The sequence below is a fragment of the Scylla paramamosain genome, unplaced genomic scaffold (assembly GCF_035594125.1).
Source record: "Scylla paramamosain isolate STU-SP2022 unplaced genomic scaffold, ASM3559412v1 Contig17, whole genome shotgun sequence".
NCBI lineage: Eukaryota > Metazoa > Arthropoda > Malacostraca > Decapoda > Portunidae > Scylla > Scylla paramamosain.
Window position 1 is genome coordinate 1153769 of NW_026973682.1, and position 68732 is coordinate 1222500.

Here is a 68732-nt window from a genome sequence, read left to right on the forward strand (position 1 = left end):
AATAGAATAACAGGGAAGGAGAAAGATGACTAAAAAATAATGTGAGGAAAAGGAAAAAAAATAGGAAAGGTAGACTGTAAGAAATAAAAAGAAGAATGGATAAGTCAAGGCAGGGAGAGAAGAATATTGAATAAGAAGAGAGAAAAGTAAAAAAATGGTAAGAACGAAACAAGTAATAATGATAGGAATGATAATAATAGTGAACGTTAAAGATGAGTAGTTTAGTAGTGGTGGTGGTGATGATAGTAGCAACAAAAAAATAATGAAAACAACAATAACGAAGAGAGCTATGATAATGGTAAAAAGCAGGAGAGAGATTCCCTTATTTCTCGCATTCATTACAACTACGTCTTGTACTCTGACATGAGTGCCCTCCATAGCCAGTGTTTGGACAAGTTAGCCTCGTTATGTACATAAGCCTTTTTCAACAAAACTTCTTGACGCTACTCGACATTTTCTTCTTGTAACTCATGTGCTCCTACCGCCTCTCCAGCACTTCACAAATTTACGTAGTTTATTTGGTTGAGTTTGTGTCCTTGTCCGGGCCGGTGGAGACAATTTGGGTTTGTCTGCTTTCAGAGTGTAGTGCAGGACGCTGTGGTTTAACGAGGCGTACGCTTGTAACGTGGATACTTCACCTGTCTGCCGGAGAAGCATCCTCGAGAGAGACAGAGAGGGACTTCATTCATCTTACGCTCCGAGAGAATGAGTTCGCGAGTGTTATATAAATATATAATATATTGTCTCAGCACAAGGTTAAGATGACCCAGTGATACTCAGATAGGTCATACGATCCAGGAACTGAACTTATATAACGTGGAAGACTCACCACGAGAAATTAGTGTAGTCCAATACAATGCCAAGGTAAATTGGGAGGATCGGCTTGGTACTCGAAGGCGGTGGTCACCTGCATGTAGCTATGAGGTGACGGACAGACGGTTGCATTGTCGCAGCCTCACAGCGGTGATTAAAAGTACTCCTGGAAAATGTTACTTGGCATCATCACACAGCTGTTTTCAAGGTCGCTTGGACTCGCTCCCCCGTCCTCCCTCGCTTTAAATGATGCCACGTATCATTTTAGAGGAGTAATTTAATCACCTCAATAATGGTGCCGTGTAATGCTTTTTGGTAAATACCGTTTTTTTCTTGTTACAAGATATTGCAATAATCCACAGCCTGCAAAAAAAAAATATATATAATAATAATAATAATAATAATAATAATAATAATAATAAATAAATAAATAAATAAATAAAAATAAACCATTAGTAATTTGAGCAAGTGGCACCTCCGAGGCTGCGACAATGCAACCGTGTGTCCGTCACCTCATAGCTACACGCATAATACACCTGTGAGTCCCATACAATTTCATCTCTGACGGGTAAGCAAAGCCTTAAAATACATATGTGTATAGAACATTTTCTACTTAGAATTACACGTTCTTTCACCTCTTTCAGTATTTACAGAAACTCGCGTTACACCATATATATATATATATATATATATATATATATATATATATATATATATATATATATATATATATATATATATATATATATATATATATATATATATATATATATATATATATATATATATATATATATATATATATATATATATGTGAGATGTAAAGTTTCCAGTCAGATTATAAGAAAAGGACAGACCGAGAATGTTCAGTGTAGAAGAGGTGGAGAGTTGAGTGTCACTGAAGAAAAGGGGATAGTTATCTGGAAGGTTGTGTAGACCTTATAGATGGAGGAATAGAGTTTTTGAGGTGTTGAACAATACCAAGTTTGTCCTGCCCGTATCAGAAATTTTAGAGAGATCATAAGTCTGGCGTTTTGTGGCTTCTCTGCGTGAACTGCTTACTTCCTGAAGGGTTGGACGTCTACGAAAAGACGTGGAAAATTGCAGGGTGGTATCATTAGCATAGGAGTGGATAGGACAAGAAGTCTGGTTTAGAAGATCATTGATGAATAAAATATAAAATAAATAGGAAGAGAGGGGGTGATAGGAGAACCCTGAGGAACACCACTGTTAATAGATTTAGGAGAACAGTGACCGTCTACCACAGGCACGTGCCGTCAGTAATTACTCAGGATAGATAGTTGGTGATAGGGGTGTGATACACAGCCTCCCGCCTCATACTACTCATACAAGCTGTATTGACATTTTATTAATTTTGCTTGCTAAACTTCCCTGAAAGGACTAGTACCAATCGGACTAGGTCATGATGTACTCATATTTCTATTCTTGCAAATGATAATATTTTTAATATGGTGCTCTAAAGGGAACTGTAGCAAATAAAAAAAAAATTCCTTACCCTACATAACTGGGTGTCCACATTCGCCAGATTGCTCTCTCTCTCTCTCTCTCTCTCTCTCTCTCTCTCTCTCTCTCTCTCTCTCTCTCTCTCTCTCTCTCTCTCTCTCTCTCATCTTTTCTGTCTTTATCTCTTCCTGCTTTTCTTCCCTATTTGCGCATTTACTTTTATATTTACAATATAAATGTAAATGGACTAAAATTGAAAAAAAAATAATAAAAAAAAATAAAAAATAAGCGAAACACAATGGTGTAATCACATTCCACGAAAGATGCCAAGCGATTGAGTTGGTCAGATTTACTTTTGTCATTATAACACATAAAAACAAGGTGTTGAAAACTGTATGCAGCACGTGGAATACCTCTATTTGTAGCTTACATACTGAGATTGAAAGAGAGGGGCGAATTTTGCTTACCTAACCTCCAAAAAGAAAAAAAATGCACTGTATACATAATAATCAGAGCAACTTTCATAATTTTCCTAGATTACTGAACTGTTTTATTGCCTACCTAGACGGCATGTTTCTGATACATACATATGTATATAAATGCATACACACACACACACACACATAGATACGTATATGCATACATTCATTGATTGATTTATTTATTTATTTATTTTTTTTTTTTTATGTAGGAGACCCTGGCCAAGGGCAAAAAAAAAAAAAAAAAAAAAGCCCACTGAGATGCCAGTCCCAGAAAAAGCTCCAAACCGGTAGCAAAAAAATGAAGGATGTCTTGAAACCTCCCTCTTGAAGGAATCTAAGTCATAGGAAGGTGGAAATACAGAAGCAGGCAGGGAGTTCCAGAGTTTACCAGAGAAAGGGATGAATGACTGAAAATACTGGTTAACTCTTGCATTGGAGAGGTGGACAGAATAGGGGTGAGAGAAAGAAGAAAGTCTTGTGCAGCGAGGCCGCGGGAGGAGGGGAGGCATGCAGTTAGCAAGATCAGAAGAACAGTTAGCATGAAAATAGCGATAGAAGATACCTAAAGATGCAACATTGCGGTGGTGAGAGAGAGGCTGAAGACAGTCAGTTAGAGGAAATGAGTTGATGAGACGAAAAGCTGTTGATTCTACCCTGTCTAGAAGAGCGGTATGAGTGGAAGCCCCCCAGACATGTGAAGCATACTCCATACATGGACGGATAACGCCCTTGTACAGAGTTAGCAGCGGGGGTGGGGGGGGTGAGAAAAACTGGCGGAGACGTTTCAGAACACCTAACTTCATAGAAGCTGTTTTAGCTAGAGATGAGATGTGAAGTTTCCAGTTCAGATTATAAGTAAAGGACAGACCGAGGATGTTCAGTGTAGAAGACGGGGACAGTTGAGTGTCATTGAAGAAGAGGGGATAGTTGTCTGGAAGGTTGTGTCGAGTTGATAGATGGAGGAATTGAGTTTTTGAGGCATTGAACAATACCAAGTTTGCTCTGCCCCAATCAGAAATATTAGAAAGATCAGAAGTCAAGCGTTCTGTGGTTTCCCTGCGTGAAATGTTTACCTCCTGAAGGGTTGGACGTCTATGAAAAGACGTGGAAAAGTGCAGGGTGGTATCATCAGCGTAGGACTGGATAGGACAAGAAGTTTGGTTTACAAGATCATTAATGAATAATAAGAAGAGAGTGGGTGACAGGACAGAACCCTGAGGAACACCACTGTTAATAGATTTAGGAGAACAGTGACCGTCTACCACAGCAGCAATAGAACGGTCAGAAAGGAAACTTGAGATGAAGTTACAGAGAAAAGGATAGAAACCGTAGGAAGGTAGTTTGGAAATCAAAGCTTTGTGCCAGACTCTATCAAAAGCTTTTGATATGTCCAAGGCAACAGCAAAAGTTTCACCAAAATCTCTAAAAGAGGATGACCAAGACTCAGTAAGGAAAGCCAGAAGATCACCAGTAGAGCGGCCTTGATGGAACCCATACTGGCGATCAGATAGAAGGTTGTGAAGTGATAGATGTTTAAGAATCTTCCTGTAGAGGATAGTTTAAAAAAAAACTTTAGATAGGCAGGAAATTAAAGCAATAGGACGGTAGTTTGAGGGATTAGAACGGTCACCCTTTTTAGGAACAGGTTGAATGTAGGCAAACTTCCAGCAAGAAGGAAAGGTTGCTCCATACATTGTCTTTACTGCTTTTTATTATGTTTTTTTTTTTTTTTTAGTAAACAATGTGACCTACCATATTATATATGTCGGTTCTTTGTTTTTTCTCCTTTTTTTATTGTGTCCTTTATTATTTTTTTATCCTTTATTTATTTATTTATTTATTTATTTATTTATTTATTTATTGTTTTTCATTTTTTTGTATTGTACTAAATATAATTATTTGTCTTAGCCTGAATATGCCTTATGTGAAAGTGAAACTTTACAAAAAATAAAGTGAAGAAAAGAAAGAACTCTAGATGATTTCCGTGCTCACACACACACACACACACACATACACACACACACACACACACACACACACACACACACTATCAAAACAATTATTTTGATATATATTCGTCATTTATATATTTCATTCCACGTTTGCCCACATGGCCAGCCAGAATGATTTATTTTTAACCTTTCTTCTTCCTCTCTCCCTCTCAAGGGAATAATACCACATCTTCCTTCCCTACATTTCTGCCAGTCCTTAGAGAAAGCACCTGCATCGCCTGTTCCTGTCGTCCTCCCTGGTCATTAGTCAAAATAACGACCGCCGTCATTGGTTCCTTCATCCCATTTCCAAGCATCTCATTGGCCATTTCTTCATCCCATGTACATTCTTCATGTACGCGTAGCTAGATCGTCAGTCTTCGGAGAGTCAGTCTTCCGAGAGTCTTCAGAGAGAGTCAGACTTGATCAGTTCACATTCAGTCCAGTTCATATCAGTTCAGAGAGGAGCACATCGGTATCGTCACGTCTGTAATCAATTGTGTCTCGATATCATGTGTGTACATTCTATCCATTATTAAATCTAGAACTTTTATAGAATGTCCTTTGCTCGCACAAATCAACAATATCAAACCACTACCCACGACCTCCACGCTACCAACAATATCAAGCTACTACGCGGTCCTCCAGAGCAGCCACCACCACACCAAGCATCATCAACAGAGACATTGATAATTTCAACGGAGCGGTAAGAAGTACATCATCAAAACAGTGTGGTCAACATCATCTGGAACACTGGTGACAACAAGTGGCCAAAATTTACGGAAACAGTGGTAGCAACGGTGTTGTGCGATCGAAGACACGAACTCTCGACTTTCTCAAAATCCAGTACATGCTGAGACAAGAGTATCATATCCCATCGCAGGCAAGTTGCGAGGCGTTGTCATTTCCTACCACGCTCAAATCGTGGGTTACCACACTCTCCACGTGCTATCTTCCCTGCCGCTTCTGCCTCTTCTCCGCTCCTGACTCATCCCCGTGGTCACACCTGTCTGCCATCAAACCTGTCGCCGCCTATTCCTACTCATCACGCCGCTCCTCTTTGCTGGTTGCCGTTCATGCTTCTTCCTGAATTGTGGGTATCCCTTGGTTCCTTCTCCGAGCCACCCCCACCTCTCCCATCCGAGTACTCGAGGTCAAGCCTCATCGCCACCACCACTCCCCACCCAGCCCTTCTCAATGCCCGGACTCACCCAAGGTCATCTTTCCAAGTTTGCTCCCAGCAGTGATCTTCCCAGTCATCAGGGGCCAGATCCACGAAACGGTTATTATCAACCTCCGGCAGCCAAATGGTATCCACGAACGCATAAGAGGTTGGTGTTGCCATGGTACAAGGTAGTTACACCACCTCCTGAGGTGGTGTAAGTTAACTCGCCCGAAAACTCTTATTTAAATATTTATGTGCACAAAATAACTTTTCTTTTTATTATTATTTACAAGCTTTATCACCAAGAAAGTATGGTTTTGCGATGCATAAAGTGAAATCTTGCATGGAACACTGAAAACGAAGCATGAAAAGGAAGAGGCTGATTTGCCCCACACGTGCGCGCTCCCCATTCCGCCTCGCAGCAATAAGTTTGTATTGTGATTAAGTATTGTTTTCGTCGCTTCTCCTGCATATATTGGATATTTTCTTTGCATACTTCCACGTTCGTGCCTTGAGGCGAGAAAGGCGCTTTTGGAATCGCCTTGATTCCTTGGCATTGAGTGATAATGAGCTGATGCTCAAATACCACTTCCCTAGGCAGTTGCCAGTGGGTCCTTCCAAAACGTCATTGGAGACACTGCAGGTAAGATGATACTGGTGTTGCATGCTTCATTCAGCACAGGGGCTGGCTGTTGTGGAAATTGTCAGGGAGCCCTTTCCCTGACCTCATTACTGGTCTATTCTCTTACATTCTTCGCATATACCTTTAGGTACACAAAACATAACTTTAAGGCGAGGAAGAAGTGATCCTGTTCTTCAGGGGGTTCAGGGGATGGGCGAAGGCCACCCAGAGGTTAACAGTGGTTAGGTTAGTCACCGTACACTTTTATATGAAACATTACCTAATCTAACGTAACCATGGGGGCTAGACCCACCCTTAAGGACACTAATATAAGTTAGTATAACTTCTGGAACACCCCTAAAGGATGGGGACACATCTCCCCCAACCTTATACTATATTTTCAGGTTTATCAAGAGGTATATGCGAAAGAATGGAAGAGGATAGACGTGTAATAAGGACAAGAGGGGACTCTAAACAATTACTACTATTTTTTTTTTTTTTTTTTTACAAATTGCACAATATCCCATTAATAACTTTTGTAGGTGAATAAACTGATGTTCAGTATGGTGAATAATATTTAAGTGTGGCTGACTTTCAAGGGTAAAAGGCATAAAAGTCAATCTACTGCATGCCACAGTTTATAAAGTTGTAATCCAGTGTTAGGAATATGTCAAGATTAGTTCCTAGTGTCAAAATATGTGAATGTATGATTAATAAGGAGGGATGAGGGATGATGCTAACCTTACCAAACGTGCCATCAAGTACACCTGGGTGTACTTGAACGGTGCACTACATATAGAGGGATCATTGAATTTATGTTGCTGATTTTTTTTTTCTTTTTCTTTTTTTTTTTTTTTTTTTTTTTTGCTTACAGCAGAAAGATGTATCTTATTTAAAATAAATAAAATGAAAACTAATGGCTTATAATCTGCTTTCAGGACTTACGCAAGTGTCAGCAGGGTCTTCGAGTGTGTGTGCATTGTGTTGAGTGATAAGTCGGTGCAGGAAATCAAGATGCCTTCAACACACCTTGATCAAAGGAGAACTGCACAGCAGTTCTTCAGGATCAAAAATTTCTTAAGAGTTATTGGGACCATTGATGGTAAGATTAACAATAATATATTTTGTTTAAAATTTATTGCTATTGTTATAATCTATCACTTCATCGGTGTTTACTTTGAGTGAAAGGTATCTCACAGCCTCAAGTTCTTGTTAAGCATTAAAAAGTTTTCATATCTTATGTATATTGTGTGCATATCCAGTGCAGGGATGCTATATATATATATATATATATATATATATATATATATATATATATATATATATATATATATATATATATATATATATATATATATATATATATATATATATATATATTAATGGTAGATATATGTAGCTACTGTGTATCATGATCATCCAATACATTCTTTTGTGTGCACAGGCACCCACATTGCCATCAAGGCCCGAAGAGTGGACGAGGCCCTCTACTTTAACTGGAAAAGCTATCACTCCCTCTGAAAATCCAACTTGTTTGTGATGTGAATGGAGTGATCCTCAGCTACTGCTTCAGATTTTTCAGGTATATAGTATTATTGCATTACATGTTTACCCAACTATGTATTTTATTGATTTTCATGTGACTGCAATTGGTTACTGGTATTACATAAGAAAACAGTGTGACAAACCTTGACATTAGTTATAGAAGGAGGCAGTAGACACCTGCCAAAACGATAATTACTCCCAGTGAGGTCTAAAGCACTATTCAGGGTGTGCTGTGAACTTATCATTAAACCCAGCTGTGACCTCACTGAACGTTTCCCTTTGTGTCTCACAACACAAGGAGGCAGTCACAGCCTGCCCTCTAAAGACAACTCTCTTCCTCCACACAAAACTACAAGCACCTAAAAACACACACACCCTTCACTCAAAAATTTCAAAATCATCATGGCGACTCCTACACCAGCCTCCGAGTCCCCATCTGGGGAGGGGACCATAAATGTGCCTAGGTCGGACTGCCTTTCTGTTAACGACCTTAAGTGTCTTGACACCCCCCTCAACGTTCTCTTCATTAACTTCTGCAACATTCGCAGTCTAAGATCTAATTTTCAATCTGTAGAACACCACCTCTCCTCTTCTAAACCTCATCTTCTTTTCCTCCCTGAAAATCAGGTGTCTGAGACAACTGACAGTAGCCCCTTTTCTGTTCCCTCCTACTTTCTCTATCCTCATTTTCGATCCAAAGCTGGATGTTGCCTTTATGTGTGCAATGACTTAACATGCTTTTGTGCCCACGCTCTTGAATCTTCCGAGTTTTCCACCATCTGGCTACGAATACAGAGTCACTCTCAAACTAAATTTATCTGTGCTGTATATCTCTCACCTAACTCCTCTGACTATAAGAAATTCTTTGACTGCTTAACTTCCAAAGTGGAGCACATTCTGACCCTCTTCCCTTTTGCAGAGATCTCCATTCTTGGAGACTTTCATGGACTCTCCCCAATTACTGTTCACCTCAGCCCCCTTGTGTCAGCACTAGAGGCCATCCATACAATTAATACAACAGACCTGCTCATCTCAGCCACTACTGTCAGCACTAGAGGCCATCCATACAAATTAATGCAACAGACTTGTACACCTCAGCCACTACTGTCAGCACTAGAGGCCATCCATACAATTAATGCAACAGACTTGTTCATCTCAGCCACTACTGTCAGCACTAGAGGCCGTCCATACAATTAATGCAACAGACTTGTTCATCTCAGCCACTTCTGTCAGCACTAGAGGCCATCCATACAATTAATGCAACAGACTTGTACACCTCGGCCACTGCTGTCAGCACTAGAGGCCATCCATACAAATTAATGCAACAGACTTGTACACCTCAGCCACTACTGTCAGCACTAGAGGCCATCCATACAAATTAATGCAACAGACTTGTACACCTCAGCCACTGCTGTCAGCACTAGAGGCCGTACATACAGTTAATGCAGCAGACCTGTTCATCTGAGCCACTTCTGTCAGCATTCCTTATAGTTGTTGTGATGCCAGACACACATTTTTCTCAGAGTGATGAAAATCTGGAATTTTCTTGCTAACAGTGTGCCTGAATCTAATTCTGTTGATGGTTTTAGGTACAGTTTGTCCAATTTCTCAGGTGTACATCTGTTTGATTCTTGCTGGTGACATATACGCTGTGCTGCTAGTCAGATTTATTATTTATCTTGGGCTGATGGCACACTTGCCAGGCAGTTAGATAAGCATGTACAGACTTTGGTGTCTTTTTGATAGTGCTGGTGAGCTGACCCTGAACTGGCCCTGAAGGGGTTCTCTCTTGTGAGACCAGCCAGGTAAAAAATATGTTGAAATGTAGCCACATTTACTATTGTGAAGTATTTACTATTCTTTTCATTTCTTCTCTGTTCACAGGTGCTCTGGAAAATCAATTCAAGGCTAATTATTATTTTTTCTTTATTCATTATCCACAGTTGCCTTGGAAAGTGCATTCCTGGCTGAGTGTGGTGCGTGTGCCTGCTACTCGTGTGGTGGTGCTGCTGCTGCGTGAAGCCTCTGCCGTGGGAACCCACCACAAATAGCTAATGGATTCTGTATGACGGGATCAGCAGCAGACAGAATTGCAGTGATGTATTAACATGCCTAGGTTTGGTCCTAAAGGATTGATTTGATGTTGTATTTACTACTCATTTGTCTGTAGTCTATATAGTTTTACTACTACTGGAGTAGTAGTAAAACTGGGGCTTTTTTTTCTTTTTTTATTCAAAATTTTTGTTGCCCCTGGCCAGTGGCCCTCTTACAGGAGAAAAGTAGTAATAGTAATATTTATTTTTGTATGTGTTTGTGTCTATTATAGTATACTGCACTGTAGGAAAAGTTTTGTGAGGAACACATGTTAATCTTGACAGTCACTGGTTTGAACCTGAAGCACAACTTTCCAGAAACAAGACCTTGCATTTAGTATACAACAAACTAACTTACCAGCTTCCTGTGTTAGCTTAATTCTATCTTGTTTGTATTCTTAATGCTTTGCTTTCTCATTAAAAAAACATTTTCAAAGGCCATACAGATGATCACCAAAATTCTCATGGGGCATTTTCTTTTTCTCTTGCAAAATCCTTGCATTGTCAGTCATGAAAATGCCCCTGGAGACCACAACAACACCACCTGAGTAAAGATAAAGGTGAAAATAATGATAGTGGTTGTGGCAGTGGTGGTGGTGGTGGTGGTGGTGGTGGTGGTGGCGGCGGCTCTGAGGAGAATTAAGTACTAATATCAGAAGGATGTGGTTTTCATGTTGCAGAAGAAACCAGATGGAAAAAAAGTGTGTGTGTGTGTGTGTGTGTGTGTGGGAGAGAGAGAGAGAGAGAGAGAGAGAGAGAGAGAGAGAGAGAGAGAGAGAGAGAGAGAGAGAGAGAGAGAGAGAGAGAGAGAGAGAAAGAGAGAGAGTGGCTGGGTTAGGGAGAGAGAAGAGAAAGAGGTAAGTGGAGATATGGAGGCAAGGGAGAAGGAAGAAAAAGCAGAGGAGTTATGGGAGAGATGGAAGAAAGGGAGGAGGAGGGAGGGAGGGTAGATGAGCAGTATGTAAGTGAGTGTGAGTGGAGTCAGCATATAAAAGGGAGAGAAATGAATACTCTAAGGAGGGAAGAAATAAAGAATTCATGAAAAGACATTATAGACATATGTAAGGATGAACCAAGGATGTTCTATAGAATGGTAAAATGAAGAATAAGAATGGGTTCAACAAACTGAAAATAAATGGTAAACATGTTGAAGAAGAAGCACAAATTGCAGAGGTTTTGAATGACTTCTTTCAGTGTCTTCATTGGAGAGGGAACATTTGGTAGACTGGTGACGGCAGATGTGAGAGTAGAAGAGTGAGTGAGATTGAGGTAACAGTGGATGAGGTAAGAATAATGATGGAAGACTTGGATGTGAGGAAGGCACAGGGACCTGATGGAGTGTCTGATTGGGTGGTGAAGGAATGCAGAGATCAACCTGCACACATGATTTACAAACTCATCATAACTTCATTAAGGGAAGGAGTGGTGCCCAACATTGGAAAAAAAGCAGGTATAGTCCCCATATATAAGAGTGGAAGCAAAGAAGAACCATTTAATTATAGACCAGCATCATTAACAAGTGTAGTGGCAAAATTGTGCCAAAGAATAGTGAAGCAAAGATGGAGTGAATATCTGGAAAAGAGAGAAATATTAACAGACAGACAATTCAGATTTAGGAAAGGAAGGTCATGTACGAGTATAACAAATTTAAGATGCTTCTAATCCAGTCATAGATATGGTACAAGAAAGAGAGGGATGGGCAGATTGTGTTTATTTTGAGAAGGTGCCCCACAGCAGACTGTTGTGGAAATGAGAAATGTCTGGTGGGCTGAGAGGAGCACTCCTACATTGGATCAGTGACTTTCTGAGAGGAAGGGAAATGAGAACAGTGGTCAAAGATAAAAAGTCATCATGGAGAGAGGTAATTAGTGGTGTTCTGCAGGGTTCAGTACTACCACCAGTCATGTTTGCTACCTGTGTGAATGATGCGATGGAAGGGGTGAATAGTTACATGAGTCTGTTTGCTGATGATGCAAAATTGATGGGAAAAGTGGAGAGGACAGGATTGTGAAGCTCTACAGGGAGATCTGAATGTGATTTGGGATTGGAGTGACACTTGGAAAATGGAGTTTAACATAAAAAGATGAGGAGTGCTGAAGTTTGGGCATAGTTGTGTGATGCCAGTCTTCAGTTATAAATTGGGTAATGAGGAAATAAAAGTGAAGAGTGAAGAGAAAGACCCTGGAATTACTGTCTCCGATAAGTTGTCCTCAGAGGTACATGTAAGAAGAAAGACAGGGGAAACATATAATCTGGTGAGAAACATAAGAACAACATTCAACTACCTGGATGAAGAGATGATTAGGGATGTAACTGACAATGATAAGACCTAGTTTGAGATATGCAGCAGCGATGTGGTCTCCCAGCACTAAAAGGGACATAAAGAAATTAGAAAGAATACAATGAGCAGCGACAAAGTTGCCTCTGACCCTATCAGACTTATCATATGAAGAGAGACTAAAACTAAACCTACCCACCCTTGGAAGAGAGAGAGAGAGGTGATCTGATGGCCTTATATTGGATTTTGTCAGACTGTGAAAAATTGGACCAGAGTAATTTGGTGGTGAGAGACTTTAGAAGCACGAGAGGGCATGAGAAGATGAAGAAGAAGGGTGTGTGTAGGAGGATATTAAGAAGAACAGTTTCCTGCAAAGTACTGCAGAAATCTGGAAACACACACACACACACACACACACACACACTCTTAAAAACATCTGAAAATTTTTACTATAAACTTGTAAATTTGTTCATAATTGTATGACTTCTTATATGTCACCTCTTATGTGACCTGTTATGACCTCTCAGGGACAGCCTTGGGGGCATCCATTACTGGCAGAAGCCCGAGTGTGCTGAGTGACGGGGCGGCATGACCTTGCACATCAGAGGGTCAGGTCAGTGTGTGCATTGTGCATATTGTGCCTTAGTGGCCTGTCATCTCTCTCTCTCTCTCTCTCTCTCTCTCTCTCTCTCTCTCTCTCTCTCTCTCTCTCTCTCTCTCTCTCTCTCTCTCTCTCTCTCTCTCTCTCTCTCTCTCTCTCTCTCTCTCTCTCTCTCTCACACACACACACACACTCTTGATCATGTGAAGATGGAGATAGAGATCAAAGAAGAAGTGCCAAAATTCAATGAGGAATATAAAAATGAGAGAAAAAATTATGCTAAGGCAGACTTTACAGGGTTAAAGAAATTCTACGGAGAGCTTGATTGGAATAATTTATTAAGAGGTATGGAGGTGCAGAAAAAATATGAAGTGTTTTTAAGCAAGTTTAGAGAAGGTGTTGAAAGATATGTGCCAAGATATAAGGTAAAAGAAAATAAGAAAGTGTGGTTTAATGCAAAGTGTGCAGAGGCAAAAAAGAAAAAGGAGAGGGCATGGAAAAAAATGAGGAAACAATGGAATGAGATAAATAGAGAAGAATACAGGACAGCTAGAAATGATTATGTTAAAATAAGAAGAGAAGAAGAAAGAAATTTTGAAAGAGATGTAGTTGGAAAGTGTAAAGAAGAACCCAAACTTTTCTATAGATATGTAAATGGAAAAATAAAGCATAGAGATACTATTACAAAGCTGAAGGAAAATGGAGAAATTTATGAAACCACACAAGAGATGGCTGAGATACTGAATAAAAGCTTTAAGTCTGTATTTACAAGAGAAACTGTCTTTGCATCACTGGGAGATGAGGAACAACAGAAAGGAATAGAAAACATACAAGTGGAAAGAAAAGAAATTAAAAGACTACTGGAAGAGCTAGATACTAGGAAGGCGATGGGGCCAGACGAAGTAAATGGATGGATATTGAAAGAATGTAGAGAGGAATTGGAAGAACCAATATGGGAGATAATTAACAGTTCTTTAAAGGAAGGAAAAGTACCAAAGGAATGGAAGAGAGCAAATATAGTACTGTTATACAAAGGAGGTAATAAAATGGAACCACTGAATTACAGACCAGTCTCACTCACGAGTATTGTAAGTAAACTCTGTGAAATAGTCATTAAAAACAGATGGGTGCAATATCTTGAACAAGAAAATATAATAACAGAAAAACAATTCGGTTTCAGGAAAGAGAGATCTTGCGTAACAAACTTACTGAGCTTTTATACAAGAGTAATAGATAAACTACAAGAGAGAGATGGTTGGGTTGATGCTGTCTATTTAGATCTGAAAAAAGCTTTTGATACAGTTCCACATAAAAGACTCATATGGAAACTGGAACATCGAGGAGGGCTAAAAGGAAAAATACTTAAGTGGATGAAGGATTATCTCCAAGGTAGGGAAATGAGTACAGTAATCAGAGATAATAAATCAAGTTGGTGCGAAGTAACAAGCGGAGTACCACAAGGGTCTGTGTTGGCACCTATAATGTTTCAGGTCTATATAAATGATATGACGGTGGGTTTAAATAGCTACATTAACATGTTTGCAGATGATGCAAAATTGATGAAAGTAATAAAGAACCAAGAGGATTGTGAGGAACTACAGAGGGATATTGATAGAATTTATGAATGGAGTAAACGATGAAAATTAGAATTCAATATAAAGAAGTGCCATGTAATGGAGATGGGAAGAAGTAAAAGGAGACCTTCATGGGAGTATAAGATGGGAGGTATCACAATACCAAAGAGCAAAGAAGAAAAAGACTTGGGAGTAATAATTCAAGACACGCTATCACCAGAAAAACACATCAATGGAATATTTGGCTCTACATATAATTTGCTAGCAAATATCAGGGTGGCATTTAATTACCTAGACAAAGAAATGATGAAGAAAATCATAACACACATGATACGTCCCAAACTGGAATACGCAGCAGTGGTATGGTCTCCACACAAAAAGAAAGATATAAGGAAATTGGAAAGAATACAAAGAACAGCTACGAAAATGATACCTGAATTGGAAGACCTAAGTTACAAGGAAAGACTGGAAGAAATTGGATTACCAACACTGCAAGAAAGAAGGGAAAGAGGAGACCTGATAACAATGTTCAAATTAGTAAATGGCATGGAGAAGATAGACAGAGATGACCTAGTTGTAAAAGTGGAGGAAGGAGATAGACGTACAAGGGGACATATGAAGAAATTAAAGAAGAGTCATTGTTTGGGAGATATTAAGAAATACAGCTTTCCGCATCGAACGGTTGAAATATGGAATAACTTAAAAGAAGAGGTAGTTGCGGCAAAGAGTGTGCACATGTTTAAAGAGAAATTGGACAAATTCGGTTATGGAGACAGGACTAATTGAGCTTTGGCTCGGACCCTGTATTATACAACTAGGTAAATACAACTAGGTAAATACACACACACACACACACACACACACACACACACACACACACACACACACACACACACACACACACACACAAGATGTTGAAGTGGGAGAAGGAATGGCGGAAGTAATTATAATTCAAACAGAAAGGAAGGGAGAAGGAAGAAGAGATTTTGCAGTGGCTTATGTACCCCCAAAGATGAATGCATGGACACAAGAGGATGGAATAGATGGAGAAAAAAGGAGGAAGTGAGAAATGGAAAGAATTCGAGGAGGTAAGAAACGAATATATCAGAATCCTGAGAGATGAAGAAAGGAATTATGAGAAAGATATAGTTAACAAGTGCAAAGATGAGCCAAAGTTATTCTTCAGATGTGTGAATGGGAAGATGACGTTACATATGAAGATACACGGTTACAAGCGGAATTAATGAACAAGTGCTTCCAGTCAGTATTCACCAAAGAAAGCAAATTTGAAGGAGAAAGAGCATGGCACAGAAACAATGTGATGAGAGAGATACAGGTGGACGTAAGTGAAATTAAGAACATTATGAAAGTTTTGGATATAAGTAAGGCTCAATGACCGAATGGAGTGTCCAACTGGATACTTAAGGAATGTTGTGAACAACCAGCAGGGAGTATACACAATACCATAGTATGTTCTTTTAAGGAAGGAAAAATCCCTCTAGACTGGAAGAGAGCCAATATTGTGCCCATTTTTAAAAGAGGTAATAAAGAAGATCCATTGAATTACAGACCAATGTTCTTAACAAGTGTGGTGGCAAAAAATAGTGGAAAAAATAGTTAAAAACAGATGGATGAAATATTTAGAAGAAACACAAACATTGACTGATACTCAATTTTGTTTCAGAAGCGGAAGGTCTTGTGTCATGAATTTAGTGAGCTTTTATGGTAAAGCGATTGATATAATTCAAGAGAGAGAGGGATGGGCCTAAAAAAAACATTTGATAAGGTACCACACCAGAGACTGCTATAGAAAATTTAAAATATAAGGGGTTTGCAGGGCAACACACTGAATTGGATTACAGACTTGAGGGACAGAGAAATGAGAACAGTAATAAAGGGAGAACAATCAGAATGGTGTAGAGTTACAAGTGGAGTACCACAGGGTCTTAGCCCCGGTAATATTTCTGGTGCATGTTCAATATAGTGAATGAGGTTGACAGTTATATAAGTCTGTTTGCAGACGATACAAAATTATTGAAAAGAGTGGAAAACAATATGGATTGTGAAATATTACAGAAAGATCTAAATAAGATATATAAATGGAGTAAGAAATGGGAAATGGAATTCAATGCAAAGAAATGCAAGGTGATGGAATTAGGAAAAAAAGCAAAAGAAGATTGACAAGTTCGTACACCATGGGAGAAGTGGAAATTAAGAAAACCAAACAAGAAAAAGATTTGAGAATTACAATAAGTGATAATTTATCACCTGAAAAACATGTAAACAAAATAGTTTGGGAAACCTATGAGTTATTAAAAAAGATGAAAGGGGCATTTGCATACATGGATGAAGAGATGATGAGAAAGTTGATGGAATATGTGATTCAACCAAACCTGGAATATGCCACAATTGTTTGGTCACCCCATAATAAAAAGGAAATAAGGAAAATAGAAAGGATCCAAAGAGCTGCAACCAAATTGGTACCAAGTTTGAGAGATTTAACCTATGAAGAAAGATTAAGGAGATTGAAGCTTCCATCATTACAAGAGAGAAGAGAAAGAGGGAACCTGATTGCTATATACAGAGCTTTAATAGGTAAGGATCAAGTTGACAAAGAAGACTTATTTGTGTGGGACTTAAGAGATACATGAGGACATGGACTGAAATTGAGGAAAACAAGTAGAAGAGATATCAAGAAATATGGTTTCCCAAACAGAAGCATAGAAATATGAAACAACTTAGATGAAACAGTGGTACAAGCAACAAATATTCATGAATTTAAAGTTAAGCTGGATGCTTATAGATATGGAGACAGGACAGCACGAGCATATCTCTTTTCCTGTAAAACATAGCTAGGTAAATGCACATTTCCTGTCTCTACTGTCCCTAGGTATGGTAAAGGAAATGTCATGAGTCATACTACTACTACTACTACTACTACTACTACTACTACTACTACCACCACCACCACTAGTACTACTGCTACTACTACTACTACTACTACTACTACTACTACTACTACTACTACTACTACTACTACTACTACTACTACTACTACTACTACTACTACTATTACCACCACCACCACCACCACTACTGCTACTACTACTACTACTACTACTACTACTACTACTACTACTACTACTACTACTACTACTACTACTGCTACTACTACTACTACTACTACTACTACTACTACTACTACTACTACTACTACTACTACTACTACTACTACTGCCGCCATCACCACTACCAACACCACCACCATCACCACTAAATCAGTATTTATTATTTTTCTTCTTGTCTATGAAAAGACGTGGAAAAGTGCAGGGTGGTATCATCAGCGTAGGAGTGGATAGGACAAGAAGTTTGGTTTAGAAGATCATTAATGAATAATAAGAAGAGAGTGGATGACAGGACAGAACCCTGAGGAACACCACTGTTAATAGATTTAGGAGAAGAACAGTGACTGTCTACCACAGCAGCAATAGAACGGTCAGAAAGGAAACTTGAGATGAAGTTACAGAGAGAAGGATAGAAACCGTAGGAGGGTAGTTTGGAAATCAAAGCTTTGTGCCAGACTCTATCAAAAGCTTTTGATATGTCCAAGGCAACAGCAAAAGTTTCACCAAAATCTCTAAAAGAGGATGACCAAGACTCAGTAAGGAAAGCCAGAGGATCACCAGTAGAGCGGCCTTGACGGAACCCATACTGGCGATCAGATAGAAGGTTGTGAAGTGATAGATGTTTAAGAATCTTTCTGTTGAGGATAGATTCAAAAACTTTAGATAAGCAGGAAATTAAAGCAATAGGACGGTAGTTTGAGGGATTAGAACGGTCACCTTTTTTAGGAACAGGTTGAATGTTGGCAAACTTCCAGCAAGAAGGAAAGGTAGATGTTGACAGACAGCTGAAAGAGTTTGACTAGGCAAGGTGCAAGCACGGAGGCACAATTTCGGAGAACAATAGGAGGGACCCTATCAGGTCCATAAGTCTTCCGAGGGTTTAGGCCAGCGAGGGCATGGAAAACATCATTGTGAAGAATTTTAATATGTGGCATGAAGTAGTCAGAGGGTGGAGGAGAGGGAGGAACAAGCCCAGAATCGTCCAAGGTAGAGTTTTTAGCAAAGGTTTGAGTGAAGAGTTCAGCTTTAGAAATAGATGTGATAGCAGTGGTGCCATCTGGTTGAAATAGAGGAGGGAAAGAAGAAGAAGCAAAGTTATTGGAGATATTTATGGCTAGATGCCAGAAATCACGAGGGGAGTTAGATCTTGAAAGGTTTTGACATTTTCTATTATTGAAGGAGTTTTTGGCTAGTTGGAGAACAGACTTGACATGGTTCCGGGCAGAAATATAAAGTGCATGAGATTCTGGTGATGGAAGGCTTAACTACCTTTTGTGGGCCACCTCTCTATCATGTATAGCATGAGAACAAACTGTGTTAAACCAAGGTTTAGAAAGTTTAGGACGAGAAAAAGAGTGAGGAATGTACACCTCCATGCCAGACAGTATCACCTCTGTTAGGCACTCAGCACACAAAGACGGGTCTCTGACATGGAAGCAGTAGTCATTCCAAGGAAAATCAGCAAAATACTTCCTCAGGTCCCCCCAACTAGCAGTGGCAAAATGCCAGAGGCACCTTCGCTTAGGGGGATCCTAAGGAGGGATTGGAGCGATAGGACAAGATAAAGATATGAGATTGTGATCGGAGGAACCCAACGGAGAAGAAAGGGTGACAGCATAAGCAGAAGGATTAGAGGTCAGGAAAAGGTCAAGAATGTTGGGCGTATCTCCAAGACGGTCAGGAATACGAGTAGGGTGTTGCACCAATTGCTCTAGGTTATGGAGGATAGCAAAGTTGTAGGCTAGTTCACCAGGATGGTCAGTGAAGGAAGAGGAAAGCCAAAGCTGGTGGTGAACACTGAAGTCTCCAAGAATGGAGATCTCTGCAATAGGGAAGATGGTCAGAATGTGCTCCACTTTGGAAGTTAAGTAGTCAAAGAATTTCTTATAGTCAGAGGAGTTAGGTGAGAGGTATACAGCACAGATAAATCTAGTACGAGAGTGACTCTGTAGTCGTAGCCAGATGGTGGAAAACTCAGAAGATTCAAGAGCGTGGGCACGAGAGCAGGTTAAGTCATTGCGCACATAAATGCAGCATCCAGCTTTGGATCGAAAATGAGGATAGAGAAAGTAGGAGGGAACAGAAAAGGGGCTACTGTCAGTTGCCTCAGACACTTGAGTTTCAGTGAGGAAAAGAAGATGAGGTTTAGAAGAGGAGAGGTGGTGTTCTACAGATTGAAAATTAGATCTTAGACCGCGAATGTTGCAGAAGTTAATGAAGAAAAAGTTGAGGGGGGGGGGGTGTCAAGACACTTAGGGTCATCAACAGAAAGGCAGTCCGACCTGGGGACATTTATGGTCCCCTCCCCAGATGGGGACTCTGAGGCTGGTGTAGGAGTCGCCATTATGATTTTGAAATTTTTGAGTGAAGGGTGTGTGTGTTATTAGGTGCTTGTAGTTTTGTGTGGAGGAAGATAGTTGTGACTGCCCCCCTTGTGTTGTGAGACACAAAGGGAAACATTCAGTAAGGTCACAGCTGGGTTTAATGATAAGTTCACAGCACCCCCCTGAACAGTGCTGCACACCTCACTGGGAGTAATTATCGTTTCGGAAGGTGTCTACTGCCTCCTCCTTGGAAAGCAGTAGGGAGTTTGGGAAGGCAATGGGGGATTTGGCAAGCCAGTGGAGAGTTTGGGAATTCAGTGGGGAGTTTGGGGAGGCAGTGGGAAGTTTGGGAAGGCACTGGGAGTTGACTGGAGTTTTTAAGACAGACAGACAGAGAGAGAGAGAGAGAGAGAGAGAGAGAGAGAGAGAGAGAGAGAGAGAGAGAGAGAGAGAGAGAGAGAGAGAGAGATTATAAATAAAGATACGCACAGAAGCTGATAAACGGGCAACAATGCATAAGGAGACTCCACAACAAGATATCAAGTATTATATCCATGAACAGCACCCACCTACATTCACTCACTAACCAGGCTGATCTGTACTGTACTTCTGTGTATGGCAATGAACTGCAGTAAATATGAACCAGTATTTTTTCTGTCATTCTTGTTCTCTTTTACCTCAGGCAGTGCAGTGCAGACTCCAAGGCTCCCCAAGTGTACAGCATTGTTGTGTGTGTGGATGGGGTGTGTGTGCCAGACTCCTCACACTCTGTATTGGTAGGTTGGGAGAGAGAGAGAGAGAGAGAGAGAGAGAGAGAGAGAGAGAGAGAGAGAGAGAGAGAGAGAGAGAGAGAGAGAGAGAGAGAGAGAGAGAGAGAGAGAGAATCATTACCTGTACATTTGTGTCACATGTATATTTTAGCTATATAAAGTGATTAAGTCCGTGTGTGTGTGTGTGTGTGTGTGTGTGTGTGTGTGTGTGTGTGTGTGTGTGTGTGTGTGTGTGTGTGTGTGTGTGTGTGAACCATTTCCTCACTGACACAAGCCCTTCCAGAGACATTTTTCCTTCATTCAAATAAGCCATAGTAATTTCATTTCACTAAACTAAAATAAAAATAGTAAAACATGAATTAATCTGCATCCATCCCTTCTTTGAACTTTAAGTGGTATGTGTCCTTTGAAAATACCATTAACTTGTATCTTTTTATTCAGCTTGGGCAGTTACAACAGCCAGATTTGTACACCAACTCTCTCCTTCTCTCATCTCTTTCTCTCTCAGCATTCGTCTCCCCACTTACCTCTTCTCTTCCTCCTCTCATCCTTCTCTCTCTCATCATTCTGACCTTCATTTATTTTTGTCTATGCATGTTTTCTCATATTTGCATGAACTAACTCATTCTCTCATCTCTTTCACTATTCTTCTCTCCATTTATTTCTGTTCTTGCATGCTCTCATTCTCTCTCTCTCTCTCTCTCTCTCTCTCTCTCTCTCTCTCTCTCTCTCTCTCTCTCTCTCTCTCTCTCTCTCTCTCTCTCTCTCTCTCTCTCTCTCTCTCTCTCTCTCTCTCTCTCTCTCTCTCTCTCTCTCTCTCTCTCTCTCTCTCTCTCTCTCTCTCTCTCTAGCACTCTATTCCCTTCTTCCATTCATTAGAGGTCATCCCCTTACATCCACAGCATGTATTGCACTCATACACATCTCCTCCTCCCTTTCTCTCCCAGTTCTACATGTTTCTCTCATGCCTCATCTCATCTCCTCATCTCCTCATCCTCCTGTGTCACTCTCTCCTTAGTATCGCTGGGCAAGGTCACCTACTATTGAGACAGTAGCTCTTCTTTGGTCATTGCCAGGCTCTCTTTTGGATCTTCATGGCAGTTTCCACAACAGCAAACACTGCAAGCTTGACCACACTGATCTTGTCTCCAGTGAAGCTAAGAGTGGGAATGTTTTTACCAAGTATGTGTTGTGTTGTGGAGTTTTTAGTTTAGTTTTAATCACTGTCCTTCCTTAATCTGTTACTGGAATCATGAAAACACCCTTGCAAACCATAACAACATCTGCTAAAACCTGTTACAGTATCATTAACCCTTTTAAACCATTACTTGAATCACAGAAACATCCTTGCAAACCCTGACAACATCCACTGAAACTTGTTAAACTGTCACTAGCATTATTAAACCATTACTTGATCATAAAAACACCCTTGAAAACCCTGGTAACATCCATTAAAGTCTGTTAAACTATTACTAACCTTATTAAACCATTACTTGAATCATGAAAATGCCCTTGAAAACCCTGATAACATCCACTAAAGCCTTTTAAATTACCACTCCAATCAGGGGAGCTCCAAACACTATTAGAGCCTGTTGATAAAGAAAAGGCACTGGGATATTGGGGAATGCACATTTCAAGCTGTAGCCTTACCTCACATCCTTAACTCTCATAACAGGGCCTTTGTTGGAGGCGTCCCCTGTGATATAGTGGACGACAACCTGGAGCTCTGTGACACACTGACAAGGGAGAAGGTTACTTGTCGCTCCAAGGCTAAGCTGGTCGGCCCCATGAATGTCACTGTCTGCGTTACCGGAAGAGGCGCGTCTGAAGTGACCAAGATAGGAAGGTACGTGGACTCCCAGGACAGGCTGTACCAGTTCCTCACATATGCTGGTGTGTACATACGAGTATAGTGTGCCTGCATGTGTATGCATGTGAATCTAGTCTTACCTTATGTTACCTAAACCAGTGTAACCTGACTTTATCCTGACTACTGGAAATAACTGTATAGGAATTAAGCTTGTAATGCCCTGTGTTTTAGCAGTAGATTGTTGTGTTTTTCTTAGTTTTCACAGGGTGTCGTGCAAGTTTAGGTACACACTTTAGGTATGATAGTTCAAGTAATTCTAAGTTGAAAATACTCTATACACATATGCTGTGTTTTGTTTTATTTTGTGAAAAATTAATGTGTAGCTAAGTTGTGAGTTGCGGGAGCTGCTTGCCTGGGTGTGCCTCCGCCTCCTTCCTCCCCTCCTTGGCTCGCTACGTACTCGCGTGGTGCTGCGTAGCATTAAGTGATAAATTTTTGTGTACATTGTATGCAGTCAAATCCTTACAGGAAATAGCAAATAACAGATTAAATTTTTGTATGTGCCAGTGAAGAAAATGTGCAGGTAACACAACAATACAGTGGTTATTCAGTGCTACTTTTTAAAACACACATGGCAGTTCACTGCAAATGTCATCCCCTTTGACAGTTGTGATCTTGACATTTAAATGGCAAGCCTTGTCAATCAAGTGATAGCCAAAGTGCATCTTTTTGCTCCTGTCATTCCTTATCTGCTCTGCAGCTTCCTCAATGCTGTGAATCAACTCCTCTCTGTAACGTGATTTGTTCTTGTATACCAAGGATTTCATGAGTCCCCAAAGGAAAGAAATCCATTGGTGTTAGGTGAAGGGATCTTGCTGGCTATTCCTGTGGGCCTCCACCACCTATCCATCATCAGGAGACTGATCCCAGGGAAGCCGCTCCCACAATACACAACTTACAGGTTAATTTCTCACAAAATAAAGCAAACAGCATGTGTGTGTATAGAGTATTTTTGACTTAGGATTAGTTGAACTATCATATCCTAAGGTATGTACCTTAATTCATGGTACACCCTGTATTGTTAGTACACACACACACACACACACACACACACACACACACACACACACACACACACACACACACACACACACACACACACACACACACACACACACACACACACACACACACACACACACACACACACACACTGTGCTGCCCAGCTAATTGGACACATCCACAGCAGCTCTAAGGAGTTACCTAAGTTTTGGTTGTACAGGGGGCTGAGCTTGAGTCCTGTCTCTATAATAGGGAATTGTGTGATGTGTGAGTGCAGGGGAAGTGAAGTGTAAATTGGGAAGTGAGCAAAAAGGTGAATGGGAGAGTAGTGTATGGGTAAACATTGTCTTGTCAGTGATACCAAGAAGGAAGATGGTGGCGGACACAGCAAATATTTTTGAGGGTTTCAAGGAAGACCTCAGTGTAGCTTATACAAATAAACAAATATGGAAAATTGAAGAAAATGTGAAAATATGATAAAATCATAATTTAGTAGCAATAATAAAGACATGGAAGGAAGAGAGAGAGAGGTGGGTGGTGGCAATGTAAAAAGATATCCAGTGATATAATAGAGATGAAGAAGAGGAAGATGGAAAGAGAAAAAGAAAACAAAGAACTGAGAGAAGAGGTGACAATAATAGTGAACTTAAACAAAAAGTACTACAAAGAAATCAAGAAACTCAAGGAAGAGAACAAGGAGTTAAAGAAAGCTTTACAAGAGAGAGAGAGAGAGAGAGAGAGAGAGAGAGAGAGAGAGAGAGAGAGAGAGAGAGAGAGAGAGAGAGAGATTAAGGTTGGGAAAGTGAAAGAGTCAGTGACAGCAGAAGTCAAAAGTTGGAAAGAAGAGAGAGAACAACAACAAAAGGTGAATATAGATAAGATCATAAGGCAACAGCAACAGGAACACAATAAGGACATGGAAAAGCAATTGATTAAAATAATAAAGGAAAAAAAGTAATCTTGTGAGAGACATCGTACAGAGAAAGATGTTTGTGGTGGTATTTGGGGTCAAGGAGAAGAACTTACTAATGAAAATAGCTAGAGAGAAAGAAGAGGCAAAAAAGACTAAGGAAATTATAGCAGAAGTGGCGGAGGAAGGAGAGGAGATAGTTGAACAAATTGAAGAGGTTTACAGGATTGGAAAATACAGTGAAAATGGAACAAGACCAATGAAAATAAGATTCATGGCACAAACAGCAGTGAAATATGTCTTGCAAAGAACAAGAAAATTGGCAAAAGTAGAAGGAATGAATAAATATGAATAAAGGAGAGAGAAGTAAACTGAAAGAGTAAAGTAGAGGAAAGTAGTAGAGTAGAGGCCCAGTCAAAAAATGAGGAGAGAACACAAGAACGAGCGAGGAGATTTGCTTGGAAAGTTGTGGACATGAAAGTGAGGAAATGGTGCCACAAAGATGCCACACCAAGCAGAAGTTTAAAGATTATGTATACTAATGTAGATGGTTTGGTGTTGAGCCAGATGGAACTTAAAAAGACTACCTAAAGAACAATAAACCAGATGTGGTTTGTTTAATTTAAATCATACTAAGAGGAAATAAAGTTGGAATTTGCAAAGGAAGGTTGTAGTGCATGGAGGAGAGACAGAAAAGGAAAGGGAGGAAGAGCAACAATGATATTGGTGAAAGAGGATATTGTTGTTGAGGAAGTGGAATATGGCGATGGAATGGCAGAAACTTTGAGTGTTGTGATTAAGATCAAATGAAATGAAAAAAAGGAAAGTTACTGTGATGTACATACCACCAAAAACTAATGCATGGGAAACTGATAGATATAAAACTATACAACTAAAAACAAGAAATAGCACAGGAAATGATAAGGAAAAGTAACAAAGTGCTTTTAGTAGGCAGCTTCAACACTAAAGGAATGAACTGGCAGAAGATGGAAGTGAAAGAAAATGTTGGGTCATGGAGTAAACTTATTTTTCATATATATTTACTTATTTATTTTTTTATGTAGGAGGGACACTGGCAAAGGGAAACAAAAATCCAATAAAAAAAAAAAGCTCACTGTGATACCAGACCCGGATTAGCTCAGAAGTAGTAGTCAAGAATTGAAGGATATGTGTCTTGAAACCTCCCTCTTGAAAGAGTTCAAATCATAGGAAGGTGGAAATACAGAAGCAGGCAGGGAGTTCCAGAGTTTACCAGAGAAAGGGATGAGTGACTGACTGAGAATACTGGTTAACTCTTTCATTAGAGAGGTGGACAGAACAGGGATGAGAGAAACAAGTCTTGTGCAGTGAGGCCATGGGAGGAGGGGAGACATGCAGTTAGCAAGATCAGAAGAGCAGTTAGCATGAAAATAGTGGTAGAAGACAGCTAGAGATGCAACATTGCAGCAATGAGAAAGAGGCTGAAGACAGAAGAGAGTTGATGAGATGAAAAGCTTTTGATTCCATCCTGTCTAGAAGACTGGTATGAGTGGAATCCCCCAGACATGTGAATCATACTCCATACATAGACAGATAAGGCTCCTGTACAGAGTTAGTAACTGGAAGGGTGAGAAAAAATAACAGAGATGTCTCAGAACACCTAACTTCATAGAAGATGTTTTAGCTAGAGATGAGATGTGAAGTTTCCAGTTCAGAATACAAGTAAAGATGTTCAGTGTAGAAGAGGGGGACAGTTGAGTGTCATTGAAGAAGAGGGGATAGTTGTCTGGAAGGTTGTGTTGAGTTGATAGATGGAGGAATTGAGTTTTTGAGGCATTGAACAATACCAAGTTTGCTTTACTCCAATCAGAAATTTTTGAGAGATCAGAAGTCAGACGTTGTGTGGCTTCCCTGCATGAACTGTTTACTTCCTGAAGGGTTGGACGTCTACGAAAAGACGTGAAAAAGTGCAGGGTGATATCACCAGCATACCATGCTTACCATGATGGTGAATACAATGAGACAGTGGGTGAACGAACTTACAAGATACAAAGAAGAAGAACCATCACAGTTGGACTTAGTGTTTACAAAAAATCCCAGAAAGTAGATCAAGTATACATTGTCTGAGTCCACTGGGAAGAAGTGATCATGTGACAATAGAAGTAATGCCACAGGAGGAAAATTGTTGCACAGGAATGAACAATTTTGAAATGGGAGACAACTATTCTAAGGCAAACTTTGCAGAACTTAATAAATTTTATGGAAAAATTAACTGGGAAGAACTATTTAAAAGTAAAGTAGTGCAAGAAAAATTAGATATTTTTGAGTAAGTATAGAGAGGGGGTGCAACAGTTTGTGCCAAGTTATAAAGTGTAAATTGGGAAGCATGAATGGTATAATGGCAGGTGAGTAGAAGCAAAAAGAAAAAAGGACAGGGCTTGGAGGAAATGATGAGACAACTGAACACAAATACTAGGGAAGAATACAGAAAGGCAAGGAATGAATATGGTATAATAAGAAAAGAAGAAGAAAGAAATTTTGAAAGTGAGATAATAAGAAAATGCAAGGAAGAGCCCAGAACTCTTCTACAGATACATAAACAGGAAAATGAAACATAGGGATGACATAAACAAGTTAAGAAGAGAAGGAAGAACTTATGAAACTACTGAGGAGATGAGTGAACTAATGAATGAGAGTTTTCAGTCCACATTTACAAAGGAAACTGATTTTGTGGCACTGAAAGTGGTATCACAGAATGAGGGAATACAGGAAATACAAGTAAAGAGACAACAAATCAAGAAACTGCTGAAGAGCTGGATGTTAGAAAAGCTGTGGGACCAGATCAAGTAAATGGATGGATATTAAAAGAATGCAGAGAACAAATGGAAAAACCCATATGGGATATAATTAACAACTTGTTGAGAGAAGAAAAAGTACCAAGGGAATGGAAAAGAGCTAACAAAGTCCCAATATACAAACAGGGAAGTTAAATGGAACCATTGAATTACAGACTAGTGTCACTAACAAGTATTGTAAGCAAGCTTTGTGAAATAGTGATTAAAGACAGATGGGTGCAGTATTTAGAAGATGAAAAGATAATTACAGAAAAGCAATTTGGATTCAGGAAAGGGATATCCTGTGTCACAAATCTACTGAGCTTCTGTACAAGAGTAATAGATGGAGTGCAAGAGAGGGATGGATGGGTTTGTGCAGTACACCTGGATCTCTAAAAAAGCATTTGATAAAGTTCCACACAAAAGTCTTATGTGGAAGTCAGAGAATGAAGGAGGGCTAAAGGGAGCAATGTTGAGATAGAAGATTATTGACAAGGGAGGGAATTGAGAACAGTAATCAGAGACGCTAATTCACGTTGGCGCAAAGTGACAAGTGGGGTACCACAAGGATCTGTGTTGGCACCTATTATGTTTCAAATATACTCGTATGTAAATGATATGACAGAGGATCTAAATAGTTATATAAACCTTTTTGCTGATGATGCAAAAATAATGAAAATAGTAAGGGATGAAAATGACTGCAAGGAGTTACAAAAGGATATTGACAAGATACATACATAGAGCCAAAGATGGAAACTAGAATTCAATGCCAGAAAATGCCATGTGTTGGAAATAGGAAAAAGTAAAAAGATATCTTCATTGAATTACAAAATGGAAAGAGAAATAATAACAAAAAATTCATGAAGAAAAAGAAGGCACATAAACATAATATTTGGCTCTACATACAGCCTTTTAACAGACATTAGGGTGGCATTTAACTATTTAGATAGAGAAATAATGAAGAAAATTATAACAAGAATGATATAACCTAAATTGGAGCACGCAGCGTTAGTTTGGGGTCCAAATAGGAAAAAAAGATATACAGAAACTGGAAAGAATACAGAGGATAGCAACAAAGATGGTACCAGAACTGAAAGACTTAAGCTATGAAGAAAGACTTGAAGAGATGGGATTACCAACGCTACAAGAGAGAAGAATAAGAGGAGACCTGATAACAATGTACAAATTAGTAAACAATATAGGAAGAATAGACAGAATTGACTTGCTATCACAGATGGAGGAGGGAGAGAGATGGGTGAGGGGACATGGGAAGAAAATAAAGAAGAGTGGATGTTTGAGCGGCACCAAGAAATGCAGCTTCCTGTATCAAACTATTGAAATCTGGAATGATTTGAAGGAAGAGGTGGTTGTGGCAAACAGTGTACACATGTTTAAAGAGAAACTGGATAAATATGGTTATGGAGACAGGACAAAATAAACTTTGGCTTGTGCCCTGTACAATGCACACACACACACACACACACACACACACACACACACACACACACACACACACACACACACACACACACACACACACACACACACACACACACAGATACCAACATCACCCTATTCACGTCATACATTATACAACTTCATAAACAGTGTTTCTCATCTGTTTGAGAATAAAATAGAGTGGATGTTTGAGCTACATCAAGAAATAGTTTCCCGTATCGAACTCTTGAAATCTGGAATGATTCGAAGAAAGAAGTGGTTTTGGCAAACGGTGTACACATGTTTAAAGAGAAACTGAATAAGCATGGTTATGGAGACAGGACGAAATGAACTTTGGCTCGTGCCCTGTACAATACAACTAGGTAAATACACACACACACACACACACACACACACACACACACACACACACACACACACACACACACACACACACACACACACACACACACACACACACACACACAGACATCAATGTCACCCAGTTCATATTACCATGCATTATATAACATCATAAACAATGTCAAACAATGTTTCACATCCATTTCTGATGTTTTTTCACATTTTCCTCATGTGCTGGTGAGTCTTGTGATGCCCACTCGTCACAAAACTTCTTAGCCACTCCATTGCCTTATTGTTTACTGTATAAAACTTTGTGTTCTTGTTATTTATTACATTAATATGCTCTTTTACCATGTTAATGAGGATTTCCTTATCAAAAAATGATAAAGGAGTAGCCCAACAAACCGTCACTTCTTTGCTGGTTGCCATGGTGACTGCAGCAGATGTAAACAAATTTGTTTCTCATACATTTTTTTCTGTCAGTGATGTGCTGAGTTGGGCAGGAATATGAGATGTAAGCATTGGTGACCACTCATGCTTGCCCACCCCGCTGATTGACAACCTTGGTGAACTTTGGATTTTTTTTAAAGTAAGGACTTCCCACTATCTTGATTGTCTGGTGCAGTTTGGCCAGGTGATCACCAGCATTGGCAGAAGGTTTAAAAGTATGGCAATTAAGCATATGATACAGCAACATCAGAAAATGTCTGTTTCATATAATTCCCCACTGGAGCTTCTCTATTCCTCTTGATTGCCATTGGTTTATGTGAAATGGACTAGGTTTAAATGTGATAAATGCACCTCAAACATTTCAGATTTAGACAAACTCGATATATGCATCATTAATGCACTCCCCTTGAAAAATCTTTGGTGCCTGAAAAATATTGCATTATAATTTGAGAGATGAAGGGCTACATGTAGTACAATCAGCAAACAATTTATTTTGCATATCTATGGACATAAGTTTTTTTTATTTACTCATGAGGACTATGGTCACAGGTTTCCCTCTCTGTTTAGCAGTCTTAACTCTTTATGATGTGTCACTGGGCTTGCATAAATAAATATATATATATATATATATATATATATATATATATATATATATATATATATATATATATATATATATATATATATATATATATATATATATATATATATATATATATATATACCAATCGGAGTACAAAAAACTATTGAGCTTATGACAACACTAAATCAGTGCCTAATATTAGCCAGCATGAATGAAATATTTTCATATTGTTTATGCAGCTTCTTCAAATGCTGGATGCAGACACTTATTCGTATTTCATTATACCATAATTAATGGCTTATAAGACACATGGACTCAATAAGACGCACCTCAGTTTGGGCAGGCATAAAAAAAAAAAAAAAAAGGTAAGTAAACAGGTTTAAGCTCTGAATATGAAGTGGAGGGTTTCACCTGACATTTGAAGCCCTCTTATATGTATTCAGATCCTTATTAGATCTCAATATTTTACATTTAAAAAACCTTAATATTTGCTAGGACCTACCAACACTAGTACTTAGACTAATCCTGCTGTGAGATGTAAACAAATGTGGCATAGACAGTGACATTGTCAGAGGCCAGATTGTAATAAAGTTTGTACATCACATTTTTTTATCATCATTCTACAAATGATCCTAGTTGTATATTTTAGTACATTTTCAAAGCATAAGGATGTGTGAAAACAGATTCACCTTATTCTCTACAATGTATTTTTATTTGAAATATTCAGTACAAACCATCACCATGAGTCGCCCTACTTCATGACACTCTCTTCACTTATAAAATCTTTTATTTTGTTAGGTAGTAAGCTATTTTTAAGAATGCAATAGTTTCTCATTAGCTTCAAGTTTTGTTGAACATGTATGCAAGGTAAGAATCTTAAAAGATAGGTACAATTCCAGTTGTATGGAGGTGTGTCTTACCTCAAGGAATAATGGCATCATACTAAGAAACGCAGTGAATCCTGCAATTGTCACCAGGTTTGGTTTGCAACCAACTGCAAGTTTGTTTTGGTACATGAAATGTAAGAGTCATCACCTAATTTCTTCCTGACTGGTGTTATTTTATGTGAATTACTAGTAAGTATGACCTGTTATGCATTGTTATCTTGTAAAAAAGAATTGTTTTTGTGGTATAGAATTGATCATCACTTTGTTTATGTATGTGAAGATGTTTGGGATTTGATCGAAGGGCCACTGTTGCCACAGACTTACCACTGGCCACTGTCCCAAAGCTGAACCTTTGTCTTATAAGATGCAGGCTCATTTTCTGAGACATTTTTGGGGGAGAAAAAAGGTGCGTTTTATGTCATCAAAAATAATATTTTGCTCATTCGTAGATATCATTTGCAAGACTTCCAAAATAATGTTAATGATTGCATACATATTTTAAACATTTGCAACATGCATTCTGGAGCCAGTTCCCACCCAGTCCTTCTCACCACCTCTCCCACCACACTGCTCTTCTCCACTCAGTGTTATTACTCCACATCCACAGGCCATCACTAGCAGACCTCTTGGGTGGTTTCCAAGACCCCAGCTTGGCCTTCAAGACACTTAACCATACCAGGGTCTTCCTCCAGCAGCTCACCAGAATATAACTGGATAACTTGCCTGCTGCCAGCACCTCCAGGCCTCTAGAGGTTGTGGCACCACAGCCTGCACAGCCCCTCAAATCCCCAACAAGAACAAGAACACAACAGGGTAGTGGGAGTGATGGCTTCAAGACACACTGCCACTGTACAGGGCAGCTGTTACTCTTGTACATCATGTGCTGCTTACAAGACTGTGCCTAAAAATCTGAGAGGAAAAAGTAAAAGCTCACAGGACTGGTTGACGAGACAGCTAAATGACCCTTATGTGAAGTTGACCAAGCAACATCAGCGCAGGTGAGTCTCAGCCCTCTCTTTTACCTCTTCCTTTCCCACATTAGCCATCTTCCCACTCCCTCCCCAGGAAGGCCCCTATGATCATTAGCCAATGCAAGACACTGCAATAGAGTGACAGTGTATACCTGTTTTTTGGGGCCACTTCTTGGTAAACATGTTGATCATGATAATTTTTCAGACTGAGATAAATTTTTTTACTGCTCAAAATATTATGCTTTTTCAAAAAGAGATAGTGACATTGAATAATCTTAGCTATAGCAGCTCCTCATGAAGCAGCTAAATTATGTGGATATTGGTGATGAATACATACTGTACAATATGGCTGTGAGGGTTGTTTTAGGGTCACTCACGGTTACATTAGTGACGTGATCCATCGTACACTGCGTCACAAATTGTAAGTCCATGCTGACAGGGTTTACTTGGAGAGATATAGTGTGATGCATGTGTTCGTATGTTTGTTTCCAGTATGTAATGATGCATGCTCTCTTGCATCTCTTTTGTTCAGCAAATGAGAACTGTACTTTTAATGACATTAGAATGTCGTTAAATGTCACTTACTTCCAGGCAATGCATCATTTATTTTCAGCCAGTCACCTGAGTGCAGTGCACACAAATTTAAATACTTGGATTTTATCATGCAGTTCCATAAGCAAGGCATACAATTCTTAAGATTGCACAGTGTTTTGCCAAAATTAGTTGAGTGCTGAACAATCGATGGCACCAGTACCCTTTGAGGATGAGGAAGAGGAGGTCTGCAAACCACACCTTGGACTCTTTATTTTTTCTATTAAGGTTTAGGTCTGGTTATGTTAGGTTAATGTCCTTAACCCATAAACTGCAACATTTATCATATGATGAACAGCATGTAACTGTGACTTACATCATATGATATGAAGGCTCTTTTTAATCTTGGCAGCCTGTATTTTGCACCCATATGTCTTGAAATGATGTTTGGCAACTCAGAGTGAGCGAGCCCACACTCTCTCTCTCTCTCTCTCTCTCTCTCTCTCTCTCTCTCTCTCTCTCTCTCTCTCTCTCTCTCTCTCTCTCTCTCTCTCTCTCTCTCTCTCTCTCTCTCTCTCTCTCTCTCTCTCTCTCTCTCTCTCTCTCTCTCTCTCTCTCTCTCTCTCTCTCTCTCTCTCTCTCTCTCTCTCTCTCTCTCTCTCTCTCTCTCTCTCTCTCTCTCTCTCTCTCTCTCTCTCTCTCTCTCACTTCCATGTGTGTGTGTGTGTGTGTATATTTACCTAGTTGTGTGTATCTAGTTGTGGTGTACGGGAGGGGAGTAATCTCATAGTACAGCGTCTCTATATCTATCAGTTTGGTTTTAAAAGCACTGACAGTTTCGGCATTGACAACGTCTTCACTGAGTTCATTCCATTTGTTCTCATTTCAGTGAGGAAAACTATACTTCTTAATGTCTCTTCTACAGTTAACTTTCTTCAACTTCTTGCTGTGACCCCTTGTACTCTCTGTGTCTAAATTTATAAAAACCTTCTTTCTTCACATTTTCCATACCATTTATCATTCTATAGATGTTTATTAAATCTCCTCTCTCTCTCCTATTTTCAAGGGTAGGAATTTCCAACATTCTTAATCTCTCTTCATAGGTCAATTTACTCAACTCTGAAACCATCTTAGTGACTGCTCTTTATGCTTTTTCTAATTTTATAATATTCCTCTTTGTATGATGAGACCACACCACTGCTGCATATTCCAATCTTAGTCTTATCATGGAAATCAACAACTTTTTATCATTTTTTCTTCCAATTATGAGTGCCATTCTTATTCTTTTTAACAATTTCACTGTCTCCAGTAATTTTATCAATGTGTCAAATTTTCAGTAACTGTTACTCCCAAATCTACTTCCTCTTTTGACTTCTTTAACTTCACACCATCCATATCATAATAATATTGTATTCTTTTCTTACTCTTACCAAACTCCATTACTTTGCATTTACTGAAATGGAATTCCATTTGCCAAGATTTACTCCATCTATTTATCTTATTTACATCATCTTGCAGTACCATACAGTCATTTACATTATCTATCCTTCTCATCAGTTTAGCATCATCTGCAAATAAGTTCATATAACTATCTGTTTCTTCATTTATGTCGTTCACATATATTACAAACTTTATCGGTCCTAAATCTGACCCCTGTGGGACACCACTAGTTACTTTTAGCCAAGATGAATTCTGTTCTTGTATTACAGTTCTCATCTCTCTATCATCCAGATAATCCTCCATTCACTCCAGCTGTCTTCCTCCAAATTTTCCATAATTTTTTAATCTTCCTTAGCAATCTTTGGGATGTACTTTGCTTTCTTCAAGTCTAAGTAGACACCATCCGCCCATCCGTCTCTCTCCTGCACAATATTAACTATCCTTGAATGAAAGGACAGTAAGTTTATGGAGCATGATCTTCCCCTTTTAAATCCAAATTGACAATTTACTAAAACTTCATCTTTTTCCAGGTGTTCCATCCATCTTTCCTTTATTGTTCTTTCACATAATTTTCCTTCAGGAGGAGGCAGTAGACACCTGCTAAAACAATAATTACTCCCAGTGAGGTCTAAAGCACTGGATCAGGGGGTACTGTGAACTTATCATTAAACCTACCTGTGATCTCACTGAACTTTTCCTTTTGTGTCTCACAACACAAGGGGGCAGTCACAGCCTGCCCTATAAAGACAACTCTCTTCCTCCACACAAAACTACAAGCACCTAATAACACACACAACCTTCACTCAAAATTTCAAAATTCATGGCAACTCCTACACCAGCTTTGGAGTCCTCATCTGGGGAGGGGACCACAAATGTCCCCTGGTTGGACTGCTCTGCTGATGACGCCCCTAAGTATCTTGACACCCCCTCAATTTTTTCTTCATTTACTTCTGCAACATTTGTGATCTAAGATCTAATTTTCAGTCTGTAGAACACCACCTCTCCTCTTCTAAACATCATCTTCTTTTCCTCACTGATACTCAGGTGCCTGAGGCAACTGACAGTAGCCCTTTTTCTGTTCCCTCCTACTTTCTCTATCCTCATTTTCAATCCAAAGCTGGATGTTGCATTTATGTGCGCAACAATTTAACCTGCTCTCATGTCCATGCTCTTGAATCTTCCGAGTTTTCCACTATCTGGCTACGACTACAGAGTCACTCTCAAACTAAATTTATCTGTGCTGTATATCTCTCACCTAACTCCTCTGATTATAAGAAATTCTTTGACTACTTAACTTCCAAAGTGGAGCACATTCTGACACTCTTCCCTTTTTGCAGAGATCTCCATTCTTGGAGACTTCAGTGTTCACCACCAGCTTTGGCTTTCCTCTCCCTTCACTGACCATCCTGGTGAATTAGCCTTCAACTTTGCTATGCTCTACGACCTAGAGCAATTGGTGCAACACCCTACTTGTATTTCTGACCGTCTTGGAGATATGCCCAACATTCTTGACTTCTTCCTGACCTCTAATCCTTCTGTTTATGCTGTCACCCTCTCTATTCCATTGAGCTCCTCCGATCACAGTCTCATATCTGTATCTTGTCCTATCACTCCAATCCCTCCTCAGCATCCCCCTAAGCAAAGGTGCCTCTGGCATTTTGCCTCTGCTAGTTGGGGGGACCTGAGGAGGTATTTTGCTGATTTTCCTTGGAATGACTACTGCTTCTGTGTCAGAGACCCGTCTTTGTGCGCTGAATGCATAACAGAGGTGATAGTGTCTGGCATGGAGGCATACATTCATTCCTCTCTCTTTTTCTCGGACTAAACCTTCCAAACCTTGGTTGAACACAGCTTGTTCTCGTGCTATACATGATAGAGAGGTGGCCCACAAAAGGTACTTAGCCTTCCATCACCAGAATCTCATGCACTTTATATTTCTGTCCGGAACCATGCCAAATCTGTTCTCCATCTAGTCAAAAACTCCTTCATTAATAGAAAGTGTCAAAATTTTTCAAGATCTAACTACCCTCATGACTCTCTGACATCTAGCCAAAAATATCTCCTGGCATCTAGCCAAAAATATCTTCAATAACTTTGCTTCTTCTTCTTCTTTCCCTCCTTTATTTCAACCAGATAGCACCACTACCATCACATCTATTTCTAAAGCTGAACTCTTTGCTCAAACCTTTGCTAAAAACTCTACCTTGAACGATTCTGGGCTTGTTCCTCCCTCTCCTCCACCCTCTAACTACTTCATGCTACCTATTAAAATTCTTCACAATGATGTTTTCCATGCCCTTGCTGGCCTAAACCCTTGAAAGGCTTATGGACCTGATGGGGTCCCTCCTATTGTTCTCCGAAACTGTGCCTCCGCGCTTGCACCTTGCCTAGTCAAACTCTTTCAGCACTGTCTGTCAACATCTACTTTTCCTTCTTGCTGAAAGTTTGCCTACATTCAGCCTGTTCCTAAAAAGGGCGACTGTTCTAATCCCTCAAACTACTGTCCTATTGCTTTAATTTCCTGCCTATCTAAAGTTTTTTAATCTATCCTCAACAGGAAGATACTTAAACATCTGTCACTTCACAAACTTCTATCTGATTGCCAGTATGGGTTCCGTCAAAGCCGCTCTACTGGTGATCCTCTGGCTTTCCTTACTGAGTCTTGGTCATCCTCTTTTAGAGATTTTGGTGAAACTTTTGTTGTTGCCTTGGACATATCAAAAGCTCCTGATAGAGTCTGGCACAAAGTCTTGATTTCCAAATTACCCCCCTATGGCTTCTATCTTTCTCTCAAGTTTCCTTTCTGACCGTTCTATTGCTGCTGTGGTAGACGGTCACTGTTCTTCTCCTAAATCTATTAACAGTGGTGTTCCTCAGGGTTCTGTCCTGTCACCCACTCTCTTTTTATTATTCATCAATGACCTTGTAAATCAAATTTCCTACCCTATCCACTCCTACGCTGATGATACCACCCTGCACTTTTCCATGTCTTTTTATAGACGTCCAACCCTTCAGGAGGTAAACATTTCATGCAGGGAAGCCACAGAACGCCTGACTTCTGATCTTTCTAAAATTTCTGATTGGGGCAGAGCAAACTTGGTATTGTTCAATGCCTCAATAACTCAATTCCTCCATCTATCAACTCGACACAATCTTCCAGACAACTATCCCCTCTTCTTCAGTGACACTCAACTGTCCCCCTCTTCTACACTGAACATCCTTGGTCTGTCCTTTACTTATAATCTGAACTGGAAACTTCACATCTCATCTCTAGCTAAAACAGCTTCTATGAAGTTAGGTGTTCTGAGATGTCTCTGCCAGTTTTTCTCATCCCCCCAGCTGCTAACTCTGTACAAGGGCCTTATCCGTCCATGTATGGAGAATGCTTCACATGTCTGGGGAGGTTCCACTCATGCCGCTCTTCTAGACAGGGTGGAATAAAAAAGTTTTCGTCTCATCAACTCCTCTCCTCTAACTGACTGTCTTCAGCCTTTCTCATCGCCGCAATGTTGCATCTCTAGCTGTCTTCTACCGCTATTTTCATGCTAACTGCTTTTCTGATCTTGCTAACTGCATGCCTCCCCTCCTCCCATAGCCTTGCTGCACAAGACTCTTCTTTCTCTCACCCCTATTCTGTCCACCTCTCTAATGCAAGAGTTAACCAGTATACTCAATTATTGATCCCTTTCTTTGGTAAACTCTGGAACTCCCTGTCTGCTTCTGTATTTCCACCTTCCTATGAATTGAATTCCTTCAAGAGGGAGGTTTCAAGACACTTATCCTTCAATTTTTTTTACTTTTCTGGGACTGGCATCTCGGTGGGCTTTTTTTTTTTTTTTATTGGATTTTCGTTGCCCTTGGCCAGTGTCCCTCCTACATAAAAAAAAAAAAACACTATTCAAGGACACTGGTCTATATTTTAGTGTATTTTCCTTATTTCCTCTTTTGTATGTTGGTGTAATATTTGTTCTTTTCCAGTCTTTTGGTTCTCTTCCCTGTGATAGTGATGTCACCACTAGACTGAATTTTATCAGGCAGTTGTTCTGTACATTCCTTCAATATCTTGTTTGGTACTCCATCTGGATCAGATGCTTTAATTACTTCAAGTTCTTCCATCATTTTAAGTATTTCCTCATAACTGACTGGGACTGCACTCAGTATATATCTCACCAACTTATCCCTTCCAGCATCAAACTCCCCTTCCACAGTAAATAACAATCTGAAACTATTGTTCATAACCTCCACCATGTCCTGTTTGGTTTCATTTATACACTTATCTTTTATATCTCTTTTATAGTTTCTTCTCTCCATTCTTATTATCTCAATGTACTTGTTTCTAGCATCAATATATTCCTCCCATCTGCTCTCAGTTTTCCTCTTCTTCCATCTATTCCAACCATTTGATTTACAATTTGTAGTTTCTTTGCATTATGTATTGAACCATTCTTTACCCTTTCTACATCTCACTCCTCCTTTAGGTACAAATTTCTCCACAGCAGAATTATATTTCCTTATAAATTCATCTCATTTTCTGGAACATCTACATCTTCAAAGTCTTTCCAGCCCATGGCAACAAACTACTTTCTTAATTTTTCAAAATCATCTTTACTATATTTAAATCTTCTTACCTTATAATTTTCATCAGTGATTACATTTTCATTTTTCAAATTAAATTCCATCAACATGTGGTCACTTTTACCTAGAGGGCTATCACAGTGTATTGTTTCAATAATTTCCATGTCCTTGGTAAACACTAAATCAAGTCTTGATGGTTTATCTCTTCCACTAAATCTTATATCACAGTCTACCCACTGAGTCATCAAGTTTTCCACTGTTCAGGTTAACAGTCTATTACTCCATGAGGTCTCACTTCTATTAGTTGTCAGTGTTTCCCACTTTATCTCCTTACAATTAAAATCACCAACAATAACTATATCACTACTTTCCATCACTATCTTTTCAAGACCTTTTAACACATCTACCAACGTCTCTTCGTGTTCTTCTTTTTGCCAAGCATTGGTCACAGGTGGCACATACACTCCTACATAATTCATTATCCTTTCTTTTCCACTTCTAATCATCACTTGTAGAATTTCAGACTTGTCTTCACTTTTTATTACCCTCTCCACTTCAACACACTTTTTAATCAGAATGATCACTCCCCCCTCCTCCCTTGTCACTTCTGTTTTTCATCCATAAATCATATTTACCAGTGTCAGGAGTTCCCCATTCATTTTTCCATTTTGTCTCACATAATACAGCAACATCCGGTGCGGTTCTGTTTAATAACTCATTTAATTCCATCTTTGTTGACATTAATCCATTTACATTAGTATAACATACTGTTTGATGTACCATTTCTTTATTCTCATGTCTCTTACTCTTCAGAAAAACTTCTCTTTTTGTTGTTTGTCTTTTTGTTTAGCCTCATTTATCAGCTCCTTTTGCTTCAACCTTTCAATCTCATCCATATCCCTGTTTATCCATACATTTTTATATTCTTCATCTCCAGACAACCTCCAAGACCCACTAATTACCTCTTCTGCTTGTACCTACATTGCAAACTTTGTGTGTGTGTGTGTGTGTGTGTGTGTGTGTGTGTGTGTGTGTGTGTGTGTGTGTGTGTGTGTGTGTCAGATATACACACAGCTCTGCAACACACACTTGTGCACACACACACACACACACACACACACACACACACACACACACACACACACACACACACTGCACCCAAATCAGGCAGTTAAAAAATTAAAGACCTGTTGTTGTTTGAGATCCCTTACCACTCCCTGTACTCTCCTTTTGTCTCATCCCACAGGCATTGTCCATGATGCTTCCTTTGTTGTGGTTCCATCATGGCAGGCATGGAAGTGCCTCTCACTGCATCACCGCCTCATGATCATTGAGAGCATGGACACAGACACTGAGGTGCGGCGCCTCTCCCCCATCACCCTCATTGCCAACACAAGCCACTTTTTTTTTTTATCTTGTCCTTATAAATCTATTTACCAGATTGTCAATTCCACATGGGATTTTTTGTGAGTGTTACTAATGCCTTCTCCTCCTCCTCCTCCTCCTCCTCCTCCTCCTCCTCCAGGCCCTAGTGGGTACGTGGACCTCCTCAATGGACAGATGGACAGAGGCTGGTGTGCTGGCTACATGTATCAGGAGCAAATCTCAACCTTCTTCTCCGTTGTGGCATCAGGGATGACATATGAGATGGCCATGACCAGCATGCCCCTTCAGGTACTGCTGTGGTGCTTGTAATGGTGTTGTAGTGGTTGTAATGGTGGTAGTAGTAACAGTAGACAGTGATTGTAGCTATGGTAATAGTAGTTGTAGTAATTTTCAGTGGTATAATAATAATTGTAATTGAAGATAAACAGCAGGCAATTTACACCAATCTTTTTGACGCATAACCTAACATCATTTAACCCAGCCTAACCTCACAACCTAGCACAATCTCACCCAACACTAAGCCAACCTAATCTAACTTAACCCAATCAATTATTATTTCAGGAGCTGCATCTCTAACCTGACCTCACCACACTGACCCTCCACTCACATCACATCTTCAGGTGCTGCGTCTGCACCTGCCACACAGTCCATCCTCTGAGGCCGTTGTCCTGCTCATCTTCCCAAAGCCTCAGCGTTATGACACCTATGTGGATGGTGTCTTTGTTCCCCCAGCCAACCTCAACACCTCTGCAGCCGGCTACAAGCTGTTGCCTGAGAACCCCACCCATCCTCAGGCTTTCCTTCCCATGTTGGACAATGTAAGGGATGGCTGTGTGCTGTGTTGTGTTGTGTCGTGTTGTGTTTGGAATGTAAGGGATGGTTGTGTGTTGTGTTGCATTATGTTGGGAATGTAAGGAATGACTGTGTGTTGTGTTGTGTAGGGAATATAAGGAATGGCTGTGTGTTTTGTGTTGTTTGAGGCACTGGAGCTCTGTACTTTGCCCAGTCAGTTTGGGGCAAAGGACCAACTGCTCTGCCTTGTCTCTTCCTGCTGGTAACAGAACAACCACTCAGCCTTGCCTCTCCCTGTCAGTTTTGTCATGCCTCCCTATCTGTTTAGTTTTGTCATGCCTCTCACTGTCAGTTTTGTTATGCCTTTCTCAATTTTGTCATGTCCCCATGTCAGTTTTGTTGTGCCTCCCTGTCAGTTTTGTCATGCCTCCCTCTCAGTCTTGTCATGTCTCCATGTCAGTTTTGTCAGGCCTCCCTGTCAGTCTTGTCATGTCTCTCCCTGTCAGTTTTGTCATAGCTCTCCCTGATAGTTTTAGGCAAGGGAAACACTATTATGCCATGCCTGTCTCTGTCGCCACCTCTCCAGCTCACCCAGACCCTCCCCTGCAGGCAATGGGGACCAGCTTCTTCCAGCGCAGTGCTAAGTTGGTCCATGTGGTGCTGTGCGAAGGCCACATCCTTGACATCAAGACCACACCCATGATCACCCTCACCAGTGGCCTCATGGTGAAGGAAGATGAGTTTTATGAGCAGAACGTGGTGTTGAATCTGGCCAGCCTGTTTGAGGTATCCCCAGACAACATCAGGGTCATCAGTGTTATGCAGGAGCTCTCCAAGAGACAGCAGGGAAGGCTGGAGGTGGGCACAGTGAGGATGCATGTTGGGTCTGGTCTGTGTTGAGTCTGACTGTGGTGGGTGCAGCTGTGTTCAGTGTGGCTGTGTTGAGTCTGGCTTTGTTGGATCTGTGTGTTGTGCATGGCAGTGTTGGTCTGTGTTATGTGTGACCATGTTGTTTGTGGCTATGTTGGGTGTGGCTGTGTTTGGTGTGGCTGTCTGGGCTGCCTGGTCTCCCTTACTAGTAGGAGCTCAACATGCAAGACTTATTCTCAAATGTTTGGGAGTTTCAACTAATTGGAGATCTAATGGAATTTATCTGAGTTTTCAAGGTAATTTTTATGACACTTGTGATAGGGAATGATTTCACCATGAAAGGGCAGGATCAAACCAGTTTATGCTGTGAGGCTTTGCTGTGGAAGTATGTGGACAGCTGTGGTGTGCCTAAGCTCTTGGGATGTAGCAGGGTGGTCCACAAGACTGTCCCATTACACTAAGAGCCAATGGAGCTAAGAGTGTGAGTGATGTGTGCAGGAGTGTGTGGTGCTTTGTGTGGGCCATCCTGTGTGAGATTGCCAGCCTGGTATATAGATAGATAGATAGTGGTAGTTTAACAAGGACTGCCAAATGAATGGGAAAGTTGCCTATGAGATTCTTACTATTCATTATATCTGAAAATAATTACTAAAGAGAACAAAATGTTTAAGAATACAACTTAAATTTACTTAGGCTGAAGTGGCCAGCGCTCACACTACAAGCCTGAATGGTGAGGAGGAGGAGGGAGCAATTGGTGGGGAGGTGATTCCCTACAAGAAGCTGGTGCAGAGTCTTGAGAAGGCCGTCAATAGATTCCAGGATGGATCATGCAGCAACTGTGCCTCTCTCTCTTGGTAAAGTGAACCTCTGCTCTTTGTTCCTTTGTGATCTTATGTTGTCTCTTCCTCCAATGCTTCCTCTTAAGGCAAACACTACTCTGTCTCTTTACTGCCTTGAGTCATCTCTCACTCCTGTAACTCCTTTTGGTAAAATAACACTGTTCTCTGCCCCTTTACTGCCTTGAATCATGTCCTCCTGCACTTTGTCATCAGCTGAACCATTAACAGAGGTAGTGTGTTCCTCCAATACCCACCTCTCTTCCTCAGGTGAGTGACCCCATTGAGCCACCACCCAAGGAAGCCCCTCCAAAGGCCACAGAGGAGGAAGGCAGTGTTGTCATTCTGGATGCCAAGCTGTTCTACAAGCAGCAGGAGAAGGAGGTGGCAGAGAAGATCAAGGAAAGCCTGGCAGTGACTGAGTATGCCAAGCCATCCAGTGCATTGGTGCTGAGTGGTGTGTCCAGCAGTGTGGTGCAGTACACAGTGTTTGAAATGCAGCTGTCCTTTACTGTGCTGGATACAGAGGTGTGTGTGTAGTTGTAGTATACAGGGACTAAGCTACACACCTCTGGTTCTGTCTCCTCCTTTATTCATCCATCAGTTTATGTACATTTCTTGCCTCTCTCACCTTTGTTTTTCTACTTGTGATAAACAGGGGCTGGGCTACATTCCTTATCCCATCTCTGTATTCATTCAGTTCTTGTGTGTGTGTGTGTGTGTGTGTGTGTGTGTGTGTGTGTGTGTGTGTGTGTGTGTGTGTTTACCTAGTTGTATTTACCTAGTTGTGAAATACAGGACGAGATCCACACTAGGCTTGTGCCATCCCGTCTCCATATCAACTTTTATCTAGATTTTCTTTAAATTTATGAATTGTCTTTGCACATACAGTCTCATCCTTAAGTTCATTCCACACTGTTATACTTCTGTGTGGGAAGCTATGTTTCTTGATGTCTCTTCTGCAAACACTCCTATTCAGTCTCCTTCCATGTCCTCTTGTGTCTCTAGTATCTGGTATCAAGAGGTCTTCTCTGTCCGACTTTTCCATTCTTTCCAGTATTCTATATATATAGCTATCAAATCACCTCTTTCCCTCTTTTTTTCTAGTGTAGTCAGGCCCAACCTCTTCAACCTTTCCTCATAACTATACTCTCTTAAGCTTGCAAGGATTTTAGTTGCAGCTCTGGATTCTTTCTAACTTTCTTGTATCCTTTTTCAAACTTCGACCACACTGATGCTGTGTACTCCAATCTCAGACGTATCATCGTTGTTATCAGTTTTTTATCATACCTTCATCAGTATAGGAGAATACTATCTTGATGTTTTTCAGCAGTTTATATGTTTCTCCTATAATTTTTGTTTATGTGCTTCCAAAATGATAAATTATCAGTAATAATTACTCCTAGGTCTTTTTCTTCTGATCTTATAGAGATTTCCTCATTCCCTAAGTAATAGTTGCCAACTGGTCTTTTCACACTTTTTCCAAACCTCATCACACTACATTTTTTAGCATTAAACTCCATGTTCCACCTCATTAACCCTTCATTAATCTTAATTAAGTCTTGATTTAAAGCATTGCAATCCTCTTCATTTGTTACTTTCCTCATAATCTTAGCATCATGAGTGGAAATGTTCATGTAACTTTCTACACCTTCTGTCACTTCGTTTACATAAACTGTGAACAAAATAGCCACTCGTTACTGTTCTCCAGTTCGACCTGCTGCCTTTAATTACTGTCCTCATTTCTCTGTTTGTCAAAAAGTCAGTCATCCACTTTAAGTGATCCACTGAGTCCTCCAGTTTTTTCCAATTTCCATATTAGTCTTCTGTGTGGAACTTTATTGAATGCTTTTCTCAGATCTAAGTATATGCAGTTAGCCCATCCATCTCTCTCTGGCACTATATCTATTACTCTTGAGTAGAAATATATCAAATTTGTGACATAAGATCTCCCTTTTCTGAAAGCAAACTGTTTCTCTGTTATCACATTGTTGTCTTCTAGGTATTTCACCCATCTGTTCTTGATAATCTTTTCACAAATCTTTGCCACCACACTTGTGAGTGATACAGGTCTATAATTTAATGGATCTTCTTTACTTCCAGTATTGTGGATTGGGGTAATATCTGCCCATTTCCAATCTATGGGTACTCTACCTTTTACCAGGGTGGTGCTAATTATATTGTGCAACACTGAGACTAATTGTGAGCTATGCTCTTTTAAAATCCAACTGGAGACACCATCAGGACCCATTGCTTTCCTTACATCCAGGTCTTCCAACATATTCTTTACTTCATCTACTGATGTTTTAATCTCCTTTAAGTTGGTCCCTTTTTCTAATGCTGTCCTCTCATCTCTGAAATCATTTTCCTTAGTAGACACAGAGTGGAAGTATCTGTTAAACACTTCAGCTACCTCTTCTGGGTTATCCACTATCTCTTCTCCAGCTTCTACTGTGCTTGTTTCATCTTTACTCTTTAATTTTCCATTAATGAATTTATAAAATAATTTTGGTTGGTCTTTACATTTCTCCACAACATTCTTTTCAAAATTTTTCTGCTCATCTCTGTGAGTTTTAAGAAATTCGTTCCTCTTCCTTATATAATTGTTCCACAGGTCCAGTCTCCTGTTTTTCTTCCACTTGTTCCATGCTTTTTCTCTCTCCAATCTAGCTGTTGCACATCTCCTGTTGTACCAATCCTTTTTGAAAAGGTTCTCTGTTGATCTTTTGGGTACCCATTTCTCTACTCCCTTATTATAAATGTCCAGGAAAGCTGTCCACTTTTCCTCTATGTCCTCCTTTTGAATAACCATGTTCCAATTCACTTCACTGAAATACTTCCTAAGTTGTCCAAAGTTAGTTTTGCTGTAGTTTAGCCATTCTCTTCTGTGGTCCTCTTTTCTTATACTGAGGTTATTATCCATAGCTGTGAACTGAATCAGCTCATGATCACTTTTTCCTATTGGGTTTATGTATTTAAGGTCTTCTACTATTTCTTGTTTCTTGGTGGAAATTAGATTGAGCCTTGAAGGTGCTTCATTTCATCTAAATCTTGTGTCATCTGTAACCCATTGTGTCAGGACATTTTCAATAGCCAGGTCTAGTAGCTTGTTCCCCCATGATGGCTCACTGCCTTCCGTGGTCCAATTCTCCCAAGATATCTCTTTACAGTTAAAGTCCCCCATCAGGAGTATATCGTCATTTTCCTCAAATAACTCCTTGTGTCCTTGTGTCCTCAAGCATTTTGTTATATTCATCCTCTCTCCAAGAGTTGGAATAGGGGGGAACATAAGTCACCACAATGTTACAGTATCTTACAATATTCTGTCTTAAGTTTATTTTCAATACTTCTGCCTCCTCCACCCCATATGTGACAGATTCCACTAATAAATCCTTCCTAATTAGAAGCATCACACCTCCTCCCTGTTTATTTTTTTCTATTTCTCATTCAGAGGTTGTATTTTCCTTCACCAATATTTAATATATCCCTTCACTTGCCAATTTAATTTCAACAATTCCCATGATGTCCGGTTTCTCCTCTTTTAATTTCTTTGATCTCTCCAGTTAGCTCTTTTTCTTCTTGTAATGTCCCCACTAATTTTTCCACACATGTCTTTTCCTTCTTTTCTCTTTCAGTCCACTGAGGTGTATACTCTTCCTTCAGACCAAATACCACGACAGTTTTTTTCTTATCCTCAGTTTCTCTCACCAAGTTTTCTTTGTTTTATAACTTGAACAACTTTTTCTGTTAGCTTTTTGTTGTTTGCCTTTGTTTGTTCCTCCACAATTTTCCTAAAATCTATCTTTTCTTTCTCTTGTTCTTTCTTCCAATTTTCCTGTTTTACATTTAACTCTTCCACTTTGCCTTCATATTCCATTGCTTTCTTTTCATATAACGTTTGTTTTTTATGTAGATCGTCATATGCACCTCTCCACACCCCCTTCTCGGTGATCAAAGTTTCAACCATCTTCTCCATCTTGTCAAATCTATCCTTCATTTCCTTCATTTCAGTTTCCAGTGTGATAATTCTCCTTCTCATCATTGCTTTCCTGACCCTTCAGTCCTCTTCCCCAAATCCCGAGGTCTCTCTGTCTAGCCTTCGAGACGGTCCCCATTGGCATAAACAACATAGTGGGGACCGAAGTAGACCCCTCTTCACCGCTCATTATAACAATTTAACTGCTTTGGAGACGGAACAGCAACGAGTAGAACCAGTGTGAACTCTCATACTCTGTATTTCCACTAGGGCAACTCTCAGTGACGTAGATGGCTGGATTTTTAGTGTGTGTGTGTGTGTGTGTGTGTGTGTGTGTGTGTTTAGTAAACTTTCAGGCCTTTTTGGTTCCCATGAAAGGACTCAAAGATACACCAATGTTTCATATAAAGAGTAATAAAATAATATAATCTTTGTTAACATGATGTGAGGAAGTGAGGAGACAGACAGGAATGATTTTTTTTCTTTTTTTATAGAGTAATAAAACAATATAATTTCTGTTATTGTTCAGTTTGTTGACAAAGATTCTGGATTGTAGTTTGATGGCAAGGCATTGAAGGTGAGGAGATGACAAAATCAAGTTAAATTTTTTGGGATAGCGTAATAAAACAATACTAATTCTGTTATCAAGAGGCATTCAGTTTGTTGACAAGGACTCTGGCCCAGTGCTTGGATGGCAAGACTTTAAAGGTGCGGTAGACAGGAATAATCGAGTCAAGTTTATTTTTTGCATACATGCATGAAGTAATAAAGCAATATTATTTCTATTATCATGATACATTCATTCAGCTTGTTTACAAAAATTCTGGCTTAATGTTTGATGGTGAGGCTTTCAAGGTGAGGAGATGGACAGAAATTACTAAGTTAATTAAGGGACTGTAATTAACTTTTTTGAATGAAAATGTGTGCAAAAAGCAACATTGGTCTGTGCACACTGAAAAATCATCCAGCACTTTGGCAACAATCTGCCAAAGTTTGAGTTGTGTGTCTGAGACATAGCTTGTTTACACTCAGGCTTTAGATTACACCTTGTGGTACTCCTTATGTTTTGCTGTTTTTCATATACTGTATCTGTTTTTTTGTGTGTGCATGATTTTTGGAGACTTTTTCAGATGTGTGGCATGTTATCCCTAAGTGGTGGGAGGGGAGGGAGTGGGACAGTAATTACTGGATAATGAGTCAGTACTCAGTTGGCCTAAGGTGAGGCCAGGGCATGTATGTACTGCCACGCTGGTGCCAGACCATCCACATGACTCATAAAATTTATGAGAGGAATTGTGTTACTATCTTCTGTGAAGACCATAACCATAGCAGAGTCTTGTAAGTACAGTCACTAGGGTGTTGTAGGGAAGTCCACAACACTGTTCCTTCCCACCAGAGACCAGTGGGCCTAAGAGTGTGAGTGATGTGTGTGTGAGTGAGTGGTGCTTTGTCTGGGATTGGTGGCCTGGTGTATAGATAAGTAGATAGATGAAGGGAGTAAAATTATACCTTCTCTGTTATCCTTCCATAAGAAAGCACAGAAGTTGAGAGGAATTGCATCTGTACTGTATTTTCTTTCCTGAGCCTCTTCTCTCTCCTCCTCAGGCCAGACATTTGTGGGCAAACTGCTGGCAAAGACTGCTGAGGGACACTTTGAGGTTATCCAGAGGTATGCCAAGTAAGAAACAGAAGAGAATGTTACAAGGAGGAGGCAGCAGGCACCTGCCAAAATGATAATTACTCCCAGTGAGGTCTAAAGCACTGGATGATGGGGTGCTGTGAACTTATCATTAAACGCAGCTGTGACCTCAATGAATGTTTCCCTTTGTGTCTCACAAGAAAAGGGGACAGTCACAGCCTGCTCTCTAAAGACAACTCTCTTCCTTCACACAAAACTACAAGCATCTAATTACACACACACCCTTCACTCAATTATCATGGAGACTCCTACACCAGCCTCATAGAGTCACCATCGGGGGAGGGGACAACAAATGTCCCCAGGTCAGACTGCTCTTCTGGTATCGACCCTAAGTGTCTTGACACCGCTCAACTTTTTCTTCATTAACTCCTGCAACATTTGCAGTCTTGGATCCAATTTTCAGTCTGTAAAAACACCATCTCTCCTCTACTAAACCTAATTTTCTTTTCCTCACTGAAACACAGGTGTCTAAGGCAACTGACATTAGCCCCATTTTTGTTCTCCTACTTTCTCTATCCTCATTTTCAATCCAAAGCTGGATGTTGCATTTATGTGCACAACAACTTAACCTGCTCTCTTGCCCATGCTCTTGAATCTTCCGAGTTTTCCACCATCTGGCTACGATTACAGTCACTCTCAAACTAAATGTATCTGTGCTGTATACCTCTCACCTAACTCCTCTGACTTTAAAAAATTCTTTGACTTCTTAACTTCCAAAGTGGAGCACATTCTGACCCTCTTCCCTTTTGCAGAGATCTCCATTCTTGGAGACTTCAATGTTCACCACCAGCTTTGGCTTTCCTCTCCCTTCACTGACCATCCTGGTGAACCAGCCTTCAACTTTGCTATCCTCCACAACCTAGAGCAATTGGTGCAACACCCTACTTGTATTCCTGACCATCTTGGAGATATGCCCAACATTATTAACCTTTTCATAACCTCTAATCCTTCTGCTTATGCTGTCACCCTCTCTTCTCTGTTGGGCTCATCCAGTCACAATCTCATATCTTTATCTTGTCCTATCACTCCAATCCTTCCTCAGCATCCCCATAAGCAGAAGTGCCTCTAGGATTTTGCCTCTGCTAGCTGCAGGGACCCAAGGAGGTATTTTGCTGATTTTCCTTGGAATGACTACTGCTTCCATGTCAGAGACCTGTCTGTGTGCAGAGTACATAACAGAGGTAGTAGAGTCTGACATGGAGGTGTACATTCCTCACTCTTTACCTTCCAAATCTTGGTTTAACACAGCTTGTTCTCTTGCTATACATGATAGAGAGGTGGCCTACAAAAGGTACTTAAGCCTTCCATCACCAGAATATCATGGGCTTTATATTTTTGCCCGGAACCATGCCAAGTCTGTTCTCCAACTAGCCAAAAACTCCTTTATTAATGGAAAGTGTCAAAATCTTTCAAGATCTAACTCCCCTTGTAACTTCTGGCACCAAGCCAAAAACATCTCCAATAACTTTGCTTCTCCTTCTTTTCCTCCTTTATATCAACCGGATAGTACCACTGCTATCACATCTATCTCTAAACCTGAACTCTTTGCTCAAACCTTTGCTAAAAACTCTACCTTGGACAATTCAGGGCTTGTTCCTCCCTCACCTCCACCCTCTGACTACTTCATGCTACCTATTAAAATTCTTCACAGTCATGTTTTCATGCCCTCCCTGGCCTAAACCCTCGGAAGGCTTATGGACCTGATGGGGTGCCTCATATTGTTCTCTGAAACTGTGCCTCTATGCTTGCACCTTGCCTAGTCAAACTCTTTCAACTCTGTCAGCATCTACCATTCCTTCTTGCTGGAAGTTTGCCTACTTTCAGCCTGTTCCTAAAAAGGGTGACTTCAAATCCCTCAAACTGCCATCCTATTGTTTTAATTTCCTGCCTATCTAAAGTTTTTTAATCAATCATCAACAAGAAGATTCTTAAACATCTATCACTTCACAACCTTCTATCTGATCACCAGTATGGGTTCCATCAAGGCCACTCTACTGGTGATCTTTTGGCTTTCCTTACTGAGTCTTAGTCATCCTCTTATAAAGATTTTGGTGAGACTTTTGCTGTTGCTTTGGACATATTAAAAGTTTTTGATAGAGTTTGGCACAAAGCTTTGATTTCCAAACTACTCTCCTGCGCCTTCTATCCTTTTCTCTGTAACTTCATCTTAAGTTTCCATTCTGACCGTTCTATTGCTGTTGTGGTAGATGATCACTAGTCTTCCTTTAAATCTATTAACTGTGGTGTTCCTCAGGGTTCTGTCCTATCACCCACTCTCTTCTTATTATTCTCCAGTGACCTAAACCAAACTTCTTGTCTTATCCACTCCTACACTGATGATACCACCCTGCACTTTTCTACGTCTTTTGTAGAAGTCCAACCCTTCAGGAAGTAAAGAGTTCATGCAGGGAAGCCACAGAAGACCTGACTTCTGATCTCTCTAAAATTTCTGATTGGGGCAGAGCAAACTTAGTATTATTCAATGCCTCAAAAACTCAATTCCTCCACCTATCAACTTGACACAACCTTCCAGATAACTATCCCATCTTCAGTGACACTTAACTGTCCCCCTTTCTACACTGAACATCCTTGGTCTGTCCTTTTCTTATAATCTAAACTGGAAATTTCACATCACATCCCTAGCTAAAACAGCTCTTATGAAATTAGATGTTCTGAGACATCTTCACCAGTTTTTCTCATCCCCCCCAACTGCTAACTCTGTACAGGGGCCTTATCTGTCCATGTATGCTTTACATGTCTGGGGGGGTTCCACTTGTACTGCTCATCTAGACATTATGGAATCAAAAGCTTTTTGTCTCATCAGCTCCTCTCCTCTAACTGACTGTCTTCAGCCGGTTTCTCATCACTGCAATGTTGCATCTCTTGCTATCATCTACCGCTGTTTTCATGCTAACTGCTCTTCTAATCTTGCTAACTGCATGTCTCCCCTCCTCTGACGGCCTCGCTGCACAAGACTTTCTTCTTTCTTTCACCCCCTATTATGTTCATCTCTCTAATGCAAGAGTTAACCAGTATTCTCAATCATTCATTCCTTTCTCTGGTAAACTCTGGAACTCCCTGCCTGCTTCTGTCTTTCCACCTTCCTATGACTGGAATTCCTTCAAGAAGGAGGTTTCAAGACACTTATCCTTCAATTTTTGACTGCTGCTTTGGACCCTTTTATGGGACTGGCATCTCAGTGGGTCTTTTTATTTTTTGGTTGGGGGAGGGGGAGGGTTGTTGCCCTTGGCCAGTGTCCCTCCTACTTGAAAAAATAAATAAATAAAAATATCACCACCCATATCTTCCCAACACAAATACTGACAACAGACCCTGTGTCAGGCTGTATGTACCAGATGAGGCCGTGTCAATGCTCACCTTTGAGAACGTCATATTTGAGGCGCCTGACGTGAGACAGCAACTCATAGCCAAGGTTGCTGTCGTCTCCGCTAGCTGGTACATGGAGTCCTCTCGAGTATTGGTGTCAGTCTGGTAAACTCTGGAGCTCCCTGCCTGTGTCTGTACTTCCTTATATAAGACACTTCTTAAATTTAGGGTAATTTTTTTGGCTCTGTCTTCTAGAGACTGGTACCTCAGTGGGCCCTTTTATTTTTATTTATTTATTTATTTATTTTATTTCATTTTATTTTATTTCATTTCATTTCTTTTTTTTATTTTTTCCTCTCTCTCTCTCTCTCTCTCTCTCTCTCTCTCTCTCTCTCTCTCTCTCTCTCTCTCTCTCTCTCTCTCTCTCTCTCTCTCTCTCTCTCTCTCTCTCTCTCTCTCTCTCTCCTTTTTGTTGGCCTTAGCCAGAGTTCCTCTTACATAAAGGAAAATCTTGTATACTGATGTACATACTTATGGAAGTTAGGATAAAATGTATTGCATGTTGATGTACTGTTTAAAACCCAAATACCTCACACTACAGACTATTAAAGATACAGAATCCTTGCTGAACCATCACTGGAACCATGAAAACACCCCTGAAAACACCATAACAACTGGAAGTATTGGAGGTAAGAGAGAGAGCAAAACATTTGGGAGTGCAGTTTATTATCTGTCTCCCATACAGGACTGGTGGTGTATCCCTCACATCTGGTCATCAAGGAGTACCCCATGGTCAAGTCCTTGCACACCGATCCGTTCTGATGGAAGCAGTTGGAGGGTGTGGAGGATGGGGTGAGAATGACTGTCCTTATCGCCCATCCGTTATATCCTTCAGTATCTTCTTTTCTTCACCTGCACTGTGTTTTTTCCTCTTGCATCCTTCAGTAATATTGTTTTCTTCATGCCTCCTGTGTTCTTTTTGCTTCTGTTTTATCCTTCATTATACCTTTCTGTTATATCCTTCAGTGATATCCTTTTTCTCCTCCTGCAGTGTATTCTTTTTCCCTCTTATCATATCATGTATCCTTCAATGATATCTTTTCTTCATCTTTGCTGTATTCTTTTTCCTCTACTTTATCCTTCATTATCCATTTCTTCACTCATCCTGTATTCCTCTTTCTTCTTTCTTTAATGCACACTTTCCTCCACACACACAATTTAAACCTTTCTATCATGCATAGTTACCCTCACCCCCTCCTTGCTCCACGCACACACACACACACACACACACACGCACGCACGCACGCACGCACGCACACACGCACGCACGCACACACGCACACAAATGATGTTATGGTGATGTGATACAGTTGGAGGATGGAGTGCTGAGTCTGTTGCTGCAGTCAGTAGACATGCTGGCTGCTGGCTGACGGAGTGTACTGTGGTCCCGTTGATTTCACTCTCAGCAATGACTCCAAGAAGACCATAGCAGAGTACCAGGTGTGTATTGTGAAGAGGTGAATTGAATGGCTGTATTTTTCATTCTTTCTTCTGTGGTAAAAGAATGTCAAAAGCAAGCTCGTTCTTCGCTTTCTTGTCTTCCTGTAGTCATTTTTATTGCTTTTATATTCTTTCCACTAATTCTTCTCTCTTCCTCTACTTCCTACAGTCACTTTCATTTAAGTTTTCTCTTCATTTCACTAATTCTTTTCACTCTCTATTTCTTATAGCCACTTCCATTACTCTTTCTTATTCTCCTCTCTCCCTCCATGTCTCACAGCCATTTTCATCGTCCTTTTCTAGTTCACTAATTCTTCTCACTTCCTCTGCTTCAAGATAACTGGACCACAGGAGCATGTTGTCACAGCTCTAGGGAAACTGTGCACATCCCTCAGCAGTAACATAGCTATCCCAGTAGTGACAGAATATTTGGACACTCACTACAATGCAAGGAAAGTTTACGTCAAGGACCAGATCTTGTGCTGCTCTTGGAGAAACATTGTGCATCTCTTGAACGAGAGTGAGACTGGGGACCCTCTTCTAGATAATCGGAATGGTTCTGAAGTTAGCCTTGTAGACGTCTTCTGTCCCTAAGGATCCTCCAGTCCTTGCATCTCCCCTTTGGCACCATATCTTGTGCTGCTCTCAGAAAAACGTGCTTCTCTGGAATGAAACTGAGAGTGAAGATAGTGTTTCAGGTGCTGGGAATAGTACTGAACTTAGTCTCATTTCTGGTGTCCCTGTGCATCTCTCAGTCCTTATATTAATGTGATGTCTTGCTAACTCTCATGCTGTCTCACTCAGTTTGGTACAATTGTTTACTGCAAGTTTAGAGTTTAGTTTTCAATGTAAGGTCACTGATAGTAAAAGGAGTGGTTGAATGCTTCTCTTTCTCATCTTGTCTTCCTTTTCCTTGTCTTCTTCCTCATTTACTTGCATTTCTCTCATTCTCTACCTCCTGGTCTTTTCCTTCATCTCTCTCTCTCTCTCTCTCTCTCTCTCTCTCTCTCTCTCTCTCTCTCTCTCTCTCTCTCTCTCTCTCTCTCTCTCTCTCCAGGATGGAGCAGTTTTCGTGGTGAGACACACAGGGAACCTTAACTCTCATGCCTTGGGTCTTATGGGAACTGTTTTCAAAGAGGAAGAGTCTGGTTTGTGGTAAGACACACTGGGAACCTTAACTTTTATCCACATATTGTGAAATGACTGAGGTGTTATGGGAACTGTTTTCAAAGAGTCTGGTTTGTGGTAAGAAGTGCAGGGAACCTTAACTTTTATAACCATATTGTGAAATGCCTGAGGTGTTATGGGAACTGTTTTCAAAGAGTCTGGTTTGTGGTAAGACACACTGGGAGCCTTAACTTTTATCCCCATATTGTGAAATGCCTGAGGTGTTATGGGAATTGTTTTCAAAGAGGACTCTGGTTTGTGGTAAGAAGTGCGGGGAACCTTAACTTTTATTCCCATATTGTGGAATGCCTGAGGTGTTATGGGAGCTGTTTTAAAAGAGGAGTCTGGTTTTTATGATTGCTTGGTTGATGATGCAGAATACTATTAACTATTTCCTCAATCATGAAAAAAATTTCCTTGGAAAATCCCATCAACTTTCATAAGGACTGTTTTCATAATGAGTCATGTTCTCATAGGTGTTTCTTTCTTCTGGTGATGCAGAATACTTGTTAAACCAGAAACATGAAGTACCCTTGAAAATTCCAGTATTTCTAAACGTCACTGAGATGGTTAGTCCAGTGACTGTGTTTTGTTGTTTTCTTGTGTATATTTTGTCTCTTTCATTCCACATAGTTCTCTTGTTTCTTCTCAGGATCAAAAGATATTGATTGAGATACTGGGGAGGGATGTGAGTGCATGGCCAAGGTGAGGCCCAGATCTTTACAGAGGTGAGTAGAGAGAGAGGTGTGTGTGTGTGTGTGTGTGTGTGTGTGTGTGTGTGTGTGTGTGTTTTATGCACAGACAGAAAACATGCATTTTTTGTATCATTCCAACATTTTCCTCTTCTCAACTTTCCTGTTGCCCTTCCAAATATCCAGCTTTTCTTTGATCCTTCAGTGAAAAACCTCCCTTTCCTTAACTCTTTGTTGTATCCCCTCAATATCCAGCCTTTGTTTGTCTCTGCAATAATGGATCTTTTCTGTGTATTTCCTCCAGGATCTATTTACCCAAGAACAACTTGTCAACAATTCCTGTAGATGTCGTCATCAGTGAGGTCAGTGTTAGATACCAACTTGCTGCTCAGGTGTCTGTTGTACCTGCTGGCTGGCATCTCCACTTTGTCTCTCCTGGTAACCAAGTCTGTATGTGTATGTGTATCTATTAATTTATTTCTGTGTGTATTGTGTCTGTCTATCTGTGTGAATGTGGGGAGTTTGGGGTGAATCTCGCTTGATACCTGATGGGAATGGATTGCTGTGTGCCTCTCAGTGCAGCAGCCTGTCAGTCCAGATGGCATTTGACAGCTGTTTCTCACTCCACATATTTACACAAAGGTGCTGACAGATTAGCAGCAGGAGTGGGAACTGCAGTGGCTGTAACTCACATGACTTCACTGGTACCAATCCAGACCACCTGGCTTCCAGAGGGACAGGCTTGTGTCACCCTGACCTTACCTCTACCTATACATCTACCACTGCACTACATTTGGAATCTGGTTGAGTACATGTACTCAGACCCAAGCCTGATGTGTGTGTGTGTGTGTGTGTGTGTGTGTCTTTGTCTATCTCTCTTGAAATCAAGTCATTGTTGTGTCTTGGAGGGAATAAGAGTGTGTTTGTGACTATCTATCTATCTATCTATTTGTTTAAATAAAGTTGTTGGTAGCATCTGAGGGAATGAGAGGAGTGTGAGCTCAGTATGATGTGCAAGGAGTTTATGGATGTTTTAACGTTTTGTAATTTAAGTATTTATTAGTGTGCATATCTTTTTTGCATGCAAGATTGTAATACCTTACTTTATCATTTTGTCTGCATCTAACATACAGTCTCTCTCTCTCTCTCTCTCTCTCTCTCTCTCTCTCTCTCTCTCTCTCTCTCTCTCTCTCTCTCTCTCTCTCTCTCTCTCTTCACCAATTCTCCTTACAGGCTTGGTGGTGTATCCTGAACATTTGAAGATCCAGGAGAACTCTGTCACCAAGAACCTGCAAATGAATGTCATTGGGTGGCTGATGGCAGCTCCTCAAGTGAACCCAGAGGTGAGGGAGGCTGTCACTGGAGGGAGCAGGGAAGTAGGGGTTAGAGTGAAGATGTTTAGAAAAGAGGGATGCAGCACTGTGGTTGTGAAGAGTAGCCATCATTTTTATTTTAAGGGTGTTTTTAAGTTATTTGGCTTGTAGTGCAGTGGTCAATGAGACTATCCCTTTCCAATGGGGACCCAAAATAAGAATAAAGACAGACTTCATATTCTGAGTGTTAATGGAAGTAAGAATAATAATCAGAAATAGCAACCATTATCACTATCCTCAGTTTCTTCATGTCAAGCTTGATAAAGTTAGATTTAAAAAAGAAATAGGAAGGAACTGGTTCTCAGATTGAGTGATAGATGAATGAAATAGACTCAGTAGTTAGGTTAGTGCTGAGTCATTAGGGAGCTTTAAAAGATTAGACAAATTTATGCATGAGGATGATAGTGAAAATAGGTAAGCACATTTCCTGCAGGGATTGTCATGTGTAGACCAGACGGCTTCTTGCAGTTTCCCTTGTATTCTTACAATTATTATACCACTGATATGATGCCACAACACAATGGTAATGGTGGTGATGGTGTGTTCCCGAGTGATGCAGGTGATAATGGGGCTTGATATGAGTGTCGAAGGCATGGAGGGTCCCATCACCTTTGCTCCTGTGACCTCTGGCTCTTCTAAAAAGGGAGTTGCATCCTTCACGGTATTTTTATGTCTGCTGGTGTGTAGTGGTAAGGATTATCCAAGATTGGAGAAGTGTCTTGGGACCTTCCTCATGAAAAAATTCGTCATAGGGAAAAGAAAATACAGAAGCAGGCAGGGAGTTCCAGAGTTTACTGGTGAAAAGGATGAAAAATTGTTAATAATGGTGAACTCTTGTATTGGAGAGGTGGACCACCACCATCACCACTACTTATTCTCCACAGATCACTGGGCTAATAAAGTACAGTATGATGGGTGCCTTGGAGAAGCTGTGCCTTGAGTTGAAGGCTGCAGTTACCTTCAGAAAAGAGCAAAGCTGCAACAAGTCATCCAAGTACTTTGTCAAGAAGGTTTATGTTGAAGGCAACCTCCTGCACTGCTCTCAGGAGAACAGTGGGACTCATGGATGCCTCCAAGACCCACAGAGGATTGGAAGGCATAAATTCAATCTTGGATAACTATTGACATTTAAAACTGGTGACTCCAATTGTCAGATTGTAGGTGGGAAAGTTTAAAGGGTTGATTGATGGGAACATTGTTGATCTTAATTTTTTTTTGGTAAAGTACTGTAAATCACATGCATGTGAAGTTTCAAATGGATGAAATAGCATGAATCGTATTGTAGTTGAATTGTTCTTTGTAGCTGGAAAAAAAATTAGGGTTGATTAATGGGGAAACTATTGTTCAAAATCCTTTTATTGTAAACTAGATCATGTACATAGTTGTGAATTTTTTTTTGGGAATGAAATAGCATGAATGATATTGTAGTTGTTTGTGTTGTACTATGGGTAAACCACTGGAAAAAATGTAGTAGTTGTGAACAAAATTGGATTAACTAAACATCCCTGAGGTTGTAGTTGCGAAATTTTGGTGTAAATTAATGTAAACAATGAAATAGTTACTTAATCATTAAAGTTTTAATCTTATATTAGGAGTCATTGGAAATTAGCTAAAATAAACACCCTTATATCATCTTAACCCTATAATGACTAACCAACTTTCCTCTCAAATCATAGCATAGTTTTAACACAAGTAAACAGTGCACAGCTTTGCCAAATGTTGTCATAAATCTGTGTTGGAAATATAGTCTTCATCAAGCATTATTGTTGTGTGAGTTATCATTGCTGTCATGTGTTGTTTTAAGGAGACACTGATTTTGCAGTTTTTTTTTTTTTTTTTTTTCCTACACCTATTCAAAAGTTTAAAAATCTTTCAGTTTTCTGTGCATGTGTTCTAGTGTCCTCTGCATTCTTTCTTGTCATTCTTTCATACTCAGAGCTAAATGCATTGAACTAACAACATTCCCATTTCTATTATTCAGCAACTCATGAAATTAACACCAGAGTAGTTTGGTGTTATGGAAACTCTGAGAGAGAGAGAGAGAGAGAGAGAGAGAGAGAGAGAGAGAGAGAGAGAGAGAGAGAGAGAGAGTCCTTTTTTCCTCTTCTCTCTCATGTCATGGCCCAGGACAGGGTGATGTCCTTGGAACATCATCATTTGCATTCCCTAATCACAGACAGATGTGCCTCCTCACTCCTCCATGTTGGAGAAAATAATTGCGTTAATGAACATGTCTTGCACTTTATCATTACTTTTTATTATTATTATTATTATTATTATTATTATAATTATTACTACATTTACAGTAGTCCCTCACTGTTAGCAGTTCAATTAGTGTAGCCAAACCAATGTCAAAAGTGAAATTTGCCAAACGTGAATAGTACTATAAATGGGGTTCACCCTTTTGACTTGCATTTGAAAGCAAAGACATTATACATGAAACATTAACAGCAATATAGAATACAATAGATAATAGATGACAGATGTTATTTACCTTTAATTATTTATAGTTAAGCCTGGTGAGAGGAGCGAGTGTGGTAATTGTGTAGGTGCACTATTAATATTTGGCACCCAAACCAGTGTCATCCATATCCAAGTGTCCATGCCCTCCACCACTTGTAGAGGCTGCACTCCTGGGGACAAACACCAAAGATGTGGTTAATTGCTGCAAAAAAACAGTAAGATGGCTGTTGGGAGGTTCACAAAAATCAAACAATGCACATGGACGACAAACTGGATCAACACCATTCTGTTATGTCAGTAAGTGGTGCACCAAAAGTGGATCTGATGTGCCAGTTTGGGTGTTGGTACCAGTTCAAACCTATTGCCAAACTGAAACAAGAGGGACCACTGTATATCTCCATCAATCAATCTATCTATATATATATATATATATATATATATATATATATATATATATATATATATATATATATATATATATATATATAAAGCTTTTCAGTAATAAACATTTAGTGTGCAAAAATTTTTAGTACATCTAAACTATAGTAACTTGTGTCTTCCTTACAAGTGGTGTCATCCACCATTCTTTCTCTCCCCTCTTAAAAAGTGGGAAAAGGAAGACTGCTGGACCACACCACAAGTTTTAACAACAAAAAAAGGTTCATACAAACTTTACTCTGCTGCATGGACTGTATCAGCTTGTATTCAGGCAGGTCAAGTTGGGCGATACAAGTGTGTGCTGGAAGGAAGCTGTCATCTGCTGGCTTTTGGATTATCAACTTGGAAGCCTAGGTGTGTGTGTGTGTGTGTGTCTAAGAGAATCAGTTTGAGTGAGTAGTGGGAGGGAGTTTTTAAGTATGTGAGAGTAAAAGAAGGGGTTTTGTAGAGAGAGAGGAGAGAGAGAGAGAGAGAGAGAGAGAGAGAGAGAGAGAGAGAGAGAGAGAGAGAGAGAATTTTGTGTGTGTAGGAGAGAGAATACAAGAAATTATTTCTATTAAGAGAGAATTTTGCGTATGTATAGGAGAGAGAATACAAGAAATTATTTTTATAAAATTTATTACTATTATTCTAAATTTATTCATATTTCAGAGGAATGACTGACAGAAGAGACAAAGAAAAGAGGAGGAAGAATATAAGAAAGGAAGGAAGGAAGAGAAGAGGGGGGACATGAGAAGGATGAAATAAAGGAGAGAGAGAGAGAGAGAGAATGTTACTGATTGTGAGAATTAATTATCATTATTATTATTATGTTCAAAATGTATTATTTATATTTGCATTGTTTTTTTTCCAGAAGTGATAGAAAGAAGGAAGAGGAGAAGATAGATGATAATAAGGAGGGAAGAAAGAGAAAGAGAGAGAGAGAGAAGACAACAAAGAAGGAAGAGGACATGAGAGAAGAATGAGGTTAATAGAAGAGGAAGAAAAAAAAGAAGAAATGAGAGAAAGATAGAAAAGATAAAAGAAAAATAAATCCTCCCCCCAGCCCCCTTTCTCTCTCTCTCTCTCTCTCTCTCTCTCTCTCTCTCTCTCTCTCTCTCTCTCTCTCTCTCCCACAATCCACAGACCCACAGTATGTCTCCCACAGTATGTTGACAAACCCAGTCACTCCCCACAGCCTCTCACAAATATACCTCTCTCTCTCTCTCTCTCTCTCTCTCTCTCTCTCTCTCTCTCTCTCTCTCTCTCTCTCTCTCTCTCTCTCTCTCCATGCCTAAGAGAGGAACCTGGTCAGTCTCTGTGAGAAATTTTGCAACATTTTCTGTTCAAGCAAGAGTTCATGAAAGACTTCCCATTCCCAAACAGTACAAATGACTGGATGGTCTGGGAAGTATTCACTCTGGAAATACAGTGAGGGGTTAATGAAAGGAAGAATATTGGAAAATGTGTGTTAATTTAGATTCCTGTGGTGTGTGGATGGAAGGACTGGGTGAATATAGACAGCAGAAGAGGTGAGGAGTGTATGCTAACTAAAGGCAGGAAGTGGAAGTGAAGGACTGGATAAATATTAGACAGAAGAGGTGATAGAAGCAATGGACTAGATATACAGAGATAAGGAAGGGTTGGATAAATATTAGACAAGAGGTGATAGAGGCAAAGAAGGACTAGATATGTAGAGACAAGGAAGGGCTGGATAGAGGAGGTGACAGAGGCAAAGACTGTACACTAATAATGAAAAATAGATGAAATGAATGACAGAGGGAAGATGAAAGAGCGAAGAACAACTAAAATGGATGATAAGCAGGTGGAAATACCTACAAACAAGCCTATCAACACCCAAACACCCCTGACACACACACACACACCCCAGCTCCTCCAGTGTGAAAGATATTCATGTATAAGCAAGCCATTTTAGCCCACAATCCAAACACTTCACCCCTAACCTGACGTACCAGCATGCACACTCACTGCTGTGTTGCTGGTTTTGCTGGACGTGTCATTCCTGATTGCTGTCAGTTCATTTTGCCTAAAACCTTCATGCTTCATCCTTCACTTCCTGTTGTGAAACTGTTGCAAAGAAGGGAGAGTTTTTGTTGCAACATGAATTCCAAATCAGATTCAGTACTTTTATGAAATCTTTCAAGACGACAACCCTGATATTGAACTTCATCACCACACACACACACACACACACACACACACACACACACACACACACACACACACACACACACACACACACCAGTTACAATGCTTACTTCAGTGCACACTCTTCACTCCTTTAGAGATGAGCAAATGAGTGAACAGCGAATAAATCTGTTAATAAGCACACTGTGTTTTGGTGCAAAGAATCAGACTGCCATATTTTCACTGCCGTTCGCCACTCATGTCCAATGAAAGGTTTGTGGTCTGCCTTCACCATAGTCTTCCTGGCACTTACAAATCAGGGCCACAAACTGAGGAGAGCATTAGAGTACTTGGAAGGAAACCACTGGGAAGATCTTGAGATGGTGTGTGGAGGAAGGCATGACAACACTCAACAATAAGGAAGAAATTGTCTACAGCTGCAAGTGGGAGATACTCATGGGCTGTCCAACCCCAGAAGGGAAATTATGGACAAATAATGATGCAATGAAAGGCACACCTGAATGGACTGCTGGCCAGCTGATGTCTCTTGAATGCTCCTCTTCCTCCTCTTGGTTTTACTCCCTGCGTGGTGGCACTGATGTCATGTCTCCCAGTCGGTCTGTGGAATTTTTTTTTTTTTATGTAGGAAGGACACTGGCCAAGGGCAACAAAAATCCAATAAAAAAAATGCCCACTGAAATGCCAGTCCCATAAAAGGGTCAAAGCAGTGGTCAAAAATTGATGAATAAGTGTCTTGAAACCTCCCTCTTGAAGGAATTCAAGTCATAGGAAGGTGGAAATACAGAAGCAGGCAGGGAGTTCCAGAGTTTACCAGAGAAAGGGATGAATGACTGAGAATACTGGTTAACTCTTATGTTAGAGAGGTGGACAGAATAGGGGTGAGAGAAAGAAGAAAGTCTTGTGCAGCGAGGCTGCGGAAGGAGGGGAGGCATGCAGTTAGCAAGATCAGAAGAGCAGTTAGCATGAAAATAGCGGTAGAAGACAGCTAGATATGCAACATTGCGGCGGTGAGAGAGAGGCTGAAGACAGTTAGAGGAGAGGAGTTGATGAGACGAAAAACTTTTGATTCCACCCTGTCTAGAAGAGCAGTATGAGTGGAACCCCCCCAGACATGTGAAGCATATTCCATACATGGACAGATAAGGACCTTGTACAGAGTTAGCAGCTGGGAGGGTGAGAAAAACTGGTGGAGACGTCTCAGAATGCTTAACTTCATAGAACCTATTTTAGCTAGAGATGAGATGTGAAGTTTCTAGTTTAGATTAATAAGAAAAAGAGAGACCAAGGATGTTCAATGTAGAAGTGGGGGACAGATGAGTGTCATTGAAGAAGAGGGGATAGTTGTCTGGAAGGTTGTGTTGAGTTGATAGATGAATGAATTGAGTTTTTGAGGCATTGAACAATACCAAGTTTGCTCTGCCCCAATCAGATATTTTAGAAAGATCAGAAGTCAGGCATTCTGTGGTTTCCCTGCATAAGCTGTTTGCTTCTTGAAGGGTTTGACATCTACGAAAAGACATGGAAAAGTGCAGGGTGGTATCATCAGCATAGGAGTGGATAGGACAAGAAGTTTGGTTTAGGTCATTGATGAATAATAAGAGAGTGGGTAACAGGACAGAACCCTGAGGAACACCACTGTTAATAGATTTAGAAGAACAGTGACCGTCTACCACAGCAGCAATAGAACGGTCAGAAAGGAAACTTGAGATGAAGTTACAGAGAGAGGGATAGAAGCTATAGGAGGGTAGTTTGGAAATCAAAGCTTTGTGTCATACTCTATCAAAAGCTTTTGATATGTCTAAGACAACAGCAAAAATTTCACCAAAATCTCTAAAAGAGGATGACCACGACTCAGTAAGGAATGCCAGATAACCAGTAGAGTGGCCTTGACAGAATCCATACATAAAAGGTGATGAGATAGAAGGTTGTAAAGTGATAGATGTTTAAGAATCTTTCTGTTGAGGATAGAATCAAAAACTTTTGATAGGCAGGAAATTAAATCAACAAGACATAGTTTGAGGGATTAGAACAGTCACACTTTTTAGGAACAGGCTGAATGTAGGCAAACTTCCAGCAAGAAGGAAAGGTAGATGGTAACAGACAGAGTTGAGTTTGACTAGGCAAGGCACAAGCAAAGAGGCACAGTTTTTGAGAACAATAGGAGGGACCCCATCAGGTCCATAAGCATTCCGATGGTTTAACATCATTGCAAAGAATTTTAATAGGCAGCAGCAGCAGCAGCAGCAGCAGCAGCAGCAGCAGCAGCAGCAGCAGCAGCAGCAGCAGCAACAGCAGCAGCAGCAGGGTGGAGGAGAGAGAGGAACAAGCCCTGAATTGTCCAAGGTAGACTTTTTAGCAAAGGTCTGAGCAAGGAGTTCGGCTTTAGAGACTGATGTGATAGCAGTGGTGCCATCCGGTTGAAATAAAGGAGAGAAAAAGAAGCAAAGAAGAGATGTTTTTGGCTAGTTGCCAGAAGTCATGAGGGTAGTTAGATCTAGAAAGATTTTGACACTTTCTGTTAATGAAGGAGTTTTTGGCTAGTTGGAGAACAGATGTGGCATGACTTTGGGCAGAAATATAAAGCGCATGAGATTCTGGGGATGAAAGGTTCAAATACCTTGTGTAAGCCATCTTTCTATCATGTATAACACAAGAACAGGTCGTGTTAAACCAAGGTTTAGAAGGTTTAGGTCGAGAAGAAAAGTGAGAGATATATACCTCCATACCAGATACTATCACCTCTGTTATGCGCTCAGCACACAGTCAGATTAGAAAACTGAGCATCACATCTTCAGAGCATGTGTGTGATGACAACCTGCCAGTTTTTGATGCCTTCCATTGCAGTAAGTCAAGCACCAGAGCTTTGGTCTGTGGGCTTTACAATTCATCATTTCTTTTTTTTTCTTTTTCTTTTTTTCAGTGCAAACCTTTCCACCACTTTGTGGACATGACATGACATGACAATTAAAAACTTCCAGATTTTGGAATTTTGGACCGAGAATTCTCAATTGTGCCAACAAAATACAGTATTCACCTGAACCACCTGTCAGTCACAAGGCTCCCAGTGAGGTGTGCTTGTTCCTGAGTCATGGAAGTCTCCCAAGGTTTCTTCCACTTGCTCTCCATGTTACCACCTGCAGGGAAAACGCACACATCAATACTCCTGCTGCTTGATACATGTTTGATTCACAACTTAGTCTAGAATTTAACCATTCACTACAACATTACACAGCATGGAAGGCACAGCTGAAAACATTTATATGCACATTCAAGAAAGGAAACAACTAAAGAAGCAGATTGTGCAATTTCTAGTCAGTATAGTGCATAGACATGGCTGTGAAAGAAAAGAAATGCTTCATGTTGGTCTGGGAGTCAGGAAAGATGTAATAAGTACTAGTAGTTAAAAGAGTTCATCACCAGGTAGGACAAGATGGATAACTAATTTTTTCACACCCTCGTCTCTGGTAAAAGTCACTCACAAAAATGATTGACCCCGGGCAGGTCTTTTTCCACTCAACCTTCCACATCTTCTAATCTTTGGTGGATTAACTTAACAAGTAAAAGTTTCCATACGAAGGGCGGCAGTTCACTCAAAGGAAGGGGACCAAGTAAATCCATTCACACCTTTTTTGCTATGGGCCCTTCCCTCCCCTTCATTTCTCTCTCTCTCTCTCTCTCTCTCTCTCTCTCTCTCTCTCTCTCTCTCTCTCTCTCTCTCTCTCTCTCTCTCTTTAATAGGCTGTTTGGATAACTATTTCACTCTAGAGAGAGAGAGAGAGAGAGAGAGAGAGAGAGAGAGAGAGAGAGAGAGAGAGAGAGAGAGAGAGAGAGAGAGAGAGAGAGAGAGAGAGAGAGAGAGACACACACACACACACACACACACACACACACACACACACACACACACACACACACACACACACACACACAGAGTTTGGCCAGTGCTGGGAGGGGTCGGTGACTTGACACGTATTCCCACACCTGGACACCAGCAACCACCACCACCACTTAGCAGCCTGCAAAGATCCTCAGTGGATGTGAAATCACTCGGTGATATCAAAAGAGAAGATGGTGACCAGCATGAGGCCACATATTTTTGAGGGCTTCATGGATGAGGACCTCAGCGTAGCACACACAGATAAACCAATCTGGAAAATTGAAGAAGACAATGTAAAAATAGAAGAAATATGCAGCTTAACAGCGATGATAAAGGTGTTGAAGGAAGGAAGAGAAGTGGGTGGTGACAATGTAAAAAAGATATCCAGTGATATATTAGAGATGAAAAGAGAGAGATGGAAAGAAAAAAAAGAAAACAAAGAACTAAGAGAAGAGGTGACAAAAATAGTGAACTTAAACAAGAAGTACTGTGAAGAAATTAAGAAACTCAAGGGAGAGAATGAAGAGTTACAAAAAACTTTGCAAGAGAAAGGAAGTTAAAAGTTGGAAAGAAGAGGGAGAACAACAACAAGAGGTGGAGATGGAGGAGATAATAAGGCAACAGCAACAGGAACACAATAAGGATATTAAAAAGAAAGGATTAAAATATCAAAGGGAAAAGGTAATCTTGTGAGAGACACAGTACAGAGAAAGATGTGTGTGGTAGTATTTAGGATTAAGGAGAAGGACCTACCCATGAAAATAGCTTGTGAGAAATAAGTGAAAAAGGGGTAAGGAAATTATAGAAGTGGTGGAGGAAGGAGAGGGAATAATTGAACACACTGAAAAGGTTTACAGGATTGGAAAGTATGAAGAAAGCAGAACAAGACCAAGGAAAATAAGATTCATGTCACAAACACCAGCAGAACATGTCTTGCAAGGAACAGGAAAAATTGGCAAATGACGGAATGAAGGAAATATAGATAAAAAAAAGACATGAATGAAGAAGAAAGTGAAGAACTGAGAGTAGAGGCTCAGTCAAAAAAACGGGAAGAACACAAGAACAAGCAAAAAGATTCACCTGGAAAGTCATGGACATGAAAATGAGGAAATGGTGACACAAAGATGCCACACAAGATCACCAAGCAGAAGTTTATAGATTATGTATACTAACATAGGTGGTTCGGTGTCCAGCCTATTGGAACTTACAGACTACTTAAAGAACAATAAACAAGATGTGGTATGTTTAACAGAAACCAAACTAAAAAGGAAATAAAGTTGGATGAGAGAGAGAGAGAGAGAGAGAGAGAGAGAGAGAGAGAGAGAGAGAGAGAGAGAGAGAGAGAGAGAGAGAGAGAGAGAGAGAGAGAGAGAGAGAGAGAGAGAGAGAGAGAGAGTGTGAAGAGACACACTAAGGGGAACAAGGAAAGCAAGAAAATAAGTGACAGGCGCTGGAAAAAAAAATGGAGATAAACAATGAATTACAGACATGGAGGAGGAGTAGGAGGAGAGGAAACAGGAGAGCGACTACGATAAAAAAATAAATAAATAAATAAATAAATACATAAAAAAAATGAAAGGGGAAGAGGGAAGAAGAAAGAAGATAATGAGAGGGGGGAAGGAGGGAGAAAAGGAGGGAGGGTAGGGAGATAAAAAGGGAGGAAGGGAAGGGGGAAGGAAGGTTGGGTCCAGGCCGATCGTTGCACAAGACAAAGGGGAAGGAAGGTTGGGTCCAGGCTGATCGTTGCACAAGACAAAGGGGAAGGAAGGTTGGGTCCAGGCCGATCGTTGCACAAGACAAAGGGGAAGGAAGGTTGGGTCCAGGCTGATCGTTGCACAAGACAAAGGGGAAGGAAGGTTGGGTCCAGGCTGATCGTTGCACAAGACAAAGGGGAAGGAAGGTTGGGTCCAGGCTGATCGTTGCACAAGACAAAGGGAAGGAAGGTTGGGTCCAGGCTGATCGTTGCACAAGACAAAGGGGAAGGAAGGTTGGGTCCAGGCCGATCGTTGCACAAGACAAAGGGGAAGGAAGGTTGGGTCCAGGGCTGATCGTTGCACAAGACAAAGGGGAAGGAAGGTTGGGTCCAGGCTGATCGTTGCACAAGACAAAGGGGAAGGAAGGTTGGGTCCAGGCTGATCGTTGCACAAGACAAAGGGGAAGGAAGGTTGGGTCCAGGCTGATCGTTGCACAAGACAAAGGGGAAGGAAGGTTGGGTCCAGGCTGATCGTTGCACAAGACAAAGGGGAAGGAAGGTTGGGTCCAGGCCGATCGTTGCACAAGACAAAGGGGAAGGAAGGTTGGGTCCAGGCTGATCGTTGCACAAGACAAAGGGGAAGGAAGGTTGGGTCCAGGCTGATCGTTGCACAAGACAAAGGGGAAGGAAGGTTGGGTCCAGGCTGATCGTTGCACAAGACAAAGGGGAAGGAAGGTTGGGTCCAGGCTGATCGTTGCACAAGACAAAGGGGAAGGAAGGTTGGGTCCAGGCCGATCGTTGCACAAGACAAAGGGGAAGGAAGGTTGGGTCCAGGCTGATCGTTGCACAAGACAAAGGGGAAGGAAGGTTGGGTCCAGGCTGATCGTTGCACAAGACAAAGGGGAAGGAAGGTTGGGTCCAGGCTGATCGTTGCACAAGACAAAGGGGAAGGAAGGTTGGGTCCAGGCTGATCGTTGCACAAGACAAAGGGGAAGGAAGGTTGGGTCCAGGCTGATCGTTGCACAAGACAAAGGGGAAGGAAGGTTGGGTCCAGGCCGATCGTTGCACAAGACAAAGGGGAAGGAAGGTTGGGTCCAGGCTGATCGTTGCACAAGACAAAGGGGAAGGAAGGCTGGGTCCAGGCTGATCGTTGCACAAGACAAAGGGGAAGGAAGGTTGGGTCCAGGCTGATCGTTGCACAAGACAAAGGGAAGGAAGGTTGGGTCCAGGCTGATCGTTGCACAAGACAAAGGGGAAGGAAGGTTGGGTCCAGGCCGATCGTTGCACAAGACAAAGGGGAAGGAAGGTTGGGTCCAGGCTGATCGTTGCACAAGACAAAGGGGAAGGAAGGTTGGGTCCAGGCTGATCGTTGCACAAGACAAAGGGGAAGGAAGGTTGGGTCCAGGCTGATCGTTGCACAAGACAAAGGGGAAGGAAGGTTGGGTCCAGGCTGATCGTTGCACAAGACAAAGGGGAAGGAAGGTTGGGTCCAGGCTGATCGTTGCACAAGACAAAGGGGAAGGAAGGTTGGGTCCAGGCCGATCGTTGCACAAGACAAAGGGGAAGGAAGGTTGGGTCCAGGCTGATCGTTGCACAAGACAAAGGGGAAGGAAGGTTGGGTCCAGGCTGATCGTTGCACATGACAAAGGGGAAGGAAGGTTGGGTCCAGGCTGATCGTTGCACAAGACAATTTATGTTCTCGGCGTAAACAATCATAAATTTTTCTGTACCATCACATTAGAGGATGCACAGTGTGAGGAGGAGGAGGAGGAGGAGGAGGAGGAGGAGGAGGAGGAGGAGGAGGAGGAGGAGGAGG

General features: G+C 40.6%; 3 protein-coding genes and 1 long non-coding RNA gene across 13 annotated transcripts; all 4 read left to right on the forward strand.

The window, feature by feature from the left end:
- Positions 1–4774: 4774 nt before the first annotated feature.
- LOC135097333 (putative nuclease HARBI1) lies at positions 4775–8113 on the forward strand. 2 transcript variants are annotated; one of them, XR_010265609.1, is made up of 3 exons: positions 4775–6558; positions 7476–7639; positions 7982–8113. XR_010265609.1 is itself a non-coding variant. In XM_063999124.1 (3 exons), the coding sequence occupies exons 1-3, from the start codon at positions 5948–5950 to the stop codon at positions 8056–8058; spliced, it is 375 nt and encodes a 124-aa protein (XP_063855194.1). In that variant the 5' UTR covers positions 4775–5947; the 3' UTR covers positions 8059–8113. The 2 variants fall into 2 exon arrangements, 1 of the variants encoding a protein (XP_063855194.1); XM_063999124.1 differs by having other exon boundaries at positions 4775–6081.
- Positions 8114–9996: 1883 nt separating this feature from the next.
- On the forward strand, positions 9997–42970 carry LOC135097324 (uncharacterized). Of its 7 annotated transcripts, none has more exons than XM_063999111.1 (12): positions 9998–10198; positions 12981–13066; positions 20760–20853; positions 22523–22693; positions 29726–29831; positions 31770–32160; positions 39926–40035; positions 40205–40353; positions 40686–40883; positions 41467–41715; positions 42421–42581; positions 42834–42970. In XM_063999111.1, exons 8-12 carry the CDS (start codon positions 40240–40242, stop codon positions 42835–42837), a joined length of 726 nt encoding a protein of 241 aa, XP_063855181.1. In that variant the 5' UTR covers positions 9998–10198; positions 12981–13066; positions 20760–20853; positions 22523–22693; positions 29726–29831; positions 31770–32160; positions 39926–40035; positions 40205–40239; the 3' UTR covers positions 42838–42970. The 7 variants fall into 7 exon arrangements, with proteins under 7 accessions (XP_063855187.1, XP_063855181.1, XP_063855182.1 ...); XM_063999112.1 differs by having other exon boundaries at positions 9998–10182; XM_063999117.1 differs by lacking the exon at positions 39926–40035 and having other exon boundaries at positions 9997–10198.
- A 44-nt stretch (positions 42971–43014) lies between these two features.
- LOC135097325 (uncharacterized) lies at positions 43015–58060 on the forward strand. Of its 3 annotated transcripts, XM_063999118.1 has the most exons (5): positions 52969–53065; positions 54885–54960; positions 55229–55380; positions 56158–56267; positions 57182–58060. In XM_063999118.1, exons 2-5 carry the CDS (start codon positions 54929–54931, stop codon positions 57413–57415), a joined length of 528 nt encoding a protein of 175 aa, XP_063855188.1. In that variant the 5' UTR covers positions 52969–53065; positions 54885–54928; the 3' UTR covers positions 57416–58060. The 3 variants fall into 3 exon arrangements, 1 of the variants encoding a protein (XP_063855188.1); XR_010265601.1 differs by lacking the exons at positions 52969–53065; positions 55229–55380; positions 56158–56267; positions 57182–58060 and adding exons at positions 43015–43091; positions 48145–51694; positions 52311–52417 and having other exon boundaries at positions 54885–54918; XR_010265602.1 differs by lacking the exons at positions 52969–53065; positions 54885–54960; positions 55229–55380; positions 56158–56267; positions 57182–58060 and adding exons at positions 43015–43091; positions 48145–51694; positions 52311–52417; positions 52936–52964.
- Positions 58061–59410: 1350 nt separating this feature from the next.
- Positions 59411–60642, forward strand: LOC135097327 (uncharacterized). The gene is made up of 2 exons (XR_010265603.1): positions 59411–59552; positions 60052–60642. It is a non-coding gene; the product is annotated as an uncharacterized LOC135097327 (long non-coding RNA).
- The last annotated feature ends 8090 nt before the right edge of the window (positions 60643–68732 follow it).

Coding starts and splice junctions, on each gene's coding strand:
- LOC135097333 (XM_063999124.1), top strand. CDS start 5,948: ATGCCCGGACTCACCCAAGGTCATCTTTCCAAGTTTGCTCCCAGCAGT. Junction 6,082..7,475: donor TATCCACGAACGCATAAGAG/GTTGGTGTTGCC, acceptor ATCTGCTTTCAG/GACTTACGCAAGTGTCAGCA. Junction 7,640..7,981: donor AGTTATTGGGACCATTGATG/GTAAGATTAACA, acceptor TTGTGTGCACAG/GCACCCACATTGCCATCAAG.
- LOC135097324 (XM_063999117.1), top strand. CDS start 40,240: ATGGACAGAGGCTGGTGTGCTGGCTACATGTATCAGGAGCAAATCTCA. Junction 40,884..41,466: donor TCCTTCCCATGTTGGACAAT/GTAAGGGATGGC, acceptor CCTCCCCTGCAG/GCAATGGGGACCAGCTTCTT. Junction 41,716..42,420: donor GACAGCAGGGAAGGCTGGAG/GTGGGCACAGTG, acceptor AAATTTACTTAG/GCTGAAGTGGCCAGCGCTCA.
- LOC135097325 (XM_063999118.1), top strand. CDS start 54,929: ATGGCCAAGGTGAGGCCCAGATCTTTACAGAG. Junction 54,961..55,228: donor AGGCCCAGATCTTTACAGAG/GTGAGTAGAGAG, acceptor TATTTCCTCCAG/GATCTATTTACCCAAGAACA. Junction 55,381..56,157: donor TGGTAACCAAGTCTGTATGT/GTATGTGTATCT, acceptor TTCTCCTTACAG/GCTTGGTGGTGTATCCTGAA.